Consider the following 72,089-nt stretch of genomic DNA (forward strand, 5'->3'; position numbering starts at 1 on the left):
ACTCAAGTGTTGAATTATTATTTCTAATTGTGATTAGTGTACTGTTCTTTTAGCATGTTTAATGGTGGCGTGTTTGTGCTGGTTAAACAAAGCCAGAAAGCGGAGGCAATGGCTAGGGTTTCGATTAGTGATCTCGGTCCGATATTCTTCACGATAGAGATCCACTCGAGATGGTAAAGATGGAATTCCAGCATTGCTCGGGGTTAGAGGTGTGCTTGATTTGGTGGTGTTGAAGTTGAACGTTTACTTGAGTCCTTTATGTATTTTTCATTTTTATTAATTGCGACTAATTTTTGTCTTATGGTATTGCAGGGATCTGCGTTTGAGCACCGTTGGCAACTTGACTCCAATTTTTAGAATGACCCGGTGAAATTTTAATATTGTCTTCAATATAAATAAAAATATAAGAAATCTAATATATTACACGTTCATGGGAAAGAAGAAGGATCACATTAGAAGGAGACTGGATACACATCAATTTGACTCTAATGGAAGTAGTGGTATGGCTCTTTTACTTCTTATTTGTGTCATTTGCAACATGGAATATTAATTAATGAAAGGAACAGATTGATGATTGATTGGGGTAACAGGCGGTTGGTTAGCTTGGCAAGTCGGCTTTTCAATCTGTTTGACATTTATATGTTTCGGTTTTGGGGTTAAACATTTTATTTATGGTTCGGCTGGTTTGGAATCTGGAATCAACTGTGTAAACTGAACTGGGGTTAAACATTTTTATTTATCACTTTTGGAATATGAAATTATGTTATGGGTATATTTACTATATTTATGAACCCTGTGAATAATTTTCAAGGTTTTAGTTAAAACTCATTATTTTTAAGAAAAAAAAACTGAATGTTGTCAAATTTTGGTAATGGGGATTTTATGTGAACTCTTGCAGTGTCGTTGCATCAAATCGGTCTATTTTAGAAATTACCAGCAGTAGCACAACGTAATCGATTTAATTTAAAAACTTAAACTGTTATATTTGCTTATTTAATATATTGTTTTCTTACAGTGGGGACTATGAAGATACAATGAACTGGAATTCTTAAAACGTTTTCACCAAAGAAGGGTTCGACTTTTAGCTGAAACATTGAATTTGGATTTCTTAAAAGGTTTTCACCAAAGAAGGGTTCAAGTTTTAGCTGAATCTGGTGCTGATCTGATAGCATTTGATACAATGCCAAATACGCTAGAAGCACAGTTCACACAGGTTGAGGGTTTTGTTCATTTTCGGTTCAGTTTTTTTTTTTTTTTTCTATAGAATAGTGAGCTGTGGGTTATTTTACGAGTCAAGTTGTAAACGAGTTTGGTTTGGTTAATTTCAGGCTATTTCGGGTCAGTTTATGTTCTAAATGTGTTTAATGTGTTTTTTTTAACAATTTAGATGATTTGCATACAATGGGTTAATGCAGATTATGCAAGTCAAATGGGTTGAAACTCTTCTAAAATCCATGAAATCAAATGTAGCACATTAGTTATTTATAAATTTGTCTAAATTTGCAAAAAAGGGCATTTTGTGGGGGGACCCAACTTGGCGCAACCCTTTTTGAGCGGGATTAAACGTTACCCATTTTGACCCATTACCCAACTTGTTTGATGTATTCTTTTGCATCCATCAATTGATTTTTATATTTTTGGAAATTCTTACAGTGATAAGACTAAGAGATGGGACTATTCGGTTGTATGATCACAAGGATGCGGGCTAAAACAGAAAGTGTTATGGGCAACTCACACCACCAACTTACAACATAACAAACATTCTGAAGATCGTTTCACTATTCCTTAGCCATGGGGTTGTAGATTCCCTTTCTAATGTCAATGATGTGAATCATCTGTAAGAACACTTAAACATTTGTGGAAAGCTTTATTGTGCGGAACATGTTATTGTAGATATGTTTTAAAATGGCATGGGCATCCTTAATCTATGTACACTTGTGCAACTTCTTACATGTTTCGAGTTAAAGGGTTTATGGGTTAACGAGTTAAAACTAATAATAGATGTGAACGTGATTCATATATATTTACACTATAGTTTAACAAAAAGGATGAAATTTAATAAAGTTTTATAATTTATGGGAAAGCCCCTAGAATTTTAAAAGATGAGTTATATTTTTCTAACGGCAAATTAACATACTCCTAATATTTTTCTAACGACAACTTAGCATACTCCTAATATCATACTCTTAAGTCTTAATATATTTTTCTAAAAGTTGAATGCAATCGTGTTAAACTTTTTCCATCCGAACAAAATTTTGTTGAAGACATAGTAGTATATATAGAGTACTTCTTTAAGTAGCATGAGCTATACGAGTGCCAATAAAGTGATGAACCAAACAGATTCCAAGCGAACAATATCGGTACCGGTGGTATATATGGTGATATCATTTTGCGTATGTAAGGGCTTTTATTTTTTGAATAATCTCTTTTGGTTCCAATAACAGGTGTCAATACCTTAACAAACTAAACCGATATTGATCTAATTCCCACCATGTAGAGCGAGGGATCTCACTATAATATTTTAGTTCTAACTACATTTCTAATCTTTTATCTACAGCTACCATTGCATTTACATTTTTTTTTGAAATATGGCACGGCCGCCGCAAAGCGTAGGTAAACCCACTCAAGAATTGATAAACTAATAGAAAACGAGTACCGCATTATTTATTGTCGCCGCCGCTGCATCGCTCGGGTATCGTGCTAGCATATATATATATATATATATATATATATATATATATATATATATATATATAGGATAAGGATCCGTAGGAACCACCCTTTATTGCAAGAACCGTGAGAACCAGTGTGAACACATGGCATTTTTGTAATTATGTTACGTTTATACAAAAAAAAACGCGCGTTCCTTTTTTTTCCAGCGTTCCTTTTTTTCCAGCGTTCCTTTTTTTCCAGCATTCTTGTTGTCTCCATTTTTAGGGTTTCAGTAGTTCACCAATTTATGGTCTCCACACTCGGCTGAGAGGCATTCACGGCGATTTCACGGTGGTGGAGAGTCGTGCACGGTGGTTTTCACTGCATATGGATAGCCGGTGTTCACGTATTTCACGGTGGTTACAGTTGGCATGGTGCTTATGACGGCGGCCGACGGCGATCACGTAACTCACCAGATTTCACGGCGGCGGCAGCCGGAAACGGTGTTTACGGCATCCTCTACATCACCATTTACATCTGATGTTCCTTCTCATACATTCTCTGATAATCCTCTGTTTACGGCATCCTCTACATCACCATTTACATCTGATGTTCCTCCTCATACATTCTCTGATAATCCTCCTCATACATCTGATGCGGATATTGTTGGTGACATTGTTGGTCCATCTGCTGATAATACAGTTGACAGTCAAAATACACCTACAAATACAGAACATCAAGAGTTGCAATTCATTCAATTTGTGACTAAAGGTATTATGTTGACTGATGTATATACTTTGTAAATGATATTGTATTAAATGATATGCACATGTGCATTATACTTACTGTAATGATATTGTATTAAATTATATGCACATGTGCATTATGTTGATTGTAAATGATATTGTATTAAATCATATGCACATGTGCATTATGTTGCAAATTAGATTAAAAGTCTACTTTTTGGTAAATTTTAATAAGTGTAAGCCTCTAATCATGCAAAAGAATGTTTCGGTACTAATCTGCGAAAACTCAGATGGTTTTATCCCTTTATCAGGTATTAAACTGTGATTGATTGATTGATTGATTAAAGTTCTGTTTTTTTTTTCAGTTTCTCGAGGATTTTATCAACGGGACGGAAGTTTCATCGCTTTTGGACTGCATTCGTCTGACAGCAAGACCTTTGCATGCTCTTGCTGCTGCAACACGTCCTGCATGGGCTGCTTCGGTTTCTGCAGTTTCTGGTGCGGCTTCATCTGTCTCGACACTATTAAGAGCAAATGTTAATGGGCAGATGCCAAATGGTACAAACCCAAATGTTGGTCATGTCTCAGGTCCCGGTACGGGTCCTGGTGGAAACCCTAGTGCATCTGCCATGTTAACTGCTGCTACTATGGCTAGCCGAGGTGGCCTGGGAATCGTTCCTTGTTCTCTGTTACCGATTGATGTGTCGTTTGTTCTTCGTGGCCCGTATTGGATTCGGATAATATACCAGAAATATTTTGCGGTTAACATGAGGTGCTTTGCGGGTGATCAAGTTTGGTTGCAACCTGCAACGCCACCGAAAGGCGGTCCTACAGTTGGAGGTTCGTTACCCTGTCCACAGTTTCGGCCCTTGATCAAGGAACATGTTGCTCAGGAGTTGAATGGTTTAGACCCGAATTTCGCTGGTGGTCAACCATCAGCCGGACCAACTAATTCCAACAATTCGGCTGCGTCTCCTGGTCCGCAACTCTCAGCCACAAATGGCACCCGAGCGGGCCCTACGGTAATGTCTCGCCCAGGAAACCAACCCGTGGGATTTAACCGTTCTACAAATGCCATGTCAGCATCACCAAATTCACTCTTAGTGCGCAGAGCTACTGTGACAGTTCCTGCTCATATTAGAGGAGAGCTGAATACCACCATTATCGGGCTTGGGGACGATGGTGGTTACGGTGGTGGTTGGTCCATCTACTGATAATACTGTTGACAGTCACAATACACCTACAAATACAGAACATCAAGAGTTGCAATTCATTCGATTTGTGACTAAAGGTATTATGTTGATAACACCCATACTCATCACTGATCATGCACATGTGCATTATGTTGATAACACCCATACTCGTCATCCGTAAACTATTAACCATCATTAACATGAACATAGACATGTGCCAACAATCCATAATCATCACATATAAACTGTTAACCATCAGTACATAATTATGCACATGTGCATCACATTACCAACACCCCATACTCATCACCAAAAAAAATGTTAAACATTTATACACCGTGCGTATACACACCATCTACCATATACCATATTAATCACAATCTTATATGCTTTTTTCTTTTTTCTTTATATAGGAAAATATTACGACTTCTACACCTAATGGCACACCATATTGGATACCCGATGTTGATACTGAATACATCCCTATTATAAACAGTACGTTTAACAATTGGGAGTACGTTGATTCCAATGATACTGATGAAGATGTTGATGATGATGCTAAAGACCCTGCATATATATATGAACCTGAGTAACCTCGTAGACATTCATCCAGGCGTCATAAAACATTCAACGATTCTTGATTATCCTATATATAATGACAAATAGTTTCTAAGCATTATTCTTTTTGTTTACAATCATTTTGCACTGTCTGTATACGTATTCATAGGTTATGATTGTGATCATGATACTTTGATATCAATTACTTATTATACATAAGCGTATGTAATTTCATTATTGACCACCTAACAAATATTACCAACATGGTTATTGTTTTGAAAAATGCACATGTGCATACGTGTTTACTGTTTCTCCCCACATGGTAATTGTTTCAAACAATGCACATGTGCATACATTTTTAATGTTTCACTACATATTGTTATTGTTTCGACCAATGCACATGTGCATACATGAATATCTTAACTACATGTAATCCATTTTCCTTTACATATACATCATCATATGCAATGTGGTACCCCATACATAATAGGGTACCACATACGTAATATGATATGCTATATCAAACTTTGCACATGTGCAATACCAACATTTTCTATACCAAACAACATAATACATCGAATATTAACAAACATACCAATATACCTGAACAATCAAATAGAGTTTTAACCCATCAACCACCATATAAGACATCGTATACGTCAAACTTCTTATATCAACCGTTATCGTAAAAAACTACCCACATATTACAATCAAAAGACATCAAGAAAACAAAAAAAATGTCTTTATAAATTGCATATCCACAAACTACCTACATAACATTCGCATTAGTTCACAACCTCACACCTTCTGATCTTCTTTCCATTTCATAACTATCTTCCAACACTCCTCCTATTTCAGCGCCTCTTCATCCATCATTTTCCCTGGTATTTTTCATCCGTTAAATCAAATACGTCTTTGTTGTCAATCCATGAGCAGTTTTGAATAATTTTTTCCTGCATACATTACATATATTACATCAATTATTTCATGTATGCACATGTGAAATAAACATATTACATACAATATGTACAATGTTTATGTTTTAAGGTAATAATGCATGTGTGCATATGCCGTAATACATTCATATTAACTGAATCTGACAAAATATGCATATGTACATAACTATGCACATGTGCATTAACATGACTGACCTTATCAACAGGTTTATTTCAATAACAAAACTTAACCCTTACCAATCAAATTTCGTAATACCACCAATCATATTTAACATTAATTAGCAACAAAACCATTATGACAAACTATGCACATGTGCATAAGTTTTTTTTTTTAAAATGTAAATGTTATTCACAGAAGCCAACCTCCAAAACAGAGGCGGCCGAACAAACCACTACATAAAAAGGAAAAACAACTCAACACAAGAACCTAAAGACTGGAAACTAGCAGCTACCTTATATCGAAACTACACCATTTTTCCCAACTTACGGACCTATTTTTGGACCGATTCTTATACCATAAAAAACCGATGGGCTTAATATTACGGATAATCTCTCCGGGTTTAACTTGAGTTTCCAAGAACCTTTTATTGTTCTCGGCTAACCATATACACCAACTTGTCACGAACATAATGCCATGTAAAGCTTCTTTCACTTCTCTATCCAGATTGCAAAACTCAGAGGCAATTACGATATCTTTAGCCAAAAACAGAATAAAAGGACTCACCTTGCACCACTGACTGATGTGATACCAGACAGTCGACGCTACCCTGCACGAACAAAGAATGTGTTCAGCTGTTTCATCGCCATCTTCACACAGACAACATTTCACGTATCCGCCCCAACAGTTCCGATCCCGAAGTGCAGTCAGCGTGGGAATACGATCTAAAACCGCCCTCCAAACAAAAATATTGCATTTTTTGGGACCCATTTCGACCATTTCACAACGTGCCTGCTGCTGAAATCGGAGCCGCTATACAGGAAGTTTTTGACAGTCTTGACCGAAAAAACAGAGTCATTACCTCCCAACCATTCCCAACCATCTTTGCCATTGGACAAAGTGACATTATCGAGGAGCTCGATCAACTCGTGCCCATTCCAGTAATTCTTCGGCCGAGCTTGGGCTTCTCGACCAATTCCAAACCCACATAAAGTTTCTATTATCCTGATTGTACCGGTCCGGCACCAGGCATCGTTTATCTTGTTCCATTCTAAATATATATGGGAAACGGCTTTTATCCATAATTGACCTTATTAACCTATTCTATCAAATTATGCACATGTGCATAATTATACGCATTTTCATCAATATGACTGACCTTGTTAAACTAATATGGCAAAATATGCATATGTGCATAACTATGCACATGTGCATTAACATGACTGATCTTATCTACAGGTTTTCTTCAATGAAAAAACTCTAACCCTTGATAAATTGAATTTCGTATTACCACCAATCATATTTAACGTTAATTAGTAACAAAACTACATGCAAAAAACACATAAATACCACATTACAGATCGTGCTATCACAACAATCGCCCCTAATCCCTAAAAAATTATATACATCACACCATTTTCACTAATGCATATATGACACTAAAATTTAAGCCTCATATTCACATATAAAAGATCTGAATCGACCATTAAGCGTTATTTTAACATATAAACGTGCAAAACAGAGTGTATAAACTTACAAATTCACAGAATGGTTTAATGACGTTGGATATTCTGACAACAAGCGAGTTCATTGGACATTTGTTCTTCAAATTCTCCCTAATTATGCCACAATCTTCAATGATTTTATTCTTATTGCCCTAATTTCGCATAGATGATCGATGATTCTTTTATTTGTGCCCTAATTTCGAACATACTACGAATAAAGGATGAATGATAAGATCGAGATGACAGATGATGAATTTTGGAGAATCTGGAGTGACGGAAGTGAACTGAGATGACGAATTTTGAAGTCCAGGAGTGTCAGACGTGGGTGTTTATGAGGAGGATGTCAGGTGTTTAGGAGGAGATGTTTAGGAGGAGACCCTTAATCTCAATTTTATTATGTATTTATAGTATTGCCCCCTGTTCACATTAGTTCTCGCGGTTCTCGCAATAAAGGTGGTTCTCGCATGAACCCTACCATATATATATATATATATATATATATATATATTCATAGATTATAGATTGTTGTATTTTTTTCTTAATCAATTAATAACAAACAATTAGAAAATAACAAAACAAAATACGAAACAATATGCTTCAACTGTATCGTATTTAAAATGCATTTTTTACATCCAAAACCTGTGTATTACATGGGTAGAATAACACATTTCAATGTGGAATAAAAAAATCTTAATCAACAAAAATTATAAATTGTATATATTTCTTTGTATACAAAGTTCGGGTTTTATTCGTCAATTTTCTATCACTATCTAAGCTTAGTTTTAACCCTTCATAATGATTCACCCTGGCTATTGCTGATTGACATTGCGAGCAATGGAATCATGTCAAAATATAGCCCTAGAAACACATACCCAAAAGCATGACATTGCGAGCGATGGAATTATGTCAAAATATAGCTCCAGCAACACATATCCAAAAGCATGTTAAACTTCTGCATACACATTAAGCTCATCACACCACTCAAAACAGGTGAACAAAACCATGTTAAAAGTTCATGTGATTAAAAATGTCCACATTATCAAAATTGCCCATAATAATTGCATTTTCTTATCGATTATTTCAAGATAACATACAATACATGAGGAATATCTAACCCTTTTTTAAAATCCTAACCTCATCAATATCACTACTGAAGAAGAGTTTACTAACATGTATGAGTTATTAAAATATGAGATACCTTAAAATAAGTTAATAATAAGTGTTCAAATTTATATAAAAGATTGATTTAAAAAAAAAATTATAGAGTGTTCTAAGGGGGTGTTTGGGATTGCTTATTCAACCTGATTTTCTGATTATTGAGTTTTGAAATCGCAAAAAATCTATTTTGAGTGTTTGGTAAAAAATTATTAAAAACTGATTTTTTGCATTTTGTAGACATCAAAACGTGATAATCCAAAAGTAGGTCACCCCCTACTGCAGGAAAACGGGATTTTCCATCTTATTTTTTCTCCCCATAACTACATCTAAAATTTACCGCCATATACACTGTGGTACCCTTGGACTCCTGGAGAAGAAGAACAAAATACAATCACCGGCCACTCAAATCATCTCTCTCGGATCTTTCCACATCTGAATCCGGTACATCTCATCGTCTCCTTTTTTTGATTTCTTCTTCTATACGCCACATCAGTTGCGTAAATGTCTAATCAGTTTGTTGTATTCACATTCATCGCAAGTATCGATTTGATTTGCAACTTTACGGAGGTGTATTTGCTCAATTTCAACCCTAACTAAGTCTCTGTTCGATTATATGTTTTGGTTTGTACGATTTCAGTTTACCCTGTTTTTAGTTGTTAGGTGTTGTTTATTAGTAATTTAGGAGATTATATTCTGTCTGGAAACTTTTTATTTGCTCAATTTCAACCCCCAGTATGTAGAGAAACTCGGGAGGGGCGGCTGCGGTGCACCACCGTTGGACGTGGTTGCCGACGAGTTTCGGTGTGATTTGGATGAGTTTCGGTGTGATCAGTATGTTGTTTGAACTTTTCGGACAATTATTAATCAATTCGTTTATGGATCAGTTGAGTTTCATTGAGTTTCGGTTGAAATTTTGATAATTTTTGACAAAGTTTCGATATAATTCATTGATATTCGGTGACTTTTGGTTCGAGGTCTATATATTTTGAAGATCTCAAACAGTTTGTCATTGATTTCAAATTGAGTTTCAGTTCGAAATTACACGTTCAGTCCCTATTTTGAAAAAATCAACACTCCGATCCTTGTGGTTGTCGATTGCTCGCAATCAGGTCCCTCCCACCAACTGCCCGTTTGTAAGTCAGTGAAAAGACCAAAATACCCCCATATTTATAGTTACCATTTACGTCCCTAAACGTATAAGTTATATATTCCCTCCATATTCAAAAATCTTTCTTAATCTAGTAACTAACCATTGTTTATCATTAATTAATCAGCAATATGAAGTTAATAACAGTTAGTAAAGCTCGTATTAAGACATCTAAGTAGAATTGTACTCTGTTTTGCCGTTAAAACTCGAAAGGTTTGACCTGTAGAATTTGAAATGGGTTGGGCTATTAGAAGTTGATTTGGGTTTTAATTTTACAAGTTGAATTGGGATTGACATTCGCAATTGCAACTGACTCATAGTTGCAGAACTTAAATTTCCTTCAATTACTCACATGTTTGACATTCTATTCTGGTCAAACAGGTCATGGCTACCAAAGTTAAGTAATACGCCATGGCTACCAACTTGAATTGCCTTCAATTACAAACAAGTTTGAGCATTGTATCAACCCTATTTATAACTCTCATAAATCCTACAAATCCTTAAACAAGCTAAGGCCTTAATTATAACAGCCTTAACATATTCCCTGGTCAAATCCATTGTCAAGTTATAATTTCTTTTTTTTTTTTTTTTGAAAATTGCACTTCATTAAAAACAGAACAAAGCAGCTTATCTCCAAGATAGAGATAAGCGCCCAAACAAAATTACATCTCCTCAAACGAAAACCGACACCATCCTTTCCAATCTACCGTACCCTCTTTAAACCTACTCCTATACCACAAATACCCCAAAGACTTAACATCGGACACTATTTGAACTACATTTACATCATTATTTATGAAAGTCTTCTCGTTTCTAGCTTTCTAAATACGCCAACACGTTAGGACTAAGACTCCATGCACGATCTCCTTTTTCTTCTTCGACCCATCCATTTGGTTAATAACTTGCAACACATCAAAAACAGAAAACAAATAAATCGGAGATAAGTTGCACCAAGAAGCGATGCCACTCCAAACTCCACTCGCCAACCTACAAGCTGTAAAGATGTGATCCGTTGTTTCATCCATATCGCCACAAAAAACACAACGACCATCACCCACCATGATATTCCTCCTCCTAAGCGCCCACATAGTCGGAATCCTATCCATACATGCCCTCCACATGAAGATATTACATTTAGTATAAGTTATACTAAATACCAATGCCGTCAAGTTATAAATACCAATGCCAACACACAACCCTTAGTATAAGTCTTATAACCAAAGTGTATTATCCTTGTCTAAAATTCCCCTAAATCCTACAAATCCAACCACAACCGTGACTTATTCCCTAGTCAAATCCATGTTGAAGTTATAAGCAATACCTACCACACATCCTTTTTTATAAGTCTTGTAACCAAAATTGTATAATCCATGTTCTATATATAACTAACTCACATTATGCATAACTCTCCTAAATACTATTAATTCCTGATCAAGTTAAGGTCTTATAAACAAATTGTATAATCCCTTACAGGTAAATGAACAGGTTTATCTATTGTCCTTTACATTTTCATTCCAATCTCCAAACAAATCCTGGTAAAAAATAATAGACATTCAAAACAAGCATACCATTCATTAGACATTCAACAGTAAGCATAGTTAAATAAGGATCATTGTTAAAGATCATTAGTTCTACTACATTGTTGCATACTACATTGTCTTGTACCAAAACATGGGTTACCCTTGATCACTAATCCGACATTCTCAAAAGTTGATCACCCCAAGTAACCCACTTTAACTGTTATAGGCCAAACTGATTATCAATGACAAAAAAACCCAAAAATGACCATGGCCAAACTTAGCAACATCAATAGTTATAATTAGGCTTTTAGATATGTATCATATATGTACAGGACAAGCAGCTGGAAGCCTTCACAGGCGACAGGCGAAACAGAGCTCCACTCGAAACCCCTTTCCCGGTCCTCATCAGGACCCTATACTAGATCCTATTGTTGCGCCTTGTCACCTAGATCCTATTGTTGCGCCTTGTCACCTGGACCTTGTATCCCACTAGAATTGCAAGAAAAAGAAAGCACATTCAGGTATTGATCACGAACAAGACCGAATCGAATAACCAAATGCGACTTCGAATACAAAATTAAGACAATGTGGTACCTATAACGTGGATGTGATCAAAAGAACAACGTATTGTCTCACCGTCGACCTGATTGATGATGATCAGAGCTCACAGTGGACGGAAATGTGTAATTGCCGGTGGGGTTTTCACTTCAAGAGGGATTTTAGGGATGAGGGATAGGATTGTGGCTTACATAATAAGTTAAAGGATAAATATGTAGGCGCCTTTTTCAGATTTGGGGAAATGATACTTTTTCCCTCCACTTTGTTAACTAAATGAACGGTCAACTAATAGTCGTTAGCAGGAGGGACCTGATTGCGAGCAATCGACAACCACATAGACCAGAGTGTTGAATTTTTCAAAATAGAGACTCCACATGTAAGTCGGTGTAAACCCCAGGGATGTAAATGTACTTTACTCTTTATATTTTAAATGACTTTATATTTATAGTGTATGTTTTTTTTAATAACTATGTACTTTTATTACATATTCCTTTTATTATATGACTTGGCCCAAAATATTTGATCTCGGTTGTTAAGAATCCAAGCGACGATAAAACTCACACCATAGGAAAAAAAATCTTGACTCTATCAGTGGCAACGCGACTATTAAGGTTTAGGACAGCTAGAAAGCAAAGAGGGTTTGATACCATGTATAGTTTGTAAAATGTCACCACAAAATCACAATGTGTTATTGATGACTAACGTAGGGTTATAATTGGGGTATATATAAAGAAAATAATCAAATACAATCTTCTAATTTAATTTATAGAAGAAATAAACATAACAAACTAGATACAATCCTTTTTGACGATTATCTCTAATATAGTAATCACACCTTGTCATGAAATGGAGCTCTATACGCTTGTCGAATGCGGTTCAAAAAATAAGCATATGCTTGTCGAATAGTTCTACCTTGTGTGATGATATAACTGTGTTATTTTTTTTCAATAAGGAGTTAATATACACACACCTCTACCCTCTATCTCTCTATACATACATAGATATTACGGTTGGTTAAATTATGCTAGATTTAATAACAAGGTGGTTAAATTAGAGGGGATTATCCGGGAGATAAAAACGGTTGGCTTTTTGTGGTTAAATAGTAGATCGAAGAACATAGAGATTAGTTGGGAAGAGTGGTGTAAATTTGTTAATACTTAATGTTTTTGTTGTAGGTTTGTTTTGTGCCGCATCGGTTTGAGGTTTTGGCTGGTTTTAATGAAGTTCACTTTTCAAAAAAAAAAAAAAATACATAGATATTACAGAGAGAGAGATAGAGTGAAAACGGGTGTGTAAATAAGATATAGAGTTGTGTGATTAGTGAGATTCTTTCTAAACGTGTAGTAGTGCAACAATAACAAAACATGGTTGAGTGTATTGGAATCTTGTTTTAGTAGTAATCAACTTTCCAGATAGATTCATGTGATAACACGGAAGCATATACAACGGTTTTCTCGTACGCGTTTGAACTTCTCTATGTTAAGATATGACGTGATTTCTAAATGCTTTTATTAAATAATTGAGAGATAGAGAAGAGCAAACGAAATCAACCGAACAGTAAAAACTTTAAACTACATAAACTGTTGACCCAAAAATACAAATTTGTTGGTTGTACAAGATAAATCTAGACAACCATAATTATATTTAATACATATACCGTTTTCTTATACAAGAGTTTAACTTAAGAACCAGTAATTTAAAGAGCATTTCCAAAAATAATACGAGAGACGGATCTACATAGGTTGCACAAGTGTCACATGATACTGATAAAAAAATCTGTGTTATATACGTATTCGCACCTAAGGAATACACATAGGTTGCACAAGTGTCACATGATACTAGTAGAAGAATCCGTGTTATATACGTATTCGCACCTAAGGAATACAAATCGATTTATCGAACAAAGAGCGACACCCTTAAGAAAAGAAAATATTAATTTGCCATTACTACTCCATCATTTTCATCCAACTCTGACCTTTATGGATTAGAGGATGCATTTGCTCGATTAAGCGCATCCCAAGATGCTTATCCGGTGATTTAGTTGGCCGTTCAAAAAAAAAAAAAAAAAAAACACTATTCCTTCATTTGCGATTTATATGAAAAAGAATTGTTAATTATATTTTTTACCAAGTAGAACAAAAAATTCGTGTCTTGCAAGTGCATATATTTTTTTTTTTTTTTTTTGGAGTTTTTGTATCATAAATCATGCAATCATTATATTAATATTGAACCAAAAATAACAAGATACCTAAAATTATAAAAAGAAGAGGTTATCTGGACTCTGGAGAGTGACGTAAAAGAAATTGGTCATTGTTCCATAACTGGAAATTAAAGTAGACCAAAAGATAATATATGACGTAAAAGAAATGCTATATTTCCTTTGTAAATATGTAATTTTATTGTAGTTTTTTGGTCGGCTCGGTTTGGATCGGCCGATTGTTAATGAACTTTACTTTTCAAAAAAAAATGCTATATTTATATATTCCAGCATATTATATCATCCTAGCTGTATATGATTTCTAACCCTTTTAACGGAAACTTGAAAATTTTCGAGTTTAGGGAATAGTGTATTCAGTGACGGATCTAGCACAAAAGTTTAGGGGCATCCCAAATTTTTTTTAATTGAATCAGGGGTATCCATTGTATAACGGAGACGAAGTTGAAGGGTATTTTTACACTAAGGAGACAAAGTTGAGGGATATTTTTACACTACGAAGACGAGGTTGAGGGGTAGCCCATACTACACCTGCTAAGGGGAGTGGGGGCACTACATTAATTTTCCGTGATGGTGCAATTCAACGCGTGATAGAATATTTTTTCCCACCGCCACCGGTTGTTTATAACGCGTGAACATGGCAAATTTCTTTAACGCGTGAATTCTTCAACGTGTGATGGTGTTAATTTTGTGAGGATAATTGTTGGTTGGGGGGAAATTTTTGGGTGTGATGGTGAGTGATGACCATTGCCACCAAAAAATGTTGTGAGTGATGCAAAAATGATTGATGACATGACGGAACTTGATTGGGTGCTTGTGAGTGATGGAATTCTATCACTAGTGACCACCCTCACCCCCTAACACACTAACTCTGCCCCTGAGTGTATTTTGTGTAGTGAAATGGTATTAATTTGTGGAGTGGTTATGTTGTAGAAAAGGGTAGATTTTAATATAACTTTCATAATCAAGTCAGACATATAAGGATTGTACTTAATCTGGTATTAAAAGATATATGAGAGAGTGTATTGCTATATTGTAGTTCCTTCATTTTGGTATATAGCTTTGGAGGGTATGGTCTGAATTTGACCATGATGTTCTCGGACACACCTATTATCATATTGTTATGCAGTTGATCATGCTCTAGAGGAAGGTTTGGCTTTGAGGAGAAGCTAGGCCATGAGGTATATATCTTTTGTTGCATGGCTAATTAGACAGACATACCAAGAGACTATGCGAGGAGATACCCCTATTGTTAGAGTATTTACAACGGTGGATCACGTCCAAACTACAGACTGCCTAGTCAACATCACACCCCACTTTTTACCTACTTACAACGGTGGATCACGTCCAAACTATAGACTGCCTAGTTAGCATCACACCCCACTTTTTACCTACTTTTACACTAAAAAAACATTGTGAGTGGGTGGACCCCACTCAATCCAAACCACACCCGTCCACTTGAGCAAACCTCCTCCCACCAAACCACCTCCTCCAACAATGAAGTTTGTTTCTGCCTTAGTTTGTTGAGCGGACTACCACAGCAGACTAACCATTGTGGGTGCTCTTATGTTTTTGATATGTGTTGTCCAAAGGCATGGCCTTGGACTAAGACTATGTCAGGAGATATCTTTTACGCATGATGATTAGATAGATATATCTTGTTAGAGACGTACCTAGGGCTATTCACGAGCTGACTCAAGTTGAGTTAGGGCAAAACTCGGGCTCGGCTCGATTATAAACCGAGCTGGCTCGGGTCGGCTCGGATTTGAAATCGAGCTGGAAATCTAAGCTCGAGCTCGGTTTGGTTTTAAACTGAGCTGGCTTGGCTCGGCTTAGTATGGCTCGATTTTGAAAAGAAAAATTAATACATGGCTCTCAAAAATCAGTAATCTAAAATATTATTCAATAATTTAAAAGAACATATCCAGAATAAACTCAACCTAATACATTAAAAGTCAAAATCAAGTTTAACAAAACAAAATACGTTCTTAATTTCAATGAATACAATATAAGTTCATTAGCATGGTAATCAACCTTTAAATGTGGTATATATATCAAATTACACTCCCAATCACATGTAAATTATAATCAGTTTTTGTGATATATTATATTGTATATAAAAATAAAATCTATTAAAAGTAAAATAATCCAAGCTAAGCCGGGCCGAGCTGGTATGCGAGCTAAACCGAGCCAATCCGGCTCATTACGAGCCGAGCCGAGCTAGACTCACTTTCAAACCGAGCCGAGCCGGCTTGGCTCACTTTCAAACCAGGCCACATCGAGCGAGCTTTTTCCGAGCTAAATCCGAACGAGCTCCGAACCGCAAGCTTTTTGGACAGCCCTAACAGGTACCTCGTATCCTTAATAAACAAAACTAGTTTTTTTACGTCGCGCGTTGCGGCGAAATCGAGCTAATGATAATTTAAAACAAACGTGATTTGAAAATAAAGCATGTTGTTTAGAAAGGCAAACCATTAGAACGGTTTATTTTATCATCATATCATATTACGATACCAAATAAATATTTTATTTAGAGTACAACTTCGTTTTTAACAAAACTTATAACAGAATATCGGGGAAAAAATCAAGCACAACTACGTTATTAAGTTTTTAGAAAAAAGTTATAAACATAAATTATTAAAGAAGTATCAAATTAATAGATAAATTAATATATGTTCTAAAAAAGGAAAAAAGAATTATTAAAAAAATGGTATAGAAAATATATGGTTTTAAAAAAAGAGAAAAAATTAAAAGTATGTTATTAAAAGTAAATATAATATAAGTTATTATAATATATTAAATAAAAAACAAAAAAAACTATATATTATTACAAAAATAAAGTTACTATTCATCGTCTTTCGTCAACAATATGAAAATAATAATAATTTATGTACATCTCTTAAACAGGAATTGGGACGGATTTACGCAATCGAATGGACATGGAATTTCTGAAAAAAGTCATGATTTGTGCGGTTGAAAATAATTTTTTTTAATAAAGTAAAAGGCGACGATGTGATGAAACGATTTCAACCTATGAAAAAAAAAAGAAGATTACCTGTCATTTTACTTTATTTAATAAATCTATTAGCTATTTGTTTTACTTTATTTATTTATTGTCATTTTTTTAATATTTTCTGATTGCATGGTAAAAAAAAGAATTGAGATACCCCTGATTTAATAGACTAGTTCCGTCATTTACTCGAAAGAAGATGGTCCAAAAAAGCCAAAGAACTTTTTATTTAGGGTAAATTACTTTTTGAGTCCTTGTGTTTTAGTGGTTTTAACTAGTTGAGTCCGAAAGCAAAAAGTTTAACGACCTGAGTCCCTATACGTATTTTCATTAACCATTTGAGTCCTTTTGAGTCCAAATTTTAACCTTTTGAGTCCAATTTTTTTGGACTCAAATCGTTATAAAATGAACAAAATAACGTTATAAAATAAATGGCTAGGGACTCAGAGCGTTAAATTTTTTGATTTTGGACTCAAGTGGTTAAAACCACTAAAACACATGGACTCAAAAAGTAATTTACTCTTTTATTTACTAATCTTTGTAAATTATGGAATAGTTAAAGGATATTTTTGTAATTTGACTCAACAAAGTTTTCATTATAAATAGATTACTTGTATGCGTGTAATTTGACTCAACAAAGTTTTCATTATAAATAGATTACTAGTAGGCGTGTGTTAGCCACACTCCATCACATTACTTCACTTTGTATTTTACAGAAGTAGGATTAAATACAAACCATAATTCGTATATAAATTGTAAGAAGCATTTAAAAAGTGTTATGTGTTATCCAATCAATTATAGAGAAATGGTAAAATGATAACCTAAATAATATCAATTATCTTGAATTACTTATAATTATGCTAACAAGCAATTAATTCTTTATTTGGATCTTCCTTCTGTTTTCAATGTGCTGATAAAGAAAAGCGCTGATATCATTTCACATATGTGCTAAAATCAATTATCTTGATTAATTTTTATGTGCTAATATAATTTAAAAGTGCTACTTTTATGTATGTATTGTTTTAGTATGTGCTAATTTAACTTTTTTGAAGTGTTAGAATCTGTTCTTACAGTTTGTATAATAAATATGGTTTGTACCGGAACAACCCTGTATTTTATTTACTAATCTTTGTAAATTATGGAATAGCTAAAGGACATTTTCGTAATTTGACTCAAGAAACTTTTCATTATAAATAGCTTACTTGTAGGCGTGTGTTAGCCACACTCCATCACATTACTTCACTTGTATTAAATGGCAGCAATTCCCATCGATGACTCGGTGCACCACCAAACAACCCTCGAGCTCGAACCTAAGGACTTGTTTGACTACTCAAAACGGTCCCAATGGCTACGAGCCGCGGTCCTAGGAGCCAACGATGGGCTAGTCTCCACGGCTTCTCTAATGATGGGTGTTGGAGCCGTTAAAAAAGACATGAAAGCCATGATCTTGACCGGCTTTGCTGGCTTAGTAGCGGGAGCATGTAGTATGGCTATCGGTGAATTTGTCTCCGTTTACTCACAACTCGATATAGAAGTTGCGCAAATGAAAAGAGATATCAACCGAAGAGATATTGTCAAGGCAGAGGTTGAGAACTTGCCTAACCCATGGCAAGCCGCGGCTGCATCGGCTCTAGCTTTTTCTTTGGGGGCTATAGTGCCTTTATTAGCCGTTTCGTTTATAAAGCCTTACAAAACGAGGATTTTAGTGGTGGTGATAGCAGTGACAATCGCTTTAGCGGTTTTTGGGTGGCTTGGGGCGGCGTTAGGGCGGGCACCGTACGTCAAGTCTACCATTAGAGTGGTGGTTGGAGGTTGGGTGGCTATGGGCATTACATATGGTTTAACAAGTTTAATTGGTATAGAAGCAATCCATTGAGTCTATGGGCAATTTCATCCATGATTTCAATGTTTTTCCTTCTTTATATAAATACTTATAAAAATATATTGTTTGTACTTTTAGACTATATATGTTTAAGCATCACCACTAAAATATGAGTGTTCGTTTCTCTTTGTTTCTTCTAATTGCTATATGTAAGGAAATTAAAGTGGAAAACATTTTTCCTATTTTCCTTTCCATTTATAGCATAAATGTATTGAATAAAAAATTATAATTCATCTTCTTACCAAATTCAGTAAATGAATGGTAACCAATTGTATATTTATAGGGAGAGGGAAGGATAGAGAGCGGATAAGGATAAACTAAAACCAAAATTTAAGGAAACCGGTGTGAGAAATCTTAAAGTACCATCTAACTTATTTGGAGAAGAAAATTTTATACAAAAAAAAAAAAGAAAAAAGACAAGATGTAGTCCTCTTCTATCCTATCTTTTTACCTGAATTTTCTTTACATATATATCCATCAAAACTAATTCTAATCATCAAAAGAGTTATTAAGCCAATTATTCATCCCAAGAAACACTAGTAAATCTACCTGTAGCGCGTTGCAGCGACGTCAAAATGTATAGTAACTAAATTTATATCGTTAAATGAAGACATATCATATTTGAGCCGACACGTTTTCGAGTAAAATTTATATCAAAACATAGACCAATTGAAAAATGTACGTTAAAATAAGCATAAAAAGTATTATATTTGATCCGGCTAGTTTCAAAAAAAAAAAAAAAAAAAAAAAAAAAAAAAAAAACTACGTCGAAACATGAATCAATTTCAATTTATACTGACACGTACATAAAAATAAGAACTTAAGAGTAATTAAAATAAGAAAAAAAGTATAACACTTTACGGTGTAAAGTCGTAAAAGTAATTTAAATAAAATAAGGTGTCAAGTTATTATGTAAAAAGGTTGACGGGTCAAACTTGCTATATATTAAAGTTAGAAGTGAATGTGTAACTTACTTTACTTAAAGATAAAGATTAATAATGTTTCATGTCAAAGGTTTTGAGGGTGTAAGTGAAAAGGGTGATTCTATTTATACCCAACTTTTTACTATTTACATCAAGTGACTTGACATTAATAAATTTAAATTTGTTTTTTTCTCATATAACTCCTATAATGTTTTATTAAAAACTAATATGGTTTTGTGATGTATTTATTTTTATCTACGTTTTGATATAACGGAATATAAAATTTTACGACTACTTATAAAACGTGATATTTGATATGGCCCCGTTTTTTATATTATTTATATCAAAACGTAGATAAAAAATAAGCAAATCACAAAACCATATGTGTTATTTTAATAAAACATTATAGAAAGTTATAAAAGATTGGTTTGAGTGGAACCTTAAAATAGTTCTGATGATAGTAAAATGTAAATCATAATCTTTAAAAGATTGGTAGGTTCTGAGCTGAAACTGAACAAAACCAAAATTTCGGTTTTTGTTTTCGGGTTTTGATTTTAGGAGCCGGCTTGGTTCGGTTTAAGTAGGGTTTAGTTTGGTTATGGGTCGGAATTCAATTTTGTATTTGGGCTTGAAATGCTCTGCCTAAAAAATGTTGGCCCAAAATAAAGAATTTAGACCTAAACTTTTTGTCTATAATATAATTTGTTGTAAGCCATCTAATTTTGGTCTACACATTTTGTCTATAACTAGTGATTAACCCTCGCGTTGCGGATTTCAGTTTTGAACTCATAAATTATTTTCTGAGGTGCGAACGCAAGGTTCATCCAAATTTTCAAGGGGTGCAGTCGGGATTTTTACCTCGAAAATACACTAAAATTTTTTTTCCAAGGGGGGCGCCTGCCCACCCAAGCCAAAGCTTGGGTCCGCCCTTGGGGGTCCTAAAACTATGCCAAATAGTAAAGTAAGCAAACGACGATCAAAACCGTAGAAAATCATAAAACAAAAATGTGAATTTATAGTACCATGTGACTAAAACGTAAGCAAAGACAAACGCAAACTTATACACAAGCTAGCGTAAAATGTAGACAACCCCGAATTTTTATCGACAAAACTTTAACATGTAAAGGGGCAAAGAAAAACATACAAAATTTTGAGGTACTTAACATGTAAATTTTATTCACAAGATAAAAACACTATTACTTTAATCCCCATATTGCAAGGTTGGGTCGTAAAATCATGCTATGTAGTAAGTAAACAACGAAAAAATTCGTAAAATAAAAAATTGAATTTATACTGTCACGTGCTGTAAAACGTAGTTAAAAAACAAATTCATAGCCCAAGTTGACATAACTCTTTGTCATGTCCAACATTGTAATGTTGTATTTAGTTATTTGGGCTAATCTAATGTGTTATTATTTAGTTATTTGGGCTTATTATTTAGTTTCTAATTAGGCTTATTGTTGATTTGTATCATCATCACCAGCTGGGCTTATTATGGTTTGTAAAAAAAAATTGAGGGGTGTTCTCGTAATTGTTTAGAGGTGTCATTTGTATAAAAATCGGAAAAAAAATTTACACTACCGGTAAAAATTTGAGCCGTAGCCCGCGCTACGCCCGGATATAAGTCAGGTCCGCCCTTGGTCATGGTGCTCCTCATGGTGTGTGCATGCAAGCATATAATTTAGTAGGTTTAAGGATTGTTTGGTAGCCTCTTAATAATTCATTAAGAGTTTCAGTCAAAGATAGATTGCACTTATTTCACTTAAAAGGCGCCTCTTAATGCTTTATGGAGCCTTTTAGTCGGTAAGTTTTAAAAACCTGCTAACTGATTTAGAGACTACCCTTTAATCAATCAGGCTTCTTAATTGCTTTGTACAAGGTTGCCAAACGGCTCCTTAGACTAAAGGGTATGGAGAGCCCCATCCCCATGAGGATGGGCCGCCACGTAGGCGCCACATCACCATTCCATTGGGGATGGGCCTCCTTGCATTTTGAGGGGGGTGGAGGATGAGTCTACCCCACCTAATTATTTTATAATTTTCTAACTTTTTTTTGTTAACTTAATAAAAACTTCATAAAAATTAAATAAAATTAAAACATAAAACACATAATTAAATTCATTTCATAACATAAATAAAAATTACATTTCCTAAAAATTAATTTTACTAATCCTAGAAACGGAAAACATAAAAGCGGAAAAAAAATAACGATACGATTAAAAAAGTAAACAACCTACGACGTCCATTTTTTCTTAACCTCCTCTTTCATCCTCCGATAAATCTCGTTCATCCTCCGGAACCGAGTCGAGCTCATAATCCTAAAATCCTCCGCTTGAGCATAGTCGACCGACAAGTTTTTCCTATAACTATATTTTTTCGGTCGCGAGCTCTTTGAACGAACGGAATTCGGATATCAACTCGTCCATTTTCGAACCCGCCCCGGAAGATGTTTGGCTCGAGCCGCCCCCTTTTCGCTTTTAGGCCTCATCTTTTTTTGCTTTGTCCCTTCCGGTGGGATGTTCCGACTCGTGAACGGGCAAAACATCCTCGTCATATTCCAGGTCGTCGTTTATGTCGATTTGACAACGAGCGGTGGAGCCTCCAGTACTATAACTTCCGGACTCGGAAGTTTTACTCCGTTTGGCGGTTGCGACCTCATTGGGAACCGACTTCCATTTGTTTTCTTTCTTTAAAATGTTCCATGCTCGGAGATGCGGGAAAGACGTTGAATTTTTAGAGTCCCACTTAGCCAAAGCAAGGTTAAGAATGTCCTCGTTGTTACTCCCACTAGGAGGATTAGTGTAAATTTGGTTATAATACCCGCTAAAGGTATTGATGGCCTTACTCATTTTACGCCACTTGCCAGAGACGGAATCGAGATCACGCATCGGGCCTTGCTCCATAATCTCGTTAAATCTTTCCGTTGTCGCCTTCCAAAAACTACTACTCGTTTGGTTGTTCCCTAAATTTAAAAAAAATGCATTAGTAAAAATAAAAAAATGAATCTTTTTAAATTTAAATTAAAAAAACAAACTTTGGTTCATACCGACAATCGGGCAAGTTGAGGACTTAACAAACGCCATTGCTAGTGCCCCCTCCTCTATTTTTGTCCAAGGTCTCGACTTTGCTCTCGAAACGCCTTTGGGCAAGGTTTCGGCTACGGTTTCAACCGTCTTCCCCTTCCCCTTGTTTTTTTGCGCTTGAGCTCTTGAGGTGGCGATTCGGGGACGACTTCTTCATCATCGTCAAGTTGAACCGGGGGTTGCAGTTGGGAAGTTGGCGGTTGCGATTGGAATTGCGCTAGAGATTCAAACGAGTTGCGTTGCATGATTTGTTGGAGTGCTTGATAATGTTGCATTTGTTGAACTTGGGACATTTGTTTGAAGGCGTTGGGTGATTGTTGGAAACCCGAAAACGTAAATTGCAGAGATACCCATGAAGGATCGATAGTCGGAGTGTAAGCGGGAGTCGGAAAAAAAAAGTTAGGTTGGTTCAGGTTGGGATGGTTCGGGTTGGGGTTGTTTGGGTTGAATAGATTCATGATTGTATAAAAAAGATGGAGTGTTTTTTTTATAAAATTAGATGAGAATGGGAGAAGTATTGAGAAATTGGTATAAAAATGGATGAGATGAGGGGTTTTTATTTAAAGTTAAAAAAGGTTTTTTTTATTAATATAGCCGTTTGTAACGGCTAGATTTTTCAAATTGAGGCCCGTCTAAACCGGCGTGTGGGAGACGATTAGGACGAGCCAGGCCGAGGGGGGCGGTGTGGGGGACCGGCGCCGGGCCAGGCCGGGCCTAAACCGGCCCCCATACCCTTTAGTCTTAGAGATCTAATGTTGATTCATAATAATCGATTGGTTTGCATCAGCTACAAATGTTTGAGCACATGTGATTGGGCATCCAAACGGTAGTTGGGACAAGTAGGTGTAGGATCAAATTGAGTCAAAAATCTGATTTTGTATAAGAATCAAGATGAACACACACAAAATGAACTTGAAAAACCCACTAGATTGATTTGCACAAATGATTATACAATTAGCCCCCAAATCTCTAGTCAAGTGTGTTGCCTAAACCCTAAGCATCTCTTTCTATTTATAGCCTATTCTACTTTAGGCTAATTACATTTAAGTCCCTAGAGATAATTACTTGCCAAAACTAGTAATAAACATGAAAACAAATTAAATAAGATAATAAATATATTTTGTCTAAACAAAATATATTTAATTATCCAAAGCAATAAAACTATCATATCTCGAACGTTCACACGCCATATCTTTCTTCGATCTTCTCGTGTCGACTTGTGCATTGACTTTGACTTGCCGGCGTTGACTTGGTTGACTTGATTCGTTGATAACATTAGACTACACGATTTAGACCCAACAATCTCCCCCTTAGGCTAATGTTATCAAACTCTTGCATCATCTTTAGAACCGTCAACATTATGCATGATGTGATCTTCAATTTGGCAAGCTTCAGTCTCAATTTTAGACCCAACAATCTCCCCCTAGACTGATGCTTTCCAAATTTTCTTCACTGAAGATCTTTTTTTTTTTTTTGACACTTTGCTCTTTGAGTACTTTATCTGGATAAGCTCCCCCTTTTTGCATGCATCATCTTTGACAAATAGGAACAACCTTTTTCAACTCTCTTTAGCTTGAGTGAATCAGAAGACGTAGGAGGAGGATTCCTAGCTTGGTGTCTTCTACAATCTTCAGGAAACCGGTGCTTTGGTCTGGTATCTTGCTCAATTGATGATCGGCCATCATTGCAGCAAATAGTCGAAGTAACCTGTTCACAGATATAAACACAACTCCACATTTTCTTTTAGACTGATTCAAAGTACATACAAAAGCGGATTCATCTGTAGTGTGCAATGGAAAGGGTATCTCAAGCGGTTTGAGACACGATTAATGTGATATGGAAGACTTAGAAAAATAACTGTACACAAGTCAAAATATTTTTGGATCTTAGATTTTTTTTTAATTTTTTTTTTTAATTTTCAAAAACTTTCAACCTTTGAGATATAGAGCTGATCAAATACGAGATCATACCAACTTGAAAAGTCTAGTCACACTTCAACTTTCTTTAGGATAGCTACGACTCAAGAACGATTGTTGGTATGTTTGTCCACTTAAATCCATGCACCATTCTTTCGACATACATCCGGTGATTAATTATCATGTTTTGGGTATATTGACAAGTCTTCAATGGCCCCCACACAAGCTATTGAGAATAGAGACATTATGCCCGTGAGTCCCACATCAGGACATACCCCCGCGATCAAGGTATGCACAAAGATTCCTCATAACAGGTGAGTATATTAGTTTCATTCTCTTCAACGATAGAGCGGAGATCAGGTCTGTATTTTCGTACAACAGAGATCCCAAGAACTACCGAGGGCTAAGACAGATAGTTTGGTGAGCAGGTCAGTACTTCCGTACAGCAGAGTGACCAAACTAATCTATCTAGGTTTTGGCCAAAAATGGCACTTATTATGAGAGGAGTTTGGCCTGTTTTTTTTTAAGGCACTTATTATTAAAAGGATATCATAGCGTCTAGGTCAGCATGTATCTGGATGCAGCAGAAGAACAACTATGATATCCCCGAATGAAATACCAATATAAAGACCTGAGATCTCAGACTTTGGCAATCTATCAACGCAAGATTTAAGACCATTAAGCCATATGCCGCAATGTGTTACCCACTATGATGCGTAATGCCTGAGAAAAGCCAGAATCCTTGTGTAGACGTTATCTTTATCACCAAGATGCAGTTTACTTGTCTGAAATGCTGAACCTACCGACATATCGTTAACTTGGAGCCGTATCCTCCATCAGATCCTATTCATGCGAAGACATAATCAAGTTAGTTCCTATCATTTCTCATATAAGATCATGATTATTTTGCAATAATCACATCTCATGGTCTAGGAAGTATTTTAATACTCCCCCTAAAATTTTATTTATGTACAATCAATTACTGAAAAATAAAAAATTATAAAACATGTATGTACAAAATAAAGTCTTCCACATCAGGCACACAAAAGCATATGTCAACAAGAAAATGAGTGTGTTACAGTACAGTTAAGTGTGCAACCAGGTTAGATACCATAACCAAACCTGTGATTTTCCCCAACTTGTATCTAGAACAACCACTGATAATAACCGGTGTTACTAACACTCCTCCTTGGATGTTCCTACACTCATAAGCAATTCAGTTAGAGATTGGAACCCAAGCCATCGTAGTCTTGGGTTGTCCCCTTTCATCAAAATAATAAACCTCCCGATATGCCAAATCTTTTCCCTCATTGATTTCTTTTACAACCACTTGTTTGACTCGCCAAACTTGTGTTGGTTTAAAAATTTTGTTTGTAAAAGATTTAAAGTTTGAAACAATCTTTTGTTTAAGACCCGGAGGGAAAGATTGAGGTTTTGATGTGTTGGTCCTTTTCATCTTTGAATCATGTGAAACCGGCTTCACATGTGGAGATTTGGATTGAAAGTTTTTCATCCGATCTTTCAAAGATGTGTGATTTTTACCTTTTGATCCAGAGAAGTAATATTGGTTGTCTTTACCATCTGGATCGTGTCGTTCTGGGCATTGTTTGATCACATGACCTTCTTTTCCACACCTAAAACAAGCCTTGAATGGCTTTTGAGACTTTGAAGTTCCGTGTGATGCAACTAGGGGTGGGGATTGCTTTGAGCTTGACTCGGCATGTTCACAAACATGATGTTCGACAACTTTAGATGATCTTTTGATCTTTGACTCCCCAAGACTTTCATTTGTCTTTGATTCATCATTTGAATTCGTGCAAACATCAATGTGGAAGTCTTTTTCCAATGGATCTAGATTTACTAGACTTGTAGAGTCATTTAGGGTTGTTGGTTCTTGAACACCTGATGGTTCGAGGTTTTCAACCTTATTACCAACATCTGTTACTGACGTTTCTGAGTCGTTTGAGCTTTCCTGTCACACCCCAACCAATGGCGGAAACATCGGGATGAGACGAAGTGTGAAGATTGCTAGAGACATCATAACGCTATTTGTGACAATATTTAGAAAATCCAAATTTCATTTCATTTCATAACTTCAAATAGTCAACGTTACAAGAAATTCAAATACGACAAGTTTAACAAAACAACATGATAACATATCAAAATTTTGATACAACATTTTAAACCCTAACGTCTATATGTGTATCTAGGCATCAACGCTACTTCATTTCATAGCATCATCGTCCTCAACCTGTAACATGTTTAAAATAAAGTTCAATGCAAAAGCAAAGGCGAGTATACAAGTTTGATACGTACATAGCAAAAGATAAGTTTGAACAATTCCTCATAGCAAGCATGTGATTCAAGATAAACATTTAAACATGGCATGTGTCTAACATATCAAACCAAGAAAACGCAACTTGCTCATGACATAACCAAAGTTTCAGTAGAGGCGGGTCGTTAATCCTATAGCGCTACATATGTCAAGGTTTGGCTCGTACGAAGTTAATGATAAGTTCAACACATAAGAATCACCCAAATTTAAAGTATCAAGTCATCACATATACAAGCATGTTATAGGAATGTTCATGTGTTTAGACAAAAGTTCATGTGTAAGTTTCAATAGGTAAACATGTTACACCCCAAAAGTAGTAAAAGTAAAAAGGGGAAAAGTACGAGTATACTCACAAAGTTTGCATACGTTTTCCGATTATCCAATTGTTGACGAGTAGAGATTTAGAGTCCGAATGTATAAGGGTTAAGGTTCAAGTATGTTTAGAGTCGAGATTCGGTGTTCAAAACAACATAAAAATAAGATATGAGAATAACATGGAAAATAATCATTTAGTACATATGATGCTTGTTCTTGACACTAGGAAACTCGAAGGAGTTTAGATGTTTTCATGGAACAAGGTTCCATTAGAATCGTGACAAGTTATCATAGTCTAGGATGATGTAATCTAGTACCCCGACATATGAACACTAGTTCATCATCAAAGATTCGATTATTCGAATAATATATTTAGGTTATATAATATATGTCCAATAGTTCAAGCATGAGGTAGAAGATTAAAATCTTCATTTTGGTACCTCTAAATGTCATAGAAGTCATGTAGGAGGTAGGAAGATCAAGTCTTCCATTTAGGCACCTCTATGTGTTCACCACTACACTTGATGTAAAAAAAACAACCAAGGAGGGTCATGAACATACAATAAAGAATAAGAAATATACACACTAACTAAGAGAAATCATCAAATCATGTGAGGATTGTATGTTTGGACAACCCAAGTTGTTCCATAATCACTCATGTATCAAAGACAAAGTTTGACATGACTTGTGGGTTAAAAACCCTAAACAAAACACCAAGTTTATGAGGTTTAATCCTCTGATTTTAAATGTCTCAACCTTGTTTTTAAGCTTAACCAACCATGGGATAAGTTGTAAGCATTAGGACATAGGTATGAGATGTGTTAGACACAAGTTGCATAGGTTTAAACAAGTTTTTGATGAACATAAAAACAAACAGAAAGTTTATGGACTATTTCGGGGCATTTCCAGGTCTGATTTCTCCAAGGAGAAGTCTAGGAATCGAACCCCATGATTATACAAGCAAGTAGGAAAAAGAATCGAGTCAATCGGATAAGAATTGAGTGAGTTATGCTCATTTTCGTGAAGGGGTGTCAATCTACTCGAACCCTTGCTTTCAGCTACGGTTTGGTGGATGTTTTGTGAGTTTTTAGGGTTGCAAAAGTGGTAGGGAGGCTGGTTATAAGTGGTATTTATAGGGGGAAGGATTAGGGTTTCAATGGGTTGGGCTTTGGAAGTGTTTAGAAGGGGTTACACCTTGAAACTAGCCCACAAAATCCAACTATATGGGGCTGAATTTTGCTGAATTGGGCTGCCATATTTCTTTATTTTTTTTATTTTTTTAAAACATTATAATGAGTAATTTTGTTAATTAAGTTGTGTAATAATATGCAACAATGTTTCCCCTAACTTGTAACAAGGTAAAATAAGAAATAAAACATGATTTAACTAGGTAAAAAGTGTAATGTACAAGTTTTATTTACGAAGCAAGTTCCGTATTTTACAACGATTACGATGAAAGAATGGTTATAAGAACACAAGATTTCCAAAGATAGAATTTCACGTAAGGTTTCTAAATGTAGGATGTTTGAAAACGCAGGGCGTTACAGTCTCCCCTCCTTTAGGAAATTTCGTCCCGAAATTTATTCAAGAGGAAGGCTTGAAAGAGTTTTTGGCATAAAGGTGATCATTAAGAATTGAAACTTGGGAAGTTTGAAAGTTTTGAAAAGTACCAAATTTTGGAGAACGTCAAGGTAGATTTGCAAGGGGAAGTTTTTAAGGATAGTATAAAAAAAATCATACTTTCGTAAAACCTGTTTATTGAGAGGAACGAAAAGGTTTGTTACTTTAAATAAAGCAATAGAGGTATACTAAGTATAGTTTCACAAGAATCAAGAATAGGGAGGCTATTTTATAGGTAACGAGGTAAGTTAGGACTCAAATGTTTAAACAAGCTGGATTGCGAACGAGTTTTGTATAAAATAATACGAGTATAGAATGCACGAATGACTCTTAAAGAGTACAACTATGTGAATAGCATAAGTGTTGGATAGATGAACGTAGTGTGTTAAGGATGAAGTCTCGTCATGAATAATCGGATATAATGCGTTTGTGAGTTGCGTGAAGTTGTATTAGGTCCAAAAGGTCTGCAACACACTGAATTTCTCATGGCACGTTTTACGAAAGTTTGGTAACATGGTGAAAACACTTATATATAGGAAGTACCAGCGGCGTATCCACCATGTTTTAACCACATCACGTCCGTTTCGTTACTTGGGGTCATGTTACGTTCCGTGTCTTACCATACACAGTAGTACACTCTATGGTTCTCATACGCCTATCACTATAATCCCGTGTGCACCCGCGATTATACTGATTGTCGCATGATCCACATAGCTTGTACTAGTTATGTATGAATCAAGGTATACATGAATTTGAAAATAAGAATGTGTACGTAGAAGAATGTCGTATGTAAGCATGTTTATGTTTAAGCATGTATGGGACCCACGTAAGCGAATCCCTCGGATTACGCTCGCGTATAGGTACGAATGTACGAATCATGAGTAAGGATGAAAGTATGAGCATAAGTTTAAGTATGAATACGCATGTATGTATGAGCATAAACATAAAACGTGTAAGTAGTATGTGTACAAGCAGAATCGTAAAACGTATAAGTAGTATGTGTATGAGTACAAGCATAAAACGTATGAACATAGGTGTAGGTATGAAAAATAAATATTGCGTATATGGTGTATGTTGAGGCATCGCGGATTAGAAAGGCTAAGTATGTAGATACGAACGATATAAATGGTGTTATCACGAGATATCGACTAAAACGTGTATGACGATGTGCATGTATAGTTGTTCCAACAAAACGTTGAGTTTATCGAATCAAAATTAGATTGAGCCTGGTTTGAAAGGTAGAATATAGTTTGTATATGTAAAGGAACATAAAGTACTCGTTGGTTATGCATAACGTATTTTGTAACAAATAGAAATGCTAATTTTGTTTAAAAGGGTTTACGTAATCCGAAAAATGGTCGGTCCCTATGAAGTCTTCTTGCCCACGTGTTTTGTAAATTGGTGTAGGAAAAGGGTTTTCGTTAAAAAGTAAGTTCGTTTCATCAAAGAAGAAATTATGAATTTAGGAGGTTCTTGTGAAAACTAGAATCCTTAGAAGAGAAATTTAGCAAAAGGACTTAGTGATTAAAAAAATTAACAAATGATTTGTTGATGTTGAAAAGGGTATTTGGTAAAACAATCATATAACTTCTATAAGATCTTATAAGTATTTGAGAAAGGTTGGTTGGATTTTGATTAAAAGTAGAAGGTGAGCATGTTTTAGTGATTAAGTCGAATATGAAGTTCATGGGCAAGAGTTTCATTGAGCCGATTAAATTGATAGGTAGCATTTCGTAAGGTTTTGAAGTTCGAGCAATAAAACGTTTTAAGACATGATTATGAATTTCGCGTATATGAGTTGAATGAAAATAGATTGTAGAATAAGAAGTACGTTTGATAAAACAATGCATTTTGAAATCGGTATGAGTGGGTATTTTGAATAATGATAAACAATTTGGGTATAAAATATGATCGAGTTTGCATAATAAGATATTTTGAAGAGACGTTTTGGTAACGATCACCTAGGTAAGGGAATCACCCCTAACTCGTTGGTGATGTCGTTTTTTTTTAAGAAAAAAGGGGAGTGGAGTTAGTCGTCAAGGTAAGAAAATCACTCCAATCTTAATGATATGTCTCCACTCGTCGTTACAAGGAATATGAAATTATATTATATGAAATCATGCATATATATAAATGTATGGAAAAGGTTCAATATGTTGTGTGCATGAAAAGAGAATATCGAAAGTATACTCGAGTTTGAAAGATTGCATCGTATAAAATAAATATTAGGAACACATGTTGATCAAAATTTGGATGGTTCCAAAACGGAACTTTGACTAACCAAAGTGGTCAAAAAGTCTTTTGAATTTGAGGAGCATGCTTTGGCCTAATAGGTAAAATACTCTCGCCGACAAGTCGGTTAACGGTATTTACCCTTCCGGTTACTACATGTCCCAAATCAATCGAAATTTCGAGACTTGGCGGGATTTATAAAAAAAATACCAAGGAGTGGAACTAGTCGACAAGGTGCGGGTTTCACCCCTAACTTGACGATTTTGTATCCTAAGTGTGGTTGGTACTCGTCGGGTCAAAATTTAATTTCGACATGTTGACGAGGGTCCACTAGAATTTGAAATTTGAGTTTTACCATTAAGATGTGGATTTCACTCCTAGCTTAATGGCGATATCTCGTGTAAAAAGGAATATGTAGATTGAGAGTCGTTCACCAAATTGTGAGTTTCACGCCTATTTTGGTGAATTCGTCTCATTTGTACAATATGAGTGTTGTCGGATTTAGAATAATCGAGTAAAATGCATGAGGGAAGTGTATGTCGAAGGAGATACACAAACAAGTATAAACACATAAGAAAGCATATCAAGGATGATACTTAAATAATGAAATAAAACAAGTATTAACACATAGAGAAATATGTCAAGAATAACACATAAAGAATCGAACAACGAAACAAGTGTTAACACATAATAAAACAAGCATTAATGCGTAAGAATAACATGTCGAATATTACACATGAGTAACATACATGTTTAAAAGAGCATAAATAAGTAACAAATAAAGTATCATGTAGTAGTCCAAGCAAAGCATACGAATAAGGTTCTAAAACTATAGACTAGGCTAAAGCATTCCTACTTTTCCTAATTCCCTATAGTTATGGCTCTGATACCAATCTGTCACACCCCAACCAATGGCGGAAACATCGGGATGAGACGAAGTGTGAAGATTGCTAGAGACATCATAACGCTATTTGTGACAATATTTAGAAAATCCAAATTTCATTTCATTTCATAACTTCAAATAGTCAACGTTACAAGAAATTCAAATACGACAAGTTTAACAAAACAACATGATAACATATCAAAATTTTGATACAACATTTTAAACCCTAACGTCTATATGTGTATCTAGGCATCAACGCTACTTCATTTCATAGCATCATCGTCCTCAACCTGTAACATGTTTAAAATAAAGTTCAATGCAAAAGCAAAGGCGAGTATACAAGTTTGATACGTACATAGCAAAAGATAAGTTTGAACAATTCCTCATAGCAAGCATGTGATTCAAGATAAACATTTAAACATGGCATGTGTCTAACATATCAAACCAAGAAAACGCAACTTGCTCATGACATAACCAAAGTTTCAGTAGAGGCGGGTCGTTAATCCTATAGCGCTACATATGTCAAGGTTTGGCTCGTACGAAGTTAATGATAAGTTCAACACATAAGAATCACCCAAATTTAAAGTATCAAGTCATCACATATACAAGCATGTTATAGGAATGTTCATGTGTTTAGACAAAAGTTCATGTGTAAGTTTCAATAGGTAAACATGTTACACCCCAAAAGTAGTAAAAGTAAAAAGGGGAAAAGTACGAGTATACTCACAAAGTTTGCATACGTTTTCCGATTATCCAATTGTTGACGAGTAGAGATTTAGAGTCCGAATGTATAAGGGTTAAGGTTCAAGTATGTTTAGAGTCGAGATTCGGTGTTCAAAACAACATAAAAATAAGATATGAGAATAACATGGAAAATAATCATTTAGTACATATGATGCTTGTTCTTGACACTAGGAAACTCGAAGGAGTTTAGATGTTTTCATGGAACAAGGTTCCATTAGAATCGTGACAAGTTATCATAGTCTAGGATGATGTAATCTAGTACCCCGACATATGAACACTAGTTCATCATCAAAGATTCGATTATTCGAATAATATATTTAGGTTATATAATATATGTCCAATAGTTCAAGCATGAGGTAGAAGATTAAAATCTTCATTTTGGTACCTCTAAATGTCATAGAAGTCATGTAGGAGGTAGGAAGATCAAGTCTTCCATTTAGGCACCTCTATGTGTTCACCACTACACTTGATGTAAAAAAAACAACCAAGGAGGGTCATGAACATACAATAAAGAATAAGAAATATACACACTAACTAAGAGAAATCATCAAATCATGTGAGGATTGTATGTTTGGACAACCCAAGTTGTTCCATAATCACTCATGTATCAAAGACAAAGTTTGACATGACTTGTGGGTTAAAAACCCTAAACAAAACACCAAGTTTATGAGGTTTAATCCTCTGATTTTAAATGTCTCAACCTTGTTTTTAAGCTTAACCAACCATGGGATAAGTTGTAAGCATTAGGACATAGGTATGAGATGTGTTAGACACAAGTTGCATAGGTTTAAACAAGTTTTTGATGAACATAAAAACAAACAGAAAGTTTATGGACTATTTCGGGGCATTTCCAGGTCTGATTTCTCCAAGGAGAAGTCTAGGAATCGAACCCCATGATTATACAAGCAAGTAGGAAAAAGAATCGAGTCAATCGGATAAGAATTGAGTGAGTTATGCTCATTTTCGTGAAGGGGTGTCAATCTACTCGAACCCTTGCTTTCAGCTACGGTTTGGTGGATGTTTTGTGAGTTTTTAGGGTTGCAAAAGTGGTAGGGAGGCTGGTTATAAGTGGTATTTATAGGGGGAAGGATTAGGGTTTCAATGGGTTGGGCTTTGGAAGTGTTTAGAAGGGGTTACACCTTGAAACTAGCCCACAAAACCCAACTATATGGGGCTGAATTTTGCTGAATTGGGCTGCCATATTTCTTTATTTTTTTTTATTTTTTTAAAACATTATAATGAGTAATTTTGTTAATTAAGTTGTGTAATAATATGCAACAATGTTTCCCCTAACTTGTAACAAGGTAAAATAAGAAATAAAACATGATTTAACTAGGTAAAAAGTGTAATGTACAAGTTTTATTTACGAAGCAAGTTCCGTATTTTACAACGATTACGATGAAAGAATGGTTATAAGAACACAAGATTTCCAAAGATAGAATTTCACGTAAGGTTTCTAAATGTAGGATGTTTGAAAACGCAGGGCGTTACATTTCCCATTCTTGGTATGTCTGAAAATCTGAATCACGATCCTTACTTGAGCTTCCTTCGCCACCTTTTGAAGTTGTGGTGCTTGAGTCTTCACTGCTGCTTTCTTCATTTGGCTCCTTATCAGACTCTGACACACCTGTATGAGATGGAACAAATTCTGGAATTTCCTCGGTGAGGAATTTTCCGAATCTGTTTTGTTTCAATTCTGGAACAAACACGGGAGGTTCACACACAACCTTTTCATCACAAAAAGCAGAATTTAAATCATGACATTCAATCACCACATTGTCGTGGTTGTGGTTTTTAAGTGTAGGCACACGGCCATTACGGTCATCTCGAATGTTAAATTTAGGCACATGGCCATTACAGTCATTTTGAAATGAAGTATTGTTTTCCTTATTACAATTCCAGGCGAACCAGTTAACAGCGGAATAATTGTCGCCTGAATAGCCTATGCCTATCTTCAAACCACCACATTCGTCATCGCATCCATCTTCGTCACGCTTAATCACATCTGCACTGTTATCAGAAAGGTTAGTAACCTCTTCATTTACACAAGAAACATTTTCAACAACAAGATCATTTTCATCAATCAAATCATTATCGGGATGAGGAGATGGCATGGGTACATAGTTTTTGCTATGTGGAGGAAGAAAGAGTTTTCTTTCATTTCCAAGCTTATCTTTGTACCCGATTCCATCCTTCACATATGTCGGTCGTTGGCAATTTTTAATGTCAACCAGTGCCTTTTTACTTACGTTCCATTTATCAATTATGATTTGCAATCTATTGTTTTCATTCTGAGATTTTTCTAATCTTTCAGTTAAGTCGTTTATGACAAAATCTTTTCTCAAAACAAACTCTTTTAAAGTCTGCATTTCAGCTAAAGTCGAATTCAACTTTCTCTGATATGCAGCTTCATTTTCTTTGTCTCTAATTAGGTCACGGTTGAGGGATTTGTAATGTGCCACGACGTTCACACATGGTTGGGAACATAATTTGACTTTAAACTCGTAAGGAATGTTGTTTGCCAAGTCTTCCTCATCCTTTTCTTTGTTGGATTCCATTTTCATCGCCTCATTATGAATCTTTTCTTCTATCTTTTCACTTGCTGCACTGCTCCTTTCTTCCTCCTTCACAGCTTGAGCATCATCGACCACAATATTCTTTTCATCACATTGTGGAGCTTTTACAGAGTTTACGGAAGCATTGTTGAAGTTTGACGCGTTTGCAACTTGTGAGCTAGAGTCGTTGGAGGTTGTTGGGGGTACAAATGTCATGTTCTTGTACGCATCAGCAGATTGGACAGATTTATGAGGATGTTCGGCTTGATCTGTTTCGAAAGATTCTAGAGCATCGATCACATCTGATAACGAGATTGGATTCCAGTTGTTTAAGAAGCTTTGTTTAATTTTCATACATTTTAAGCTCCACTCTTTTGGAAGTGAGTTCAAAAATTTACTGATTGCAGCGCTGTTGGTGATGGGATTACCATCCTTTTTCATTTTTGCCTTCATGTTTAAAAATCGGCTGATGTAACCCGATAAGCTTTCCCCGCGGAAGCCGCTAAACATGTCATATTCCTTTTGGACCATGTCTCTCTTTTTCTGAAGCATTTCTCTGTTCCCTTCATAGTAGTCAAGTAGAGCCAACCAGAGTTCATGTGCGGTAGTGTATTCCTCAAACATGTTGCAGTCATTAGTTGATAAGGCCATTGTCAGAGTAGCGTGAGCCCAGCGGTCACGTTGGTCAATGCCTTATCTTCCTTGGTAAAGGTCAAGGGATCATTGTTGATTACACGAATATCATCATGAACGGTCATGGGGACATAAGGTCCGACGGTGATTGAGATCAATTGGTTATAGTCTGTGTACTCGAAAAAGGACTTGATTTGGTTTTTCCAACTGCTGAAATTGGTTGATCCTTTCAACTTTGGAGGTCGGGGTGCGGTTCCTGTTTCATATTCAACTTGTGCAATGCGAGTCAACTGATTTTGAAACATTTTTTTTAATTAATCCCCCCCAAAAAATATTTATATCAGCTCAAAACCCAGGTTAAATTGCTTTGAAAATAACCCCGTATCAACCTGAAAAGTATCGACTCGAAAAGGCCCAAAAATAGCATGAAACTCCCGGCACAAAACTGATCAAAATTTTAGGCCCACAAATAAAAATTTTAAGACCCGGCCTAAAAATAACAGTTAAAACTCAGCACTACTCTATCTTTCCTTAAACAACCTTTTAGTCTAAAAAATCCATTCTAATCGACCCAATGAAAATGCAAACCTAGCAAATGACAAATTGGCCCAACTAAATTAAATTTCTGAAAATTATTTTTGACTTTTCTAAATGTGAATTCCCGAGACCAGCTTGTTATGGAAAATAGGATAACAAATATTAATTTAATTGGATAATAATATTAAAATTAAATATGTGAACTTTGAATTGAGATTTCTTATGTCACGTGAACTTAGAAAAATTCTCAAATTCAAATGATACCTTTTTTTTTAATATTTAACTACAACTTTAACAAAACTTTTGAAAATTTTGAAATCAGCTCCGGACTTCAGAAGTTTTATCAAATGGAGTTATGAATTTGTCTTTTGTTACTTTGGGATAACCACCAAAACCCTAATTAGCCTTTACTCAGCCGTCACCAAATTTCTCTCTGAAAGTTATCTTCTATACTCCTCTCTCTCTCAAAACAAAGAACAACAACAGATCTCTCTCTCGCTAAATTCACTTTAAACAGCTCTCAATTTAAATCCAAAACCCTCTTTCCGATGATGATCGAGATGACGGGTTGGTGTTGTAAAGATAGTTCAATGGTGGCTCGGAGATGGTGTAGGGTGGAGGTTGGGTGTAGAACGATGGTTGGTGTGGGAGTGGCGTTCAACGCGGAGGTTGATGGTGGTAATGGAAGTGACCGGAGTTGGTCGGAAGGCGGAGGAGGAAGTTGTTGCTTCAGTCTGGGAGAAGGTTGTGGTGGTTGCAAGGTGGCGGTCGGTGGTCGGAGGTGGTGCTCTCTGTGACAGAGATGATGTCACGCCAGAGACGGTGGTGATCGGAGGTTTATGGTGAAGTGGTGGTTGATTATGGTGGTTTGTTGGACAGTGACCGTGATCGATGGTGGAGCAGGTTCGGCGGAGTGTGGTGGTCAGTGAAAGAGAAGCGGTGGTTGGTTGTTTTTGTGGAGGCGTAGGGATGGCGGTGCTCGAGAGGTGCTTCGAAGGTGGGAAGTGATGGTTTAACAAGGATGTTTGAACGGTGTGTGGTGGATGTTTAGGCAGTGGTGTTGGCACGGATGATATCGTAGGTTGCCGAAAAAGTGGTGGCGCCGGAAAAACTAACCGGAACCCTAATTTAATGGCAGGAAGTTTGCCGGAAATGCAAAGTTTCAAAACAGAATGTGTATCATATGTATTTGATTAGTTATTATATACGCAACAGATCTTTCTCTACCCCTATTTTTTTTAATTAAATTCGCCGGCCGGATTCAAACTAGCGGAATCACGGCGACGAAAACGTTGACTTACCGGCGTATTTAATACGCCGGAGAACTTGAACTCGCGTTCAAGATTTAATTTCGCCGGAAAAGTTAATTTCGCCGGAAAAGTTAATTTCGCCGGAAAATTGCCGGAAAACCCAAATTCGCCGGAACTTTCAATAAAAACGCTATAAACAAAATAAAATCGCTGTAGTCAAAATAAAATCGCTGTATTCATAAAAAAATCGCCCAGAAACTTCAAAAACTCATCTAAAACCTTCTGATTTGAGCCGAAACCTCTTTAAGTGATAAAATCACTATGAATCTTTCAAATAATACTAGTCTCAACTCACAATCAGCAAACACATAATTTAAACCTTTTAAAAACAAGATTTTTGAAGAAAAAGTGAATAAAATTAAAAACCCTAAAAGTTTCAAAACTTTTCAAATCAAAATCAATTTTTTTTTTTTAGGATGAATTTGAAGATTGTTGAATCCCAAATTCGAGTACCAAGCTCTGATACCAAATTGTAGGATCAAATCGAGTCAAAAATCTGATTTTGTATAAGAATCAAGATGAACACACATAAAATGAACTTGAAAAACCCACTAGATTGATTTGCACAAATGATGATACAATTAGCCCCCAAATCTCTAGTCAAGTGTGTTGCCTAAACCCTAAGCATCTCTTTCTATTTATAGCCTATTCTACTTTAGGCTAATTACAGTTAAGTCCCTAGAGATAATTACTTGCCAAAACTAGTAATAAACATGAAAACAAATTAAATAAGATAATAAATATATTTTGTCTAAACAAAATATATTTAATTATCTAAAGCAATAAAACTATCATATCTCGAACGTTCACACGCCATATCTTTCTTCGATCTTCTCGTGTCGACTTGTGCATTGACTTTGACTTGCCGGCGTTGACTTGGTTGACTTGATTCGTTGATAACATTAGACTACACGATTTAGACCCAACAGTAGGGGCACGCTACTCGACACTTGGAGTAAATGGACAACCGGTAGCCTCAGGTGCACCGTGGGAGTTGGGGTGGTCGACAAGTAAACTAGAGAAAGTATGTGGTGTATTAGTTGGTTGGTTTGTGGTCATTGGATAATGAAGTATTGGATGAATTAGGGTGAACTCATTATATTCTATAACATCTTAAAAGACAAAGTTGGTGGCTTTTGCCACCGACCAACTTCTCCATTTTTGTCTTATTCTATTTTCAAAGTAGCTCAAAGCATTTGTTCCATATCAACTAAATTCAAAGATGCTGCTGAGAAAACCCAGCCAAATTGAGGTCAAAATTGAAGACAAAGGGCATGTTTGGCTAAGCTTTTCCAACCAAACTTATGACTTATTGACTTAATCAAAAAGCTAAAAAGGAGTTTTAGTGTTTGCCAACCTAAAAGTTCTTTTCAAAATGACTTTTTGAAAAGGAGAAAAAGTCATCAAAAAGTCATTTTTGAGAACTTAGAATGTTGTGACTTTTTTAACCAACTTATTGACTTATTAGATTTTAGTCATTTTACATCAATAAGCTAAGTCAAACACTTTTTAAAAAACAACTTATTGACTTATTGGCTTTTCCCACCCAATAAGCTAATCCAAACACTTTTTTAAAAACTCTGTTTCAAAAAGTAATAAGTCAAGAAGTCCTTTTCACAAAAGTTCTTTTTAGGTAAAATAAGCTTAGCCAAACATGCCCAAAGAAGAAATCGAAAAAGCACGCAAACGCACCACCACCACCACCACCTCCGCCGCTTTCAATCCCACCGGTGCCATCTCTCTTCTCCATCACTTCAACAATTCCTCCGCCACTTCCAAAGCCCAACGCATCGGCCTCCAATCGAGCGATGATGAGGTGTTGCATGGGTAGATCGAGCGACCCGAGGGTTTAGTAAAGTGAGGAATCAACGGTGACTTGGGAGCTAGGATTCAATGGATTCCGGCGATGGGTCAACCTTTCTATATCTTCTCTTATTCATCGGGGAATAGAGATAAATAGGTATGGATTTTTTTATTTTGGTCAAGAAATTAGAAGATATGTTGATTAAGGGTCTAGGGTTTTGAAGGTAGGTTGGTGACGGTGAAGCACTGGGTTTCACGGTGGCCAAGGTGTGATGGACTTTTGTATGATTTCAATAGAAATACTTGATATTTGGCAACCTTGATTCTGGTAAGCACATGAGTTTTGAACATGGTTTTTTGGGAATTTTTTTAAAGTACAATTATTTGATAAATAAATGTAGACCAACAAAGTCAAGAATGAATGGCTTAACATAAATCATATGGTGACAAGTTTAATTTCATGGTTGATGGCTATCATATATTGTTAAACTCAAACACTTTAATTGGCTTTTCAATGATAACGATGGAATTTTATTATAGGATTACTTGATTGTATATACTTGATACGGTAGATGCTATCATGAATCCACTTGAGTTAATAGTAGAAGATTAAAAATGGACGTTTCCGTATGCGTGTAGTTGGGAGCAGCCGCATAGAACGCAAAGGGGTATTTCGGGCTTATGAGTCAAATTTGTGTTACCGTATTAAACTGTGGTTATGGACACTTCTCCGGTTAGCTTAGGCATTGGTGTTTATTGTTGCTACGTATATGCTGCCTTTGTTCTTTATGTTTTTACCCTTTGATGGATTTTCTTTGTGTTATGCCTTTCAATATTATAGCCGATTTAAATTTCGTAGTGGGATCAGTTATCCGCATAATATGTCTTTGGTTTATGGTATTAGTTTGTGTTGTTTGCTACTCCTGAGAGTTTGTTATTTTTTTAAGGGGAAATGGACTGTATCACCCTCAACTAAGCAAAATTGGCCAATACCACGCCCAACTTTCAAGTTGGCCCCACCACCCCTAACTGGACAGTTGGGTTGCTATGTCACCCTGTCGTTAACTAGGCACTAACTCAGTTAGTGTTTTTGCTGACGTGGCCAATTTATCCAATGTGGCATGCTGACGTGGATCTGGAACATATTTTATAAATAAAAAAACTTTAAAAATTTATATGGTTTATAGATATATATTACATACAAAATTCAATTTATAAAATTTTCACCTCTCTCTCTCTCTTAACACCACCACCATCCACCACACACACCCCACACCACAATCCTGCCATCCGCCCCACCACCATCCTCTGCTGCCATCCACCCCACCCACCACTAGAGATTTGTTTGGACAAGTTTCCAAAACAATCACCCTCACTCCTACCTTTGAATCTGAGACATGATTGAACCACACGCTTCTAGTAGTCCGCGAAGTCTCCGTCTTCAAAATACCACCGCGATCCACCAGCGGCGGTTACAAGTGCGGCGGTTACAAGTGCGGCGAGTGTCTCCAATCGGACAAGATCTGGTCCGGCAGGCTCCGCGTCATTTCCTGCAACAACTGTTGCGAGATCTGGTTAGAAGATCCGAATTCCGGCGATCTGTTCGCCGTTTGTTTCGTTAATCCTGGCCAGAGAGAGACCGCGGTCAAACCGGTGCTTGATTCGTCCAGGTATTTCGTGTTGAAGATCGAAGATGGAACCGGAAAACACGCGTTCGTAGGGCTAGGGTTTACGGAACGGAATGAGGCGTTTGATTTCAATGTTGCGTTGTCGGATCATGAGAAGTATGTGAAACGAGAGAGTGAGAAGGATGACAGTGGAGCTAGTAATGAGAGTTGCATTAATACTCATCCTGCTGTTAATCATAGATTGAAGGTATTGTTGCTTACAGTACATTAGACTATCTAGCTCAGATTTTAAGTTAGTGATTTTAATTTGCTGAAGTTATGGTGGTTGGTGGTGATTGTGGGAATGGTTAGTGGTGGTGACGGAGGTGGTTGTGGTGGTAGGAGTTCCGATTGATTTTCTCTGCAATTTGTGTTTGGGTTGAACTGGCAAGTGATTTAGGGTTTTTATTTATGTTTACATAGATAGATGATGGTGAGTCCACGTAGCCTGTCCACCTCACAAGTTCCTTGCCACATAGGATTAAAAAACAAACTGAGTTAGTGCCTAGTTAACGACGGGGTGACATAGCAACCCAACTGTCCAGTTAGGGGTGGTGGGAGCCAACTTGAAAGTTGGGCGTGGTATTGGCCAATTTTGCTTAGCTGAGGGTGATACAGTCCATTTCCCCTTTTTTTAACGACAAATTTCTCTTATTCCTGTCGTCTGTGAGACTTGAACCCAAGACCTCCCCTCCCAAGTTATTTAAAGGCTTTGCCTTTGCCAATGGACCACCACTCCATTAGTCCTAAGAGTTTGTTATTAAGAGTAAACTAGTATGACGCTCCGCGCTTCGCGGCGGATTCGCAATTGGAACGTGATACAGTAGGGGGAGACGTATATTGCAAAAATAATTTTATTTACAAAGGCGTGTGTTACAAATTAAAAATTAAAAAATATCTTAAAATTGAAGCCAATTGTAAAAGCAAAATGGTATCTCTTTTACCATCAATTTGAAAGTCATCTCCTTTGTTATCCTTGAATCCAGAAGGTTGCTTCTGTGAAACAAAAGCACAGTAATTCAATAAATTATAAACTAATATGATATTTTTAAACAAAAGTAATGAGTTCCAGCCCTGGCGGCAACCCACCTGTAACAAAAGTTTACCAAGTTTGTCTGGTTTTGACCCGTTACCCAACCCCATGTAATCATATACAATCAGTCGTTCTTGACCTTCTATGCAATAGCCATGAAAGCTGAAGCTGAGAAAGCGTTTGTGTTATAAATGTTTTAATTACTTAAGATCCATCCCATAGCTGACCACAATGAACACTGTTAAATGCACCTTCACCAAACTTGTTTAACTAAAACTGTTTGTAGCAGCATGGCTCGTGATCGAAATCAATCATAATAAGAGCCGAGGGAAATCGCATATTAATAATATACATTATGATGCTATCTTGAAATGAAAGGAGATGTCTTACATGTTACATTAATAGTTCCAATGGAAGGTAGGAAGGTTGACACTCCTTAAACTTGTAAACCCTTAAAACAATCTTCAGTAATCTGCAGAAGACAAAAACAAAATTTAGGTACCTTGAAAGATGCATTAATCCTTCGTTCAATCAAGTACTCATAATCAGTTCTAAATAATGGATCAAGCATGCTGCTAATAGAAGGTATTAGGAGTAAAACTCAATACTCAATTTTAGATCCCCTACAATAGTTGAAAGATATAAAAAAAACCTGATTTTTATCTTTGTGAAGATGTATATTGTCATTGTCGCTGCAGAATTTTACTCATTCCAATGACCTGACACTCATTTTTTTACCCACTAACATCAACCATACAACCACTACACATGGTCTAATAGGCAGGTTACTAACATATATAATCAATTGTTCCCATATCATCAGCCCCAATTTTGACATTTGCTCACATTTGTCAACAGATGATCATGACTATCCATCTGTTGTTTGCAGATTACAGAATACAAGTCTCTATTTTTAAGACGCTTGCTCAAAATTCAAAACCAGAAAAGTAACTTATGATCAATTGTTTTTAAGCTAGTTTAAACTTAAGTTTCACCATAAAACACCATGGCTGGCGGTCTGTGTTGCCACCGGCAGTCACCTCCTAACCACTGAAATCACCATCATACTTGATGCCCAACCACCAACCTCATTTCTGACCTAAAAAGGTTACATGTAATCGGTTAAACAGATTAAGCAATCGGGTCTAACCTTGTAGCTTCGTCGGGACCTGTTCATAACTGCCACCTCAATCAACTACCACAATCAAAACCAAACCCTAAGCACAACAATGAATCACCCTACTTTAGTATTGATAATTCAGTAGCATAGTGTTGAGTTGCCATACTGTGCAGTAAGCCACCAACATCGTCGAGTAGGCGGCAGCTAGGGTTTTATGTTGAAATAGCGCCGCCACCAAGGCAGTCCGTATCCGGTGGTTTATGCAGTGGACTATAATCTGCTGGCGCGCTGCTGTTATGACTTCCAAGTTAAGATCGCCTACAATGAAAGCTAGCCGGCGAAAATTAAGCCCCTGCCATGGCTCCGGCAGCGGCAATGAGCGGCGATCAATGGTCGTATGCTACTCTGACAGTCGATGAAGTTCTGGTGGCCTTGGGTTTCCGGCGGTAACCACTTCATTGGTGTTACATGTACCAGATCCGGACGGATCTAGCACCAACAGGGGTGAAGACGAACCCTAGATGGGTTATCCGACTTCCAGCAGACCATCGGCGACGATTCACGGGGTTCGAATGGTGACATGGCGAAATTGTAATTTCACGCACCGATGTTCATCTGACGACATTACCGTTAATTTCCTGTTCATCGACCAGGTTCAATGCTTTCTGCCTTTCTATACAATCCGATTGGCGTGAACAATGAAACACCTATAAGTAACCTAACAATAACCAAAGTTCAGGATTCCCCTAAAAGTAAAACCAAGTTAGGTTTGTAATTTACTAAAACGTAAATCAAAGATGACCTGAAGTGAAGAAAATTGAAGTTTATCAATAAAATAACCTAAGATTGAAACAACTAAAAAACATGTACATGAGAACATCGATGAACAGAAGTCGGCAAACATCCAATTAAATCATTACCCTAACCTGGTTTCGAATCAGCCGGCCGCTTTAATCAACGATGATCAGCAGCAGCAGATGGAAGACGATCGGTAGTGACGGGCGATGCCAATCAGTGTTCATCATCAGCGGATGGAAGGGCGACGGTAGTGGTGGTGGTGGCGGCCTGGTGGGTAACCTGCTCTGGAGGGTAGGGAGAGAACGAATGGGTAGGACAACAGACACATGGTTATTGGAATTGTTTGAAGATTGAAATAACGAAAATACCCTCGAATACTGTAGCAAACCTATGTTATCATTTGATATATATAATAACTAGAATTACGACCCGCCGCAATGCGGCGGGGATTCTTAAGTTATAACTAAGTCAATTTAGGACGCGCACGTTATGTTGAAACTGTCAAACGGGGAAAAAATAGACGATGTAAAAACGTTCACCCACACACGCACGTTGCGTCATGTTAACTCGCAGAATTTAAAACGAAACGTAAAAACGCTAAACCAAAGACGCACGTTGTGATATGTTAAGTCATAAAATTTAGAACGAAGTATAAAGCGAAAAATTTGCGGAAAATGAAACTATAAAGGACCAAAGTTGAAAGTTAAAAAAGTTGTGAGGATAGATTGCAAAAGGTAAAAAAATTTGTGTTAAAAGTAAAAAAACAAATAGTTTTGAATTAAAAGTAATTTATAAAATAGTTTTGAATTAAAAGTAATTTATAAAATACTTTTGGGTGAAAAGTACAAAAATCAATTTAAAAAAAAACCCAAAGCCAAGGTTACAACAACTATATCATAATCATTTTTTCTTTGAGAAACCCCCAAAGCCAAGATTACAACACATAAGTAAAAAAAATCATAGTGGTTAAATCGCAAAAAATAGAAACTTTGAATTAGAAGTGAAACTTTAAACTTAAATTGTCAAAGATTAAAACTTTAGGGTTAAAAAGGAAACAAAGATTAAAACTTTAAGATTAAATTGTCAAAGATTAAAACTTTAGGGCAAATTATCAAAGATTAAAACCTTAGGGTTAAAAAGGAAAATTCTTTTTTTTTTGAGAAGCTCCCAAAGCTAGATGTACAAGCTCCATATGCATAAAGTAGTTGGTAATTTAGATATGGAATAATAATAATTAGCAATCTATTCATTTATGTGACCTCCTTTAATTATCTTGAATTATTTGTCCAAAAATTTAATGTGGGGTTCATGGTGTAATGTAGTTTTTGTTAATCTTTATGAAACTCATTTTTAATATTCTAGATCTAATATCCATATTTAAAATGAAATAATTTTCAGTAAAAATAGATGATTGGCTAGACGCTTTAGTTAATTAGGGGGAGGGGTGATATCACTCATCACTCACAGCATCCAATCAAGTTTCGCCATGTTATTCACCATTATTCCATCACTCACAACTTTTTTTGATGGCAACGGTCATCACTCACAACACCCAACAATAAACCCTCACACCCCTCACATCCTTCCATTTATCACGCGTGAATTTTATCACGCAAAAATTGCTTCACGCGTTAAACATGTTGGTGGCGGTGGAAAAATGGAAACGTCCACGCGTGAACAAAGTTTATCACCGGGAAAATTTTAACCACTCCGCCTGCCCTTATCAGAGATGAACATCCCGCAACTTTAATTGTAGGGTTTTCCATTCCACAAAGGAATAGCCACAATCTAAATCAAATGGTATACATGTAATTGTATGACTTCTGCACAAGGGAATAATTACAAGCTGGTAATAAAGTTACTATAGTTTCAAGATGACAAATTGTTGATTTTCTAGATGTTAGATATGAGAAATCCTAGAATAAAAGTCCTACTAATTATTTTAATACTCTACAACCATGTCAAATTTAATTGTATTTTGGTACTTTACCTTTGCAGGGTGGTCTTTGTCCAGTAATGTGTATATGAAGTATTTTGTAGTTTCAAGATGTGCTCAAACATATAAACTTCTCCCAGACACACATCACTGTTATCATCACCACCAGATATCCACGCGTTGCGTTCACTGACTCCTCCCAACCTTCGTCAGCTTGCTTCTTCTTACATTGCGTTCTCCTAGCGTGGCATACATGTGGAAACAATGTCTCCTCCATTAATAAGGGCATGCAAGACAATCAAAAAAGTTAAACAAGATGAATGGTTAGTACTTTACATCACTACTTCCAAGTTCCAAGTTAGTCTAATTTTATATTCATTTAACTTAAAATATTCACATTACTTGGATATCATAGACATTGAATGACAGTTGCTTGTACAAACTACTTTGGAGCTTTCATAACAGTTATTTTTCATGCAAGTTTTTGAATGATTTTTCTTAAATATACATGTAGCGATAAATTTCTACTTACAAGAAAAACATGACATGGTTGGCCTTCAGTCAGCTTTAGCAATCGACTCTCTTAATTAATGAAAACGTTATACCTTAGGTGATCCCACACGTACCCGCGCCGCAACACACACGGGTCTAATTACTAGTTATATCTTAAAAGAGAAAGTCGATGACAAAAGCCACCGACCACCCCCCTGCCTTCGCTGCCATGAACAATCTCCAACAATTATTAGCCACCACCATACAAAATCACATGTCACCTATTCAAACCATCATCATTAGATTACATTAGACTGGGACGTAGCTTTTAAGGGACGGGAGGTGCACCCGCCCCTCTCCCCTAATGTTTCGGTTAGAAGTGTAACATTTTTTATTTTTCAAATTCTATTTCGTGTAGTTAAGGCAACACATAACGCTTGGATCAAATCACAATGCTTATGTAGGTTACATTAAGATCAATCCGATGCGTCGAAACACGCGTTTTCGTGTGGTTAATGCAACACGTAATGCTTGGACTAATCCATTCGATGTTTGCGATATACCGGCGTCGCAACGCGCGCAAACATTATTACTAGTACTTACTTAAAGAAGAAAGTCGGTGCGCTGCCACCGAACTACTTCTCCATTCTGAGCTTCTTGAATCAAAAGCCAGCCAATGTTGACTTCTCCATTCTGACTTCAGCCAATTAGATTTCAAGTACTTTGCTTTTTACCATCCAAGGTTGTGGTAGTATACTTCATAACCCTCAACTTTATCATAGTTTCGTTTTTACCCCTAACTTTATCAAATCTTATTATTAACCTCTCTTAGTCCTTAAGTTTAGGAAATCTAATTTTTAACCCCATAAATTTTTTATCAACTTTGTAAAATGTCACTTTCACCCCTTAAGAGTTTTTAACTTGATGGTATAAATTTAAGTTAGTCGGATAGCATATAATATGTTACGATTGTACCGTATAAATTCGATTTGCGTTATGTTTTGATCCAATCGCAGTGCAGCTATATGTTACATTGAGTTCAACCGGATACGTCCAAGCACGTGTTTTCATAACGTTAACGCATCACATAACGCTTGGACTAATCCGTTCGACGTTTGCAATGTATCCGCGTCGCAACGCGCGCGGGTCTTATTACTAGTTTAATTAAAATATCATAAATAAACACTAATTTAATTAAACTTATAAGTTATAATTGTATTTTCTACTTTTTTTAACAACAAATTTGGATCACTGACGGACCACTAGAGTATAATCATGCCACTAGCGGAACCACCTGATCATATGGGAGAAACCCCCTTGTGAGAATCAACCCCAGAACCTATTGATCCCAAAGCTTTATTCCATCCCCAAAATACTACTAGACTATAAAAACATGGGCTTGTATTTTCTACTAGTATGAGTGATTTAGCCTTTGATTTCTTCTTGACACCGTATAATTCTATTGTGCAACGTCGTTCGTTTGACTTTCACTAATTACTTGATAAGTGTTAACTCAATATTTTTATTTTTGTAAATGTATGTCAAAAAAGCTATGACCCATCATCTCTCTAAATGTATTAACATACTTGTTGTATCTAAGCAATAATGAGTCCTAGATTAATTGGTTTGGGAGGAGACACTCTCTAGCCTTTCAATTTAGAGGTCATGAATTAGAGTACTATTTACTGTCAGGTGGGCCAGAGTTTTATCACAGTGAACCTTGGGGCGGTGGGTTTTCTCTAGAATGGTTGCGGGTCTGGTCACCAACGTTGTCTGTGTTTGCAGGGCGTGGGTGGCCTTTTGCCAATACAATTTTCCCCGGTGACTGGATTTGAATAGTATTCATTGGTCATTAAAAAATATTATTTGTCTTCATACCTGCCTTATATATATATATATATATATATATATATATATATATATATATATATAGGAAGGTTAACGTACAATAGCTCTTAACGTGTGACCGGTACAACCTATAATTACGCACATTCATTTGTAAATTACGCACGTTATAAATTTTAAACCCTAATTACGCATGAAGAAGAATAATCACGCGTGATTAGGTTCGTTTCAATTAGCCTAGGATTGATCAATTCGTTTCAATTTTATTTTCGTTTCGGTTCAAATTGGCCATTGTTCAGTCAATTTCATCGAATTATGTTCAAATTCATCTTTGATTTTGAAAATTTTCATCAAAATGACGACTCGAAAAACAGCCTGTAGAACAGAGGATGCAGGGTGTAGGAGCATGCGTGATTATAGGTTCAATAATTACGCACGCTATTTTTTGTAGAATGCACAACACATATCACCACTGTGACACGTGAAGTAAAGCCCTTAACAACCCCTGTCCATAACAGGTGCTGAGTCCAAACTATAGTACTATCGTTGCTAAGGTGTCAGGCAACAATCACTGTGTAAACATAACATACAAGCATTCATTGAGTAACACATATAACATGCAATAACGGTCAGCGTATAAAAGTGTTTGCGTTGTGTGTCGAGTGTGTTTGAATAAGTAACGTCTGTAACACCCAAAAGTGCGTAAAGCAAAAAGGGTTCGAGTATACTCACAGATCGTGTTAAATGAATAACACAGTCTTGGATTGGATTGAGTGCTGGAAAGTTAGCATGATTACACAACGATAGCATAAGCGATAAACAGTGCGTTTAACGGTGTCGCGTGAACTGAATGACGAAGGGTCATTCGATCGGATGACAATCCGGACGGATAGCCATTCGGTCGGATTGTCATTCGTTTGGGATGGATGTGTTTGTGTATGATGTGACTTTGAAGTTTTTGTTGTAGCATTCTAAAATGAGAGAAGTATCTCTACCTATCAGGTTGTTCGATCGAACGGTCATTCGGATGGATGGTCTTCGATCGGATGGTGATCCGTTCCAAGTGAGACATTTCACTAAAACAAGTTCACAGTAGGATGGTCATTCGATCGGATGGTCGTCCGATTGGATGACCATTCGATTGGATATTGACATGTATTGAAAATTTGTAAAATGTTTTTAACTATCTGAGACCACAAGTCACCCGATCGGAAGGCAGTCCGTTTGGTAACTTGCTCGTTTTGAAATCTGGAAAATTTACTAAGTTTATAAAGTTTGTGGTTTGACCGATACGGTATGACAACGTGTTAAACAACGGAAACTCCACCAAGTCCAAGTCATCCGATCGGATGCGAATCACCCCGTTCAATTAGTTTACTGTTCTTGACGGTTGTTCATGTAGGATCGTGTTTCGACCCGAATGAGTCGTTCAGAGGAGTTTTCGTCAATTACAGGTGCGGAAAACAAGTAATCAACGTAGAAATAGCTTGCAAATCACTTTAAACACCTTTCTGTATTGAATAATGATAGTTTACACCCAAATCTCAACCGGCAGCACTTCGGTAAGAGTTACAAGACTATTACAATGTTTCGCTTATGTGCTCCTATTTATAGTACTCAAGGTTTCGCTCCAATATACACTGACACATGAGCGAAACCTCATGTTGACACATGAGCGGAACTACATGGACCGAATAAGCGAAACCTCCTATGACCATATAAGCGAAACTATCTGGTTAAGACCCTATGAGCGAAACCTATTGCTAACACTTATACAATATCCTGTTTTCTCGTAAAATGTGTCCTGATCTAACACTCTAAGATTAAGACTCGATCTAAGACGAAGTCGACAGATGTAGTGCACCAACAAACTCCCCCTCAGATGTTGACGAGTCGTTCATCGAGTCTTTGACAATGTCGAATCTTCGCACCTTCAGTCTTGATCAGTTTCTGGGCTTCTCTCTCTCTATCTTCATCTTTTTCTCTTTTATTTCCAACAAACTTTTTCTCTTAGATGTTGACATTTTTAAGTTCCTCATCTCCAACATGCACTCCCCCTCAAATACTGACTTTTCCTGCATAAACCTCTACCATAAACATAAGTTTTATGATAAACATTTAAGCATATAGACATCATTTAAAACTATTACAAACTAATCAACCAATCAAATACTGATGAACCATTTGAAATTTAATCATTTTATCAAAACATCACACTCTCCCAAACCATCTGTTCATCATGTTTAGCACTAAAAATTTTGAAAATCTGTTCTTCAATATCAGTTGTCGAAAATCTTTTTGACTTTTTCAAAATTTATGCTAAAACACACCAAAAATCTTTTTGGATTTTCTAAAAGAAAGTAAATGCAGAAATGAACTATTTACAGACAATATTTTTGTGAGTTCGTGCAAGAGGATCATATCAGTATTAAGACACATCACCAACACCGTTAAGCTTTAAACATTATAAATTCTAAACAATTTACCTAGATTGTCAGTATATTGGTCCACTTTAAATTTTCACAATATCAGTATTGAAAATCTGTTCTTCAATATCAGTTGTCGAAAATCTTTTTGACTTTTTCAAAATTTATGCTAAAACACACCAAAAATCTTTATGGATTTTCTGAAAGAAAGTAAATGCAGAAATGAACTATTTACAGACAATATTTTTGTGAGTTCGTGCAAGAGGATCATATCAGTATTAAGACACATCACCAACACCGTTAAGCTTTAAACATTCTAAATTCTAAACAATTTACCTAGATTGTCAGTATATTGGTCCACTTTAAATTTTCACATAAATTTCAATTGATTCGAGATACGATATTAATGTTTTAGAAACTTAAACTTAATTGTGTATCACTCCACTTGAATATACTCCTGTATCCAGATCCCAATGTTCAGTCTTACAGGTGAGTATACCACAGATGATATCTATTAAGGGGTAATTGAGAGGGCCGTGAGAGCTCAGGTCGATACTTCCGTATATGCAGAGAGATGACGCCTTCGACTTTAGGTGGGTCCCCTTTAGAGGATCTTTTGTTACAACAGCAGTGACTATCAATTTTATTGTTTTATCAACTTGCTGAGGGCGAGCTTATATTTCAAAGCTTTTTGCAGAAAGTATTATTCGGGGACTAGGTCAGTACTTCCATACAGCAGAAGTCCCGGAATAATACCCAAGATATCACTGAGTATAAAGACCTAGTATCTCAGAAAGAGGGACCTTTCAAACAAGATTTCGGGGGTTACCCATATATCCAAGAATAGTTACCCACGAATTAAGCAAGTTTGAATTTAGGTTTATATCTCGTTTCAATTTACTAAATGTGCAAAAATCTACTGACACATCCGCAGTAAGATTGTTTATCACATTTTGACTTTCCAATTCTTTAACATGTTGTGACATTCTACTGATGTACTATCATTTCCTCTATTCTCAACAAAACTCATTTTAGATTTTATCATGTTTTTGTATTTTTCAAATTTTCTAATGTTTTTTGATTTTCTGAAATTTTCTACTCCCCCTAAAATGCAAACACATTAAAAAAATTTGAAAACTATCTAAGCCCTTGATCCACTAGAACCATGAAATATAAAACAAACTGTACAAAAACTTGACAACTTGTAACACCTCGAAATTTTGTGTCCAATAATGTATTGACACTTGTCATGAGTTTACACGTGGTATGAAATACTAAATAAAGGACTAAAGTTGACAAACCTTGAAAGTATGTAAATTCGAGGGTTAAAAATGTCAACGAAGGGTAAATATACTGTATAGTAACCCCAAATGATGCTAGTACCTTCAAACGAATGAATCATGGATCGTACGGAGCGAAATGCGGGAGAAAGTGATAGATTACAGGCTACAGGGGTTAATTGTGTCAACATGTTTAATTTATACCTCTGAGTGACCCTTTGATGAACCCGAGGCTTTGTAACAGTAAAATACGCTCACTAGAATATACGATATAAATTTCGCGAAGTTCCGTTTTAAAACGAGAAAGTTATGATCAAATTCGTATGCGAGGGGTTAAAAGCGTCAACAATAAAAGTTAAGGCTTTTCGGATAGTAATTAAACTAACCGGGGACTTAACAACGCGGGTAAAAGTCACGAGGCTCTTAATTGTAAATAATCGAGGGCCAAATCGCAAAGTTACCCCTTCAAAACCGAAAGGTCACGTTAATCATTACAAAAGATATGAAAATCTTGAAAAACAAGCCCAATGCGGGCCGCGTTAGAGATATGCATGATTTAATGCGGGCCACGCGCCACCTGCAGATTTGTTTTCTGACTTAAAGATTCAGGCGGCCCGCGTCTGAGTTGCTTGAATCTTAATGCGGGTCGCGTAGGAGTCCCAGATGCAGAAAGTTTGGACAGATGCAATGTTTGAGCTTGTAAACGATCATTGATGCATTAATTGAAGCATGGGCGCCCTCTACATGTCCCCTAGCACTATAGGACACCTGCTGATCATCCATGAACCATTGTAGAGTGAGTTGTAATGATCTTGTGCATGAAATTTCACTATAAAAGGACATACATTGTGCACAATTGAAACACACCTCAAACCTGCATTCTAGTTCACTTCTGGAGCTCTAAGGCATTCCTCTAACATCTCTAGTCGTGCACCAAGCTTCTGTAAGTATGCCTACCCTTTTGTGGCTTAGTTTTTGCTTAGTTTAGCTTAAAAGTCAATCCGTCGTAATTAACGATTGACTATACGATAAATCACAAATGGTCCAGTGGTTTGTCGAATCGAAGGTAGATATATGTTGGTAATCATGTGGGCTTTAAACCCCTAAAAGGGCACCCTCTGATTCCCACTCTAACTAGTCCGAATGTCGAGTCAAACATGCTTAGAAAAAGTCAACAGAAATGCTATTTTGCGATTTCATGCATAATCAGTAATGTAGATGGTGTGTAACCTGTTTTAACACTCATAAAACATGATAATAAGTATATTAACTAGTCTAAGCTTGTTTGATCCGACCATTTACTGTTTTGACCCGGTTCGTAGCCGAAAGTCGCAAAACTTTGACTTTTGCTTTGACTTCAGTTCTGACCCGTTAAAGCATGATATAGTCATGCCTTAGGACTCTCTTAGGACCAGGTTACATGATGGTATAACCCTCTGTGACCGGTTCGTTGTTTGTCCGAGTCTTTTACACCTTTCCGTTAAATACTTAAAAGTTGACCGTAACGCCCTTTTTAATTTAAGACGAGAATTTCGGACACGTGAAGGGACCATAACCTTGGTTACTGATTTCTAAGCATGTCCCTAAAATTTCACGTCAATCCGAGGTCCAGAATAGGAGTTATGCTAAATAGCGCAAATTACGGAAACTTTAGTAATTAAATAGCGCAATTAGCATAACGCCTATCTAAACCCAGATTTCGACACCAAACCTTTTACACACTGATGTAAAATAATATTTTGGGATTTTTAAAGATTTTTAATTATTTTTGACCTACTCATAACCTGCGGTTATACGGGCTTGGGTTACGGTATATAGCATACCGCTTGATCGAGCATCAAATTCTCCCCCGTTGAGTGGGTAATTGAACAAATTTGATCCGCTCGTTTAAACAGTCTTGTTATTTAAAAGCCTTTAGGGGGTTAATGACCATGTCCCGGATATCCCTGGCAGCATTTTACAAAATGGCCACGACCTAAGCACGGAGTGTAGGCGTACACTCGTCAGTGCATAAATAGTTGATGTGGTGTGTCTATTAATCTTTAACCCGGACAAGATCCGGGCTACTGAACGCATAAGGAACATGTAATCCGTTCACAAGATTATAAATTAAATAATTCTCCCAAGTTATAAAAGAGTTTGTGCCTTGTGCATTCAAATCAATTTTAATAAACATTTTACAAAAGTGTCGGTTGAATGTATTTACCAGTGTAAACTGACGTATTTTCCCAAAAAGATTAAATGCAGGTACTAAGCGTAATTGGCTGGCTATTTCTCCTTAGCATCAATAAAGAGTCTCGCAAGCTTAAGATGCCTACGTCTGTTGAACAATTATTTTTATACTATTATTTGATCCCCTGTGGATACATTTTCGACTATTCGTAATACATTGATATTACAAACAATAGTTGAAATATATTTATCTTTATGCTTCCGCTGTGCATTCATATATATTGTGTGATTTGACTATATTGTTGCCAACTACGTCACTGTAATCCCCCACCGGGCCCACCGGTGAGACACGTGGAAATCGGGGTGTGACAGGTTGGTATCAGAGCCAACATTGAGTGAATTAAACACTATCCTTTTGTGTTTAATCTCAATGACACAATTGCACATACTTGAGTCTAGACAAGAACATAGGACAAATTCGAATTGTTATTCCAGTTTGTCTTTTTATTGTTTATTGTGATTTAAAGTTTTGAAAGCAGGAAATATGCCACCAGCAATTAGAAGAGGAAGAGGAGGAAGAGGCAAAGGGACGATCATTACTCACAATGATCACGAGGCTGGACCTTCGAACATGCGAGCTCCTTCCAGTACAAGAAGTGAGGAACCACAGAGACGAAGAAGAAACCTCTTTGAACCTGCGAGACATTCCACCTCGCACAGTTCGACACCCTCATACCGCCATTCTTTTGGACCAAACTCAGAAAATGACCCCAATAACCCTCAACCATCATTTATACCTCTCCAGCGATCTGCTTTGCACCGTTCTTATGGCGATCCTTCTCCTTTCTTCATAGGACAGTTTAACCCGGTGGATTATGTCCAAGAACCAATAGGGTACCACCCTTTAGGACCAGAGGATCACTTTTCTGAAGATAATGCCATGGATATGGACGAGGATACAAATCCCGTCGAGCCTGCAAGGGGTACTCCCAACCATCTAATCGAGATCTCTGATGGGTCATCCTTTCATGGAACACCCTATCAAGGTCCCGACAGTTACCAGGCGAGGTTTGACCAATGTAATTGGTACTTTTCACCATCTCATCATTTCTCGCCTCATGACCAACAGCAGCAGCAGGATCCTTCTGAGGATTCGCGGTTCGTGGCAGTTACGCCACCGCCACCGCCACCAGTTCAACCAGTAATTCCGGATCCGCCAAGGCGTAGAAGATCAGGCGCGCGGATGTCCACCCGAGGAGGGGAATTCCATTTCAGCACCCCTCGCCACTCGAGTGCGAGTCACTTTCCGTCAGTGCCTGAAGAACCACAATTAGGGGAACCTTCTGGTCACCCTGCAGAGGTGAATTCTGCACCAGTTGCACCACCTCTGCCACCTTTCGGCTATGATAACCCTATACCAGCATATGGCGGTTCCACCGCGTACAATCCGTTTGAGCAGCCGACTCACACGCACTACAACTATAACTATGATGCCGATCCATACGTGGTAGCGGCTAATTACAATGCCCTCCATGGAACCTCTTGGAGACCAGATTACTCAGCTCATGGGTATCCAATACCTCCTAGACCTCCGGTTCAGCAACCGTCGCAGCAGCCACGTTTTTCTCCACCGGAGCAATAAGAAATACTCCACCGTTTAAACCGTGTGGAACGAGACTTCGAACAAGAACGTAAGAGTAATCGTGGATTCCTCAAGGGCCTAGCAAACCTACTAAAAGGAAGGAAGAAACGAGATCATTAGTCTCCTTATGTATTGTTGTATTTGCAATTTAGTCCCTGCGTGGACATTTATCGTATTTCAGTCCCTACGTGGACTTATCTTTTAGTCCCTGCGTGGACATCTATCTTGTATTTGGTCCCTGCGAGGACTTGTTTTTCTATAAACCTCTGCGTAGGTATTTACTTATTAAAAAGTCCCGTTTAGGGCAGCGTGTAATCATTATTAAATTAATGAAATGTTATAAATTTCATTTTGTTATTATATATGAAATAAATCAAAAGTCATTCTTTTTAAATTAGTCTGCCTAAATAAAGAATCTTAACAGTGAAACCTAGCCAGGTGTCATTATAAGACCCGACCAAGATGGTAAGACCTGATTAAAAGATTCAGATTCCCTGTTAACCTCTGAAAACATGTTAACGTTCTTGACAGATGTGTTTCGTTAAAATCTCACGCGTCATTCTTATACGAGAATCCTTCTAAGGATTCCAAAGCCCAAATTAATGATTTGTAAATCATGGGTTAAATCGTCAATGAAGATGATCATTTATTAAACATCCATTAGTGATGTAGTGCCTACGGGCCATACCTATTGTCATATAAGACAAAAGGCAGTTGTAGTCTATGACTCCCTGTCAGAAAAGGGTAAAAGGACTACGGTTCAAACCTTCATGCCTTGATTCTCTGTAATCCCGGCTAATATTATAAAAACGTCCTTGTGACTAGGCTTTTGCGCCACCAACAATATTGTTTGTAATTAGGATAAGTTATATTCAAATCCTAAATAAAAGTGAGTAACAAATGAACCAGATATGGTCTCTGTTTACCATGGTTAATGAATTGCCATAAAAGACAATTCCATAATAAACTCCTAAATAAAACTTTGTCATTATCTTCTGTAGCAGATTCAAGTTACAATGGCTGATCCTAATGAAGTGAATAGCCATTCGAAAGAAGATGAAAATGATAACGCCCAGATTCATTTAACGGGCGCGGAATTAAAAGCTCTTGTCGACGGTGCTGTTAAGGCAGCCTTGGATCGACAATACGAAGAATACACTGAGTCCCGGAGCAGAACCATATCTAAACCACACTCAAAGCCAAAAACCCACTCAAAATCTCACAGCAAACCCCCGTCTAAGCCTAAAAAGGACGATGATAACCACTCATCCAATGAAAACAGTGTTCGTCCTAAGGAAAAAGTGTTTACTGATGCATCTCGCGCCAGGGGTTGCACCTACAAGTATTTCATATCTTGCAAACCCCGAGATTTCACTGGGGAGAAGGGCGCGGTAGATTGTACGACATGGTTAGACGAGATGGACACCGTGGTGGACATCAGTGGCTGTGCAGAGAAAGACGTGGTAAAGTTTGTTTCGCAATCATTCAAGGGCGAAGCCCTGGCTTGGTGGATGTCGTTGGTTCAGGCCTCGGGGAAGGCTGTTTTGTACAACATGATATGGGAGGAATTCATTTCTCTCATCAAGGAAAATTACTGCCCTCAACATGAGGTTGAAAAGATCGAGTCCGACTTCCTATCGTTGGTTATGACGAACCTTGACTGTCAAGCTTACCTCACGAGCTTCAACACGATGTCCTGGTTGGTTCCGTATCTAGTAACCCTGGAACCAAAGAGAATAGCTCGTTTTATCGGTGGTTTAGCCCCCGAGATAAAGGAAAGTGTAAAGGCCTCTCGGCCAGCTACCTTTAGATCTGTAGCTGACATATCTTTGTCTCTTACTCTGGATGCGGTCAGACAAAGATCGCTGAGGAACAAAGAAGCCGAGAAGAGAAAACGTGAAGACGATACTTCACGAAGATCGAGCAAGAAGCACCGTAGAAACGGTGACAACAAGAAAGGGTCTGAGTCAAGGAGAGATGGGCAACAATCTGGTGAGAAGCCCAAGTGCAAAAATTGCAAGAGACATCACTTTGGAAAGTGTAGACTCGAATCGAACTAGCAGACTCAGTCGAAGTCATTTGCTTGCGGGATATGAAAGTCCAAGGACCACAAGACCTTGGATTGCAAAAAGATAAAGGATGCAACTTGCTACAGTTGTAACGAGAAGGGGCACATTAGAACCAACTTCCCTAAAAATGCCAAGAAGCCTGAAGAGGCCAAGAAGACCAATGCAAGAGTCTTCAGGATGGATGCGAAAGAAGCAGTGCTAGACGATAACGTGATCACAGGTACTTTCCTCGTAAATGATATCTTTGCAAGAATACTTTTTGATTCAGGCGCTGATAAGTCTTTCGTAGATCATAAATTTTGCAAATTGCTGAATATGCCTGTCAAAACCTTGAGTATGAACTATGAGGTAGAGTTAGCAGATGGCACCATAGAAACCGTCTCCACTGTGTTAGATGGATGTGTGATATCCATTAAGAACCACTCTTTTCCTCTGTCTCTACTTCCCTTTAAATTGGCCGGTTTTGACATAGTATTGGGTATGGACTGGTTATCTCACAACCAGGCCCAAATCGTCTGCAACAGAAAGCAAGTGGTAATAAAGAATCCGTCTGGTGAATCGCTTACCATTCAGGGAGATACCCAGTATGGATTGCCTGAGCAAGTGACTATGCTCAAAGCTTCAAAATGTTTAAAGAAGGGTTGTGTCATCTACATGGCACAGGTAATTTTTGATGACCCTAAACCGAAAATAGAAGACATCCACGTCATTTCTGAATACCCAGAGGTTTTCCCTGAAGATCTACCTGGCTTACCACCAGATAGGCAAGTGGAATTCAGGATTGATATCATCCCTGGAGCGGCACCTGTTGCTAGAGCACCTTACAGGTTAGCACCAACCGAAATGAAGGAGTTAAGGACCCAACTGGATGAACTGCTAGCTAAAGGTTTCATCAAACCTAGTTCGTCTCCCTGGGGAGCACCAGTCCTGTTTGTAAAGAAGAAGGACGGATCGATGCGCCTGTGCATCGATTATCGCGAGCTTAATAAAGTCATGATAAAGAATAGATATCCTTTGCCGAGGATCGACGATTTGTTCGATCAGTTACAAGGGGCAAGTTACTTCTCGAAGATTGACTTGAGGTCAGGCTACCATCAACTGAAAGTCAGAGATGAAGACGTACATAAAACCGCATTTAGGACTCGTTATGGTCACTATGAGTTCCTAGTGATGCCTTTTGGGCTCACTAATGCACCGGCCGCATTCATGGATCTCATGAATCGCGTTTGCAAGCCGTACTTAGACAAATTCGTCATCGTTTTCATCGACGATATTCTTATCTACTCGAAGAACCGAGCTGACCATGAGAAATACCTTCGTTGTATTCTCAAACTCCTGCATCATGAGAAACTCTATGCCAAATTCTCTAAGAGCGAATTCTGGCTTCGTGAAGTCCAATTTCTAGGACATGTTGTCAGCGAGCGTGGTATCCAAGTGGATCCTGCTAAAGTGGAAGCTGTCATGAATTGGCAAGAGCCAAAGACGCCTACAGAGATTCGTAGTTTCCTGGGGTTAGCAGGATATTACAGGCGTTTCATTGAAAATTTTTCAAGGATTGTTGCGCCCTTAACTTCCTTAACCAAGAAGAAAGTAAAGTTCATTTGGGGCCCTAAGCAGCAAGAGTCCTTTGATATTCTGAAGCAAAAGTTGAGCAACGCTCCTGTACTGACATTGCCTGAAGGTACCGAAGAGTTTGTAGTTTACTGCGATGCATCACACACTGGCATGGGGTGTGTGCTTATGCAGAAAGGCAAGGTTATTGCCTATGCTTCAAGACAGTTGAAGGTGCATGAAAAGAATTACACCACCCATGACTTGGAGTTCGGTGCCGTTGTGTTCGCACTAAAACTGTGGAGGCATTATCTGTATGGTATCAAGTTTGTGATCTATTCGGATCATAAGAGCCTTCAACATCTGTTTAATCAGAAGGAATTAAACATGAGGCAGCGCCGTTGGATGGAGACTTTAAATGATTATGATTGTGAAATCAGATATCATCCCGGCAAGGCGAATGTAGTCGCTGATGCCTTGAGTCGGAAGGAAAGGGTGAAACCCATCCGAATCAATGCCAAGAGCATTGAAGTAAAGAATAATTTGATTGAAAGGTTGTTAGCTGCAGAGAGAGAAGCTGTGTTGGAAGCTAACTATCCTAAAGAAAAGCTAGGAGTAACTGAGGAGCAGTTAACTCTTAGCAAGGACGGAATTTTACGATTAAATGGACGAATATGGGTTCCAATTTATGGAGGACTACGAGATGTTATCCTCCAGGAAGCCCATAGTTCCAAATATTCTGTTCACCCGGGAGCTGATAAGATGTATCAGGATCTAAAGGCAAATTATTGGTGGATAGGCTTGAAAAAGTCTGTAGCCGCTTATGTAGCCAAATGCTTGACTTGTGCGCAAGTCAAAGCTGAGCATCAAAAGCCGTCAGGCTTGCTACAACAGCCTGAACTTCCAGAATGGAAGTGGGAATGTGTAACTATGGATTTTATTACCAAGTTACCTAAGACGAGGAAAGGAAATGATATAATACGGGTTATAGTTGATAGACTGACCAAGTCAGCACATTTCTTACCCATCAAGGAGACCTATAGCTCCGACATGTTAGCCCAGTTATACGTTGATAAGATTGTAGCCTTACATGGCATACATGTGTCTATTATCTCTGACCGAGATACTAGATACACGTCGCATTTCTGGAAAAGTTTCCAGCAATCTCTGGGTACACGTTTGAATTTTAGTACGGCTTACCATCCTCAGACAGACGGTCAGAGTGAGCATACTATTCAGACGTTGGAAGACATGCTACGTGCATGTGCTATCGATTTGGGTGGTAGTTGGGATAAAAACCTACCATTAATCGAATTCTCCTACAACAATAGCTACCACACCAGCATTAAGGCTGCGCCCTTCGAGGCATTATACGGTAGAAAGTGTAGATCGCCCGTTTGTTGGGCGGAAGTTGGAGATGTCCAATTATCAGGACCAGAGATAGTCTTCGAAACGACAGACAAGATTGTCCAGATTCGAGACCGTCTCAAGGCTGCCCGAGATAGGCAGAAAAGTTACGCAGATCCAAAGTGTAAAGATTTTCACTTCGAAGTAGGTGAAAAAGTGTTACTTAAAGTATCACCTTGGAAGGGGGTGATGCGTTTCGGTAAGAAAGGCAAACTAAGCCCGAGATACATAGGACCTTTCGAGGTTATCGAACGTGTCGGATCGGTTGCCTACAAGTTAAACTTACCAGAGGAGTTCAATGGAATTCACAATGTGTTCCACATCTGCAATCTGAAGAAGTGCTTCGCTGATGAATCACTGGTAATACCACATACAAATGTGCATATAGATGGGAGCTTAAAATTTGTGGAGAAACCTTTGTCGATTGAAGATCGATAGGTAAAGAAGCTTCGAAGGAAGCATGTACCTATTGTTAAGGTCAAGTGGGATGCCCGTAGAGGTCCCGAATTCACGTGGGAGGTTGAATCCACGATGAAAGAAAAATACCCTTATTTGTTTCAGTAAATCTTGGGTCGAGATTTATTTTAAGGGGGTGAGGATGTAACACCTCGAAATTTTGTGTCCAATAATGTATTGACACTTGTCATGAGTTTACACGTGGTATGAAATACTAAATAAAGGACTAAAGTTGACAAACCTTGAAAGTATGTAAATTCGAGGGTTAAAAATGTCAATGAAGGGTAAATATACTGTATAGTAACCCCAAATGATGCTAGTACCTTCAAACGAATGAATCATGGATCGTACGGAGTGAAATGCGGGAGAAAGTGAGAGATTACAGGCTACAGGGGTTAATTGTGTCAACATGTTTAATTTATACCTCTGAGTGACCCTTTGACGAACCCGAGGCTTTGTAATAGTAAAATACGCTCACTAGAATATACGATATAAATTTCGCGAAGTTCCGTTTTAAAACGAGAAAGTTATGATCAAATTCGTATGCAAGGGGTTAAAAGCGTCAACAATAAAAGTTAAGGCTTTTCGGATAGTAATTAAACTAACCGGGGACTTAACAACGCGGGTAAAAGTCACGAGGCCCTTAATTGTAAATAATCGAGGGCCAAATCGCAAAGTTACCCCTTCAAAACCGAAAGGTCAGGTTAATCATTACAAAAGATATGAAAATCTTGAAAAACAAGCCCAATGCGGGCCGCCTTAGAGATATGCATGATTTAATGCGGGTCGCGCGCCACCTGCAGATTTGTTTTCTGACTTAAAGATTCAGGCGGCCCGCGTCTGAGTTGCTTGAATCTTAATGCGGGCCGCGTGGGAGTCCCAGATGCAGAAAGTTTGGACAGATGCAATGTTTGAGCTTGTAAACGATCATTGATGCATTAATTGAAGCATGGGCGCCCTCTACATGTCCCCTAGCACTATAGGACACCTGCTGATCATCCATGAACCATTGTAGAGTGAGTTGTAATGATCTTGTGCATGAAATTTCACTATAAAAGGACATACATTGTGCACAATTGAAACACACCTCAAACCTGCATTCTAGTTCACTTTTGGAGCTCTAAAGCATTCCTCTAACATCTCTAGTCGTGCACCAAGCTTCTGTAAGTATGCCTACCCTTTTGTGGCTTAGTTTTTGCTTAGTTTAGCTTAAAAGTCAATCCGTCGTAATTAACGATTGACTTTACGATAGATCACAAATGGTCCAGTGGTTTGTCGAATCAAAGGTAGTTATATGTTGGTAATCATGTGGGCTTTAAACCCCTAAAAGGGCACCCTCTGATTCCCACTCTAACTAGTCCGAATGTCGAGTCAAACGTGCTTAGAAAATAGTTAACAGAAATGCTATTTTGCGATTTCATGCATAATCAGTAATGTAGATGGTGTGTAACCTGTTTTAACACTCATAAAACATGATAATAAGTATATTAACTAGTCTAAGCTTGTTTGATCCGACCATTTACTGTTTTGACCCGGTTCGGAGCCGAAAGTCTCAAAACTTCGACTTTTGCTTTGACTTCAGTTCTGACCCGTTAAAGTATGATATAGTTATGCCTTAGGACTCTCTTAGGACCAGGTTACATGATGGTATAACCGTCTGTGACCGGTTCGTTGTTTGTCCGAGTCTTTTACACCTTTCCGTTAAATACTTAAAAGTTGACCGTAACGCCCTTTTTAATTTAAAACGAGAATTTCGGACACGTGAAGGGACCATAACCTTGGTTACTGATTTCTAAGCATGTCCCTAAAATTTCACGTCAATCCGAGGTCCAGAATAGGAGTTATGCTAAATAGCGCAAATTACGGAAACTTTAGTAATTAAATAGCGCAATTAGCATAACGCCTATCTAAACCCAGATTTCGACACCAAACCTTTTACACACTGATGTAAAATAATATTTTGGGATTTTTAAAGATTTTTAATTATTTTTGACCTACTCATAACCTGCGGTTATGGCAACGGTTCGGTAAATACTGAATATACCCTTTTCGGCCATAACTTGAGTTCTACAAGGTCTTTTGACCCGATTCCAGTTGCTACTGATTTTAAATAATAAATAAAGTATTTTAGACTTTATAAACTGTTCGGGAAACTCAGATTTCCTGTAGAACTCAGAAACCTATTTTATAATCTTTAAAAAGACCGAAATACCCCTACGGGGCATAAAATGGAATTAAACTCGTTAGGGACATTATGGAAGGTATCCTACTGATACCACAACCTCTTTAAAGCATATTGACTTAGGAAACCAGTGTAGGACTCTTACGGTTACCCATTGCGCCTTTTGCGCGCACGGTTCGGCTTATGTAACTAGTTTACATAAACTAGCCGAAACGGGTCAAACCATATTGTTTTGACCCCAAAATCCAGAGTGTGGTTATTAAACCCATATAAAACAAGTATTCAAACTTGTTGGGTCCAAATCACATTCCATTCCCGGTTTTCGCCTTTCACGCGATTAAACCGTAATTACCCTTTGAAACTGACCGGTCTAAGCTACGGCTAAATTAAAGACCCGTTAGGATTCTAATAGGTTATTTTTAACCTTCGTTCCAGAATAGGAGACCAGTAAAAGCTATCTGCAATTTATTCGATTAAGGATTTATACTTGCAAAGGTAAATACTTTTAACTTATTTTCCGTTATACGGGCTTGGGTTACGGTATATAGCATACCGCTTGATCGAGCATCAAATTCTCCCCCGTTGAGTGGGTAATTGAACAAATTTGATCCGCTCGTTTAAACAGTCTTGTTATTTAAAAGCCTTTAGGGGGTTAATGACCATGTCCCGGATATCCCTGGCAGCATTTTACAAAATGGCCACGACCTAAGCACGGAGTGTAGGCGTACACTCGTCAGTGCATAAATAGTTGATGTGGTGTGTCTATTAATCTTTAACCCGGACAAGATCCGGGCTACTGAACGCATAAGGAACATGTAATCCGTTCACAAGATTATAAATTAAATAATTCTCCCAAGTTATAAAAGAGTTTGTGCCTTGTGCATTCAAATCAATTTTAATAAACATTTTACAAAAGTGTCGGTTGAATGTATTTACCAGTGTAAACTGACGTATTTTCCCAAAAAGATTAAATGCAGGTACTAAGCGTAATTGGCTGGCTATTTCTCCTTAGCATCAATAAAGAGTCTCGCAAGCTTAAGATGCCTACGTCTGTTGAACAATTATTTTTATACTATTATTTGATCCCCTGTGGATACATTTTCGACTATTCGTAATACATTGATATTACAAACAATGGTTGAAATATATTTATTTTTATGCTTCCGCTGTGCATTCATATATATTGTGTGATTTGACTATATTGTTGCCAACTACGTCACTGTAATCCCCCACCGGGCCCACCGGTGAGACACGTGGAAATCGGGGTGTGACACAACTGACATCAAATTGCATCAAATCGCCATTCACTAGGCATAAACAATCAGAACTCCCCCTATCAACAAACTATTTTCCCATTTATATTTCAAAACACTTAAGTTTGTTTTAATCAAAATGGTTTTTTTCGGAAAATAAGTTTGATTGATTTTACCACTTGTAGGGACGGGGATGTGGTTCATCATCTTATCTCTCAATCACTTGTAGGAAAATACAAGTACAATTTAATGTCCTTGATTTACCATATACAAGAATACACAATCAAATTTCCTAACCACTTGTAAGCAAAACACAAACAAACCTCTTTACCGTTTGTATGAATGACGTTACCGAATAAAACTCAAGAAAGATGCCGATTCATGCTCCACGCTTACCAACCTGGGAGCTCTGGCAAGTCAGGTTTTTAGTCGAAGAAAATATCCACCCAAGCCTGACCAGCCTTGGGTTTCACCAAGTCGACATCACTCGGTTTCTTACCTTTCCTCTTCTTCTCATAAAATTCCTTAACCCATTTAACTTATCTATCAATCATTTTACCAAAGATATGTTGAACTTTGGGGTTAAAGACCTTTTCAGCATCAAATTCCTGTTTATCATTATAAAATTGGTTAGAAATTTCAACTTTACCAATTTTCTTTTTATAATTTTCAGCCGGAAGTGATGGAAAATCCTCATCATTCACAATCAGAACTGAGTTTTCAACTTTTAAAACAGCTTCACCTTTTGAAACAATTTGTAGCTCAACTGATTTTATGGAATCAGTTTCATCGCCAGAAGATAGCTCCTCTGATTTTGACCTATCAGAATCATCGCTAGAGCTTTCACCAACTTTCTTAATAACCCATTTCTGGTTGTCAGATTTTGCGCTCTTCTTGTAAAACTTGTTCGAACTCTCACCAATTTCAAATGTAGAATCTTTAAACAAATTTATTCTATCAACCGGTGGTTCGAACTTAATCATTTTCTCTTTGAGTTTACAAGATACTCCCTGTTTTGATTGTATTGCCTTCGAACAGTCTCTGGCAATATGTCCAACGGTGTTACATCGGAAACAGGTTTTCGTATCTTTCTTCTGTTCAGCCATTTTCTTCAATTCATCTTGCTTCTTTGCAAGGAATTCATTGTTTGACTGTCTCCAGAAATCTTTCTTTTCTTCTTCTTCTTCAGATGACGTTCCTGAAACAAATGTCATTTTTTATTTAAAATCACGAACATATTTTTCATTTTTCTGTTTTTCTGTAGGAGTAAAACCTAACCCTTTCTTTTTGAAATTACCATTATGGTTTGATTTCTTATGGAAACCAGAACCAGAACTGTAATTCTTTTTCTTGTTCAATCTTTGTTGTACTCTTGAGGTGTATTTTTTAGGTTTTTCATTAAGACATAAGTCTTTTATTTCAGAAGTATTAATTTCTGTGAGTTTGAAAACCTTGTTTATCAATTCTGTTTTGACACCTCTTATTGGAAATTCCTCATCAGAATATAATTTGTCAGAATCATTCAAAGTATAAGCAACTTTAAACAATCCGTCATCCAAATTAGATTTTGATAACATAAATTTTCTATTATAAACTATTTTATCCTGTTTTTCTGTTTGACACGGAGTGCTTGACCCAGACTTTGACTCTGACGCGAACTCCGACTTTGACTCCTCTATCTCATCGTTTTCTAACACATGATCCACGACTTTCTTCATCAATTGAGACTGTTGATCAGTGTCAGACGATGTAAACACGACATCAATACTATCTGGCAAGTTTACTGACAACTCTGACTCCCACTGTAAATTTGTTGCCTTTTTACTCTTTCATCATTTGGATTTCTAGCAAGATATCCGTTTTCCAGCGGGGGTGGACATCTGTTGTAACTAACACCTTGGTTCTTACCAGATGACGTCTTTTCAGTGTCTTTCTTCTTTTTAATCTTCTTCACTGGAGTCTTTTCTTCAACCTTTTCTTCTGAAACTTTCTTTTCTTCAGTTACTTCATTGTCTTCAAATGCCTTCAAACTTTCAGCCATCGGATAAATCCTGTCAATGCCATAAGATGAACATGAGTAACTTTTTAGTAAACGGTTAACTCTTTCAGTTTCAATTCGTTGAAGTTCAAGTTTCTGTTCGAGTTCAGCACACTTCTCAATATAGTTGTTTACAACTTTTTGCTTGACCATGAAAGCTCCTTGAAGTGTTTTCATTGCTGTAGCCTGCTCTTCACTTGTGTCGTTATACATGTTCATCGCCCTATTCAACACATCATATGATTCTTTCAATCGGTTCATGTTGTGGATCAATGAACTGTTCTGTTTCTTTACAACTTCACAATTTTCACAAGTGATTGGACTTTTCTTTGCAATGGCTTCTTCATCAATCTCGAACTTTGGTGTTTCTTTCACTTTTCTTCTCACTACCGGTACTGTCTCATCATCGCTGCTAACCGGTGTCTTTACCTTCTTCTTTTTCTTCTTTGCCTTCTCATCCTCACTATCACTTTCTGCTAACATCTTCAAATGTTTTGCCATCTGTTTAGCATAATACTCCGTATCATCATCACTTTCATCTTCAACTTTGGCAACAAAAGCTGTGTAAGCTGTAGCTTGATCAGGAATGTAGTTATCCCAAGAAAAATTTTCCCAGCTAAATCCTCGGGTAACTTTTCATCATCTTGATCTATTACCAGGGCACTACCATCCTTTCTCTTCAAACAATCTTGATTACCCACACAAGCTCTCTTTCCAGAATCTTCAATTATAGGTCTTCCATGTGCCGTTTGTGCTTGATGTTGATTCTGTTGAGATGGTTGTTGAGCAACTTGATGGTAAATGGCTTTTCGGTAATAATCATTGTTGTTGTTGAAAGGATTCTGAGCTCCACTTGCTTCGCGATTGGTGCACTCCCTCTTGAAGTGTCCTTTCTCCCTGCAACGAAAACAAGTAACTTTAGATTTGTCAAAACCTAAAGTAGAAACATTAGCCTCACGAAGATCATCTCTCCCCGTGATCTGCTTAAATTTCTCAGCTCTCCGTAACACACTAGCCAAACACCACTTTATGTCCATCAGCTCCATCTCTTCAGCATCTATCTAGTTGTAATCTTCCTTTGTTAGCATTGGATTTCCGATACGACCTGCAACAAAACACCTGTAAGATTCTAAAACCATTCCCAATAAAGACATGTGGTTTTTAGCAACTTCCTCAGAATAATCTTGATCATTTTCAAGATTTAATACAATATTGCACTGAAGTTTTCTCCCATTTTTCATTGCTGAAATGTTTGGATCAAAAGATGGAAATGATGTGAAACTGGTTTCGCTGTTTGATCCTGATGATGAACTTCCAGAAGTATTCTTGGCATTATACGCAGTTTCTATTTTTGGAGATAAATTTGAAGATTTCTCATTCACTCCTGCCTTGTAATACAACTCAATATCCTGTTCACCATCAAAATCTTTCATCCGAACAATCTTTCTTTGTTCCATTTCTTGAACTTCCAGCTTTTCAATAAATTTGCTCAAAGTTAATGTGCTAAAACCCTTTTTGTTCCTGAGCATCATCAGATATGTTCCCCAAGTCTCATGAGGTAAAGCATCAGCAAGCTTTTCAATTAACTCTTCATTGTCTTTGTTGATACTTAACCTCTTCATATTCACAAACAAATTACAATATCTTTCAATGATTTGTTTTGTACTCTCATTCTTTAATCCTCTAAATAAATCAAACTCCTTTTTCAAACGTGACTTTTTATTCTTTACCATATCCTGACTACAAACAAACTTTGAACGCAACGCTTTCCATATTGAATACGAACTCCCGTTATGTTGTAACAATACCATAATATCTTCTTTCACAGCTTGTTGTAGCAGGCTTAACATCATCTTCTCCTTTTTGTACTTCCTTTTGTCATCTGCACTCTTGTCTTTAATCGCAACTTCCTCTTCATCATCATTTAACGGTCTCACATACTTTGTTTCCACACATTCCCATGCATCAAGGTAATTTGCTTGTACACAGTTCTCGAAATGACCCTCCTATCCCTTATATTATTCAATGTTCAATAATTTGGGTGGTTTTTGCATTGCTCCCATTTCGTTTTCAAGCATTGTGGTTTGAGCAACAGTGATCGGGGTAACCGGAGTAGCGAAGGCGTTATAGAATTCCTCGTCCATTTTTAAGATTTTAACAATTTTATTTAACTGTCCTTAAAAGCGAAACTTTGAATGTTCGAAAGAGCGAAACTACAACGTGTACACAAAAGCGTAACTACTGGGATTGTTCACTGGAGCGAAACCAGTTGGTTCAAATAAGCGAAACCACTAAATGATCACAAAAGCGGAACCACTACTTTCGAATGAGCGGAACTACTAAGTCCAAATAAGCGGAACCTTCTGAAAAGGTGACACAAGAGCGAAAGTAGGATGCTTTTGGAGCGGAACCACTGATATGGTGTATCTATGGGCGAAACTATCCTGTCACAAGAGCGAAACTATGGAGTGTCCGTATAAGCGGAACCTACTCGGAAGTTCATTTGACCCGTTTTTAATGCGAATTTTAACACCAAACTTTCCAGGGTTTGTTTATATTCTATTATGCACAATCCTTGAAGTTTTGAGTTGATTTTGACCGGTGAAAATTTCTGAACTGAAGAAAGAAGGTGTAGAAGTAAGAAATCTTGATGAATTCCGGCTATTTTCTGCAGAACTCCTCCTCCTGAAGCTCTGATACCACTTGTAGGATCGTGTTTCGACCCGAATGAGTCGTTCAGAGGAGTTTTCGTCAATTACAGGTGCAGAAAACAAGTAATCAATGTAGAAATAGCTTGCAAATCACTTTAAACACCTTTCTGTATTGAATAATGACAGTTTACACCCAAATCTCAAACCGGCAGCACTTCGGTAAGAGTTACAAGACTGTTACAATGTTTCGCTTATGTGCTCCTATTTATAGTACTCAAGGTTTCGCTCCAATATACACTGACACATGAGCGAAACCTCATGTTGACACATGAGCGGAACTACATGGACCGAATAAGCGAAACCTCCTATGACCATATAAGCGAAACTATCTGGTTAAGACCCTATGAGCGAAACCTATTGCTAACACTTATACAATATCCCGTTTTCTCGTAAAATGTGTCCTGATCTAACACTCTAAGGTTAAGACTCGATCTAAGACGAAGTCGACAGATGTAGTGCACCAACAGTTCATGTTTAACCCGCTAAGTCAGTTATCTCGTCGATAGGAATCAGTTCTCAGACCGACACTTCATTAGAGAATGAGTAGGAGGCCTGAATGAGCCCCGGTTCTATCAGTTTTAAGTACAAGAGTGTAAAAGAATGTGGAAGAAAAGTTATGGAGACATCTTTCAACTCTTTTAATATTGTGAGGTTTGAAAATGTTTAGATTTAGGTGAAATCAGTGTTTAAACATGTTGAAATCTCTCTGATCTGAGTTGTTCTTGGTGGAATGAGGTCACACTTTGAAGTTCATGAGAACCCATGATGACATCATCCTAGAACAGCCCAAATTGGCCGATTGCATGGTTAAAAGTTAAGATTTGATGGTGAAAATGATGAAGAAGTGTGTGTAGATCAAGAATGTACAAGATTTGAGGTAGGAACTTACAAGAATCGCGTGGAATAGAGAGAAATATAGCCAAAAGGGTGTTGGTTGAACAAGAGTCGTCACGTCACATGAACAGTGATGTGACAGGTGTTATTTATAGGTGAAAGGTTGAGAAGGCGGTGCAAGGTGTGCGATCGGAGGGCAATCTGATCGGATGGACATCCGATCGTATGGTAATCCGGACAGATGACCATTCGATCGAATGGTCCTTTGATCGGATGGCTCGAGTGAGTTTGATTTCGGCGTTTCGTTTCGTGCGTTGAGCGTTGCGATGAGTTTAAGCGAGTGTAGATTAAACGATGCGATAGTTTAAATACTAGTCACACAATTAACATAACTAACATACAACAACATAATTGAACTTGCGTTTCCAGTTTGCGATGAGATTGCGTTGCGATAGAGTTGCGATTGCGTTTTCGATTAGTCACCACAAACATATAATAAACATGCACAAGTAACACATAGATAACACACACACGTAAAACAATATCCATAAAATGCAATTCGGGTTGCGATGCGCTTAGCGTTAAATAGATTAGCGATAAACTGCGGTTATTGGCATTTACTCCACATAATATAACTAAAGTACACAAATTAAAGCAATCGATTGACGAGTCAAAGAGTACAATCAATAATTAAGCAAGAAGTGACAGATCGCATTTAGCAATCTTTTCCTTCCTTTGACTTTGAATTTGACTTGTACTTTAACTTCAAAACGCGGGTTGTTACAGCCTCCCCTACTTTAGGGAATTTCGTCCCGAAATTAGGCCGCAGGCGTAACAAGTAGCTATGGATACTTCGCCTTCATGTCACTTTCGAGTTCCCAGGTGAACTCTGCCCCGCGTTTTCCTTCCCAGCGAACCTTCACAATGGGAATGCCTGAGCGTCTGAGCTTCTTGGTTTCTCGATCCATGATCTCGACAGGCTTTTCCACGAAGTGTAATGTTTCGTCCACTTGTATATCCTCAAGTGGTACG

General features: G+C 37.2%; 3 protein-coding genes and 1 long non-coding RNA gene across 5 annotated transcripts; 2 read left to right on the top strand and 2 right to left on the bottom strand.

The window, feature by feature from the left end:
* The first annotated feature begins 18,613 nt into the window (after nt 1-18,613).
* LOC110934726 (vacuolar iron transporter homolog 2) lies at nt 18,614-19,488 on the top strand. Its single transcript, XM_022177563.2, has one exon. It carries the CDS (start codon nt 18,628-18,630, stop codon nt 19,249-19,251), a length of 624 nt encoding a protein of 207 aa, XP_022033255.1. The 5' UTR covers nt 18,614-18,627; the 3' UTR covers nt 19,252-19,488.
* Nucleotides 19,489-22,656: 3,168 nt separating this feature from the next.
* Nucleotides 22,657-23,262, bottom strand: LOC110933496. Its single transcript, XM_022176715.1, has 2 exons — nt 23,226-23,262; nt 22,657-23,141 (listed from the first exon to the last, which is right to left on the bottom strand). The coding sequence occupies exons 1-2, from the start codon at nt 23,260-23,262 to the stop codon at nt 22,657-22,659; spliced, it is 522 nt and encodes a 173-aa protein (XP_022032407.1).
* Nucleotides 23,263-41,552: 18,290 nt separating this feature from the next.
* On the top strand, nt 41,553-42,044 carry LOC110933495 (uncharacterized protein At1g03900-like; the record flags this gene model as incomplete). Its single annotated transcript, XM_022176714.2, has 1 exon — nt 41,553-42,044. A coding segment is annotated over one exon (492 nt), but the record flags the coding sequence as incomplete, so codon positions are not given.
* A 584-nt stretch (nt 42,045-42,628) lies between these two features.
* LOC110936603 lies at nt 42,629-45,113 on the bottom strand. Of its 2 annotated transcripts, XR_002590142.2 has the most exons (4): nt 44,892-45,113; nt 43,841-44,683; nt 43,236-43,317; nt 42,629-42,808 (listed from the first exon to the last, which is right to left on the bottom strand). It is a non-coding gene; the product is annotated as an uncharacterized LOC110936603 (long non-coding RNA). The 2 variants fall into 2 exon arrangements; XR_002590145.2 differs by lacking the exon at nt 43,841-44,683 and having other exon boundaries at nt 44,892-45,101.
* Between the last annotated feature and the right edge of the window lie 26,976 nt (nt 45,114-72,089).

Source organism: Helianthus annuus, chromosome 4 (assembly GCF_002127325.2).
Source record: "Helianthus annuus cultivar XRQ/B chromosome 4, HanXRQr2.0-SUNRISE, whole genome shotgun sequence".
NCBI classification, from domain to species: Eukaryota; Viridiplantae; Streptophyta; class Magnoliopsida; order Asterales; family Asteraceae; genus Helianthus; species Helianthus annuus.

Excerpts from the sequence above, each read along its gene's own strand:
- LOC110934726 (XM_022177563.2), top strand. The coding sequence starts at position 18,628 with ATGGCAGCAATTCCCATCGATGACTCGGTGCACCACCAAACAACCCTC.
- LOC110933496 (XM_022176715.1), bottom strand. The coding sequence starts at position 23,262 with ATGGCGTTTGTTAAGTCCTCAACTTGCCCGATTGTCG. Across the intron at positions 23,142-23,225 it reads CTCAACTTGCCCGATTGTCG|GGAACAACCAAACGAGTAGT; the intron begins GTATGAACCAAA and ends TTTTAAATTTAG.